This window comes from Magnolia sinica, chromosome 9 (assembly GCF_029962835.1).
Source record: "Magnolia sinica isolate HGM2019 chromosome 9, MsV1, whole genome shotgun sequence".
Lineage (NCBI taxonomy): Eukaryota > Viridiplantae > Streptophyta > Magnoliopsida > Magnoliales > Magnoliaceae > Magnolia > Magnolia sinica.
Window position 1 is genome coordinate 84,736,755 of NC_080581.1, and position 72,089 is coordinate 84,808,843.

Below are 72,089 nucleotides of genomic sequence, written 5' to 3' on the forward strand. Positions count from 1 at the left end.
TCATGGACGTCAGCGGCCTCTGTGACAATGTGAGGCCAACCCTGATATTCATGTGAAATCCACTCCGTTTATCAGGTTCACCAGATCATGTTAGCTCATGAGTCCCAAAGTGAAGGAGATCCAAATCTCAAGTGGGGCAGGCCTTAGGAAACAGTAGAGATTTAAAGCCTACCGTTGAAACCTTTGAGGGACCATATAAATTTTTTATCAGTCTAACATTTGTGCTGTGAGTTCATCCCGTGGAAATAAACTTATGAACGGTTTAGATGGAATATAAACATCAGAGTGGGCCCACAAAGGTTTTGACATTGGGTGTTTCCATCCCTAATTTTCCTGTTGTGTAGCCCGTTTGAGTTTTGAATCTGCCTCACCTTCCGGCTCAAGTACTTTTGTGATCTGTAAAAACCGATGGACGGAGTGGATGGCCCCACATAGCTTCCACGTACTAGAACTTCCGGCAGGCAGTGAGTTACGTTCCGTGATCAAAACGGTTCACAAGCGTGTTTTTTAAAGAAGTCTCCAGAAAGAGAGAGAATCAGAAAGGTAGCTCTGTATTGCAACATGAATGTACGGCTCTGGAGAACTGGCTGAAGTTTTATAACCAAATCATCTGTTTTGAATATTGGGACCCACATGCTGAGTGGACCAGATTTATTTTTGGAAAACATACAGAATGTTGGACCAATCTTATGAAGGGATTGGATGTTGCACGTGTGTGACATTCTGTCACTTGTGTTGCCTTTACATTAACTTTTATTGCAGGCGTGTACGTTTACATGCCATCCATACCGTTCATTAAGGTCATTTCTACTCGGATGAATTGAAAACACAAATATTAGCATGATTCAAAACTTACGTGCCACGCGAATATTTCAACTGTGGAACGTTCATTTCTCATGTTTTCGGCTCATTTGCGTATTGAATCGGCTCATTTTTCTAAAATGAACTCAGAAAACGGATGAACGGTATGGATTTCTTAAAAACATCAGAGTGGGCCCATTTGGTTCCCAGCGAAGAAACTTCGTGCGAAAGGTTTTTTTTGCATAAATTCCGCGTCCGCATGTTCCCAAGATCCAAACCGAACGCCGGTTGCCTTCCCAGTAATTCCCGCGAAGAGAAATAATGAGGATTGAACATCCACCATTGAAACATCCATGGGCGCACAGAAATTTTGGATCAGACTAACTTTTTTCTGTTTTCTGTTCATCCCACCAGGAATAACGTTATGAACGGTATGGATGGCATAAAACCATCACAGTTGAACTCAGGGTAGTTTCGACGGTGGACGTTGAATCTTCACTGTTCCTGTGGTGCGGCCCACTTGAGTTTTGGATCTGCCTCATTGTTCGGTTCATGTACTAAAATGACCTGAAAAAACGGATGGAGGGGGCAGATTTCTCACAAACATCATGCTGGGCCCCATCAAGAGCTTCAGTCGCAAGGAAGCTCCCAGGAGAGAAGCTATCGCAGACAATCCACGTCCAAGATATAAAACCCTTTTCTTAGCTTTTAAAAAAAAAAAAGAGGAGAAGAAAGAAGAAAGAAGAAAAGGCGTGAAAGATCAAATAGTTAGGAAAAGTCGAGCCAAGACCCTCGAGAGCGTATCCAATCCTCTCAAGAAATCCGGTAAGGTCTGTAATAAGAATGAGGTTAGTATGCAAGCTTTGGTTCTCTTTAATCGCCTGTCCTTTTTTCCTTCATTTTTTTTCTCTTCGATTGCAATCTCATCAAGTACTGGTTGTAAGAATTCTATAAGGTGGGCCTATTGATCAACGGTCTGAATTTTTCTAAGGGTTAGATAATGTGACCGACAATACTAGTGGACCCCACAAAATTGTGATTAATCTAGAATTATATAAGGAGTGGTGCACTACAAATATGTCACATTCACAATGTTCTCGTTGGACCCTCTAAACTAAGCCTACATATGAAGCTTCTATTCCCATCTCCCGAATTCTCTAAAGGGTGTAAGGTGCTGTATACTTGGCAATCACATACGGCTATGTAGGGGTGTACACGAACCGAGCTAACCGCTCGGTTAGCTCGCTCGACTCGACTTGAAAAAGCTCGATTCGTCTCGGTTTTGGTTTTACATCCTAAAATGATCTCAAAAAAATGGATGGACGGTGTGGATTTCTCACAAACATCACATTAGCCCCACCTACGTTTCCAGTGCAGGCAGGAAATCCTTGTCCATGCGGGTTTATTACCGGGCCAACTTGATGGGAAAAGGATTCGCTACTCCCTGCCACTAGACACGCTGTGAGAGGCTTTCACGGGAAGTTCCTGCGTTGGAAACCAGGTGGGTCTCACTGTGATGTTTGTGAGAAATACTTCCCATCCATCCGTTTTGTGAGTTCATTTTAGGACATGAGGCCAAAAATGAACCGTATCCAATGCTCGAGTGGGCTATACTAAAGGAAAAGATGGTCAGGAAAATTCCTATAGTTGAAACCTCCCTGGGTTCGTTGGTGATGTTTCCGTACCATCCATACCGTTAATAATGTCATTCCTTCTGGGATGAACTTAAAACACAAATGTTAACATGATTCAAAACTTATGTGGCCCCACGAATGTTTCACCTGTAGATGCTTAATTATAACATTTTCAGCCAACTTGAGCATTGGATAGGTTCATTTTTAGCCTCATGTCGTAAAATGAACTCTCAAAATGGATGGACAGGAAAGATTTCTCACAAATAGCATAGTAGGCCCCACCTGGGCTCCCAGTGCAGGAACTTCATGCGAAAGGCTATTATTGCAGGGAATCCCTGTCCCCTGCTGCTAGCCAATGGCTAGTGGTTGATGCTTTGTGGACCCCAACATGATGTATGTGTCTCATCCATGTTGTCCATCCATTTTTCTAGATAATTTTACAGTATGAACCCAAAAATGAGGTAGATCAAACTCTCAAGTGGGCCACACAGCGTTTATTGAATTCTCACCATTAAAAACTTCTTGGGGCTACAAAAGTTTTGAATCAATCTAATATTTTCTTTTTTCCTTCATCCAGGTTTGTATGACATAATCTACCGGTTGGATGTCAAATAAATATTACAGTGGGCCTATGAGGTTTTTAATAGTAGACGTTCAATCACTACTATTTTCCCATGGTGTGTTCCACCTAAGATTTTGATCTACCTCATTTATGGGATAGAGCATTAAAATGATGTGTAAAAATGGATGAATAGTGTGGATAAAACACATAGATGTGGGCCCACAGGGTACTGACCACTAGCCAGCCGGCTAGTGGCAGCATAGCTAGCCAAACCGAATCCACCTTGATGCATATATGCTATATCTATGCCCTAGAATGAAGTACATCCAAATCTCAAGTGACCCTACCATAGGAAAAATGGGTGATTGACCATTAATAACCTCATGATATTCCTTAAGAAATAATTACTCTAATCATGGGGAAAATAATTACTCTGATCATGGGGCTCTCCGTGTTTCGAACCTAACTACATGTATCTCATACCCACAAGGGATTTTTTTTTTTTTTTTTTTAAAATTTAAATAAGAAGAAATAACAGCTATTTGAATAAAGAACTCAAACCAAGGTGCAGTTTTAGACATAAGCTCCAACTCAAACACTCTAAAAAGGTAACTTATTACAAATAGTAAACTATGTTATTTATATAGAGGAATTCTATCCCTGTTAGATTGTGGTTTTTGGTAAAAACTAATAAATATCCAATTTGACCTAACTATGTTCTCCTAACTTTTTAAACCCATTTTCATATTGTACACAACTTCTATAACTCAAATTCAAAGGATGAAAAGTTATTCTAGAACTAAAACTTACTATTTATAATAAAAGCGAAACTAAATGGACTTTTGACTATTGATACAATGGAATCTTGCATATTTGGTGTAGGCAAAGTGGTGCGGCGGGCTTAGTTGTCTTAAAAAGTTCCTATCGGCCCAAAATACTATTTAATATGTTGAAAAACTCATTCCAATTTGCAAGGTACAACTGATTTAAGGTTCTGATGGTCTGGATTGTTTTTAACTCCAATTGGGCCTTCTTTGGTTCTATCTTCACTAGGAAAGTGTCTACGACCTGCTTTACATAACCTTACCAATAAGTTGGATAGCAAATAAACACCACCAAACATTATGATGGGCCGTAGGATGTTTTTAATGGTGCAATATTACATCACCACTTTTTCCTTTAGTATGGTCCACCAAGGGTTGGATATGCCTCATTTTTGGGCTCAAGCCCTAAAATAATATGGAAAAAGTAATGGCCAAGGTGGATATAGAATACATATATTAAGGTGGGCCCCACGGTAAGGCCACACCATCTTAGGTGGACAAAAATTTCCTTCCAAAGCCTTTCTGGAAGTTTTGCAGTTGAACCTGGGTGGGGCCCACCATGATGTTTGTGAGTAATCAATCCCTCCAATGGTGCATGTTCAATCCTCATTGTTCCTATTTTGCGGCCTACTTAAGTTTTGGACCTGTCTCATTGTCGGACTCACATACTAAAATGATTTGAAAAAACAGATGGACAGGACATATTTCTCACAAACATCATAGTGGGACCCATTGAGAGCTTTAGTTGCAAAAACCACCGCACAAAGTGAAAGTAATGCATTATAAAAGCAAAAAATTACAAGAGATAGAGATTATCAACAAGCCTCGAATCAACTCAAGTTATGCCCTTAAGACCCCATAATTAATGAATTAGAAAGCTTTGAAATACCATAAATCCCGATTACACACATATATATAGCATATGCAAGAATCACAATTGAAATCGGAAACAAATCACGCATTTAAGCAATTTTGCATGCACGCTTAATGGCAGATTTGATGGCATCGAACCCCTTCGATGGCATCGAGAAAACATCAAAATGTTTTAGCAAGAAAAGATGGATTTTTTGATTTTTTTTTCGATGGCATCAAGCACCTGTTTAATGGCATCGAACTCTGCTCGACAACATTGAGCAGTCTGTTGATGGTCAATTTACAGATTTAAGACATCAACAACAAAAGATAATACTATGGTTTCATGTTTCCTCCATTAGGATATAACAGACAGAGGAATGAGGGACCAATCAAAGACACATCATACAATTCGGTAAAATATAAACAATCTAAGAGAGAGCCCACCTCACGGCATGTACAAATCCTTGTTAAGTAGTCCTTTGAATTATGGGAATCTTCTCTTACCTTTTGTGGTTGACATTGTAATTCGCGTTTAATGAAGGAACTTTTGCATCTTGAATTAGTTAGTCCGATCTAAGATATGTTCTTTATCATCATGAGAATACTGGGCAGATTTCTATTGCTGGGTTTAAAAAAAGGAAGCATTTTTCTCCGGACAACTGTGGGTCCTTGTGATCACTTGTCTAGAATCTCTATTTCTCCAACCGTGGGCCCACTCATAAAACTGTGGGCCCAATTGTACCTACGATGTGGAGCTGGCTTGATTCCATATTCAATAATTAAAGTTGTAATATTTGAATAAGTAATGACTACTTACAACATGGCAAAACATAAAATATTATGGGGAGTGATGACATCTATTTTAACAAATGATAATTACCATACATTCAAAGTTATGAAGGGCCCACCTATGATGTTTAGGTGGAATCCAAACCATGCACCTGGGGTGCCTCATGTTCACCCTAGTTGCCAAGAGTCATTCAAATCCAATACCCATGTGGGACATCCCATGTTGAGCAATGTAGTACAATGAGGCCTCAAACATATTTATTTATTCAGGGAGGCCGCTATCTGAGCTTTGGAATGGCTCATTTTGTTAGACCCCTTTGTCTTGGTGGGGCACCCCTGATGATAACTGGTTCAGATGCTATATAAAGAATATTGTGTACCCCACATTCCATCTAGAAGTCTCTATAATCCGCCCATGTGCCTTGAACAGCCTGCAGGAGGTTGGCCCGTGTGTCCACTTGGGTTGGATACTTGTTAACTTGCATATAAATAAATTCACATAATCGGCTCATCTCCTAGAACCAAGAGTAGTGTGATGGTAAGAATCAATCCTCTAACTTCTCCCAAATCTAGGAGTGTCTTTATCTAATGGTTACGTGATTTGTTTTGCTTATTAACACAAAAATTAAAATTTTAACCATTTTAAATTTATGTTTTATGTGTCTACTTACTTACATTACCAAAATCAAGAACATTACAGTCATTGAATGCCCACTATTAAAAAATTCCTAGGGCCCTATAATGTTTATTTTTCCATCCATCTTGTTGATAAGGTTACGTAGGTCTGGACAGAGGGAAAATAAAAGTATCAGCTTGATCCAAAAATTTTAAGGCCCCCGATAAGTTTTTAATAGTCAAGAGATTTGGATCTGCTTCATTTTTGGTACCATGCCCTAAAATTAGCTGAAAGAATTGATGGATTGAGTTGATATATAACACATATATCAAGGTGGCCCCCCAGTCAGGGATTCACCCACTAAGCTATTACCTGGACGACCCTAATCCGTGCCCATTAAAATCTCATATGAACATACACCAATCGTAGCAATGTAAAATTGCACCTAAAAGAAAGTGCTGGCTAAGTTCGGGTTCAGTGATAGATGTATCGGGGTCTTAGAGAATTGTTGGGCTTTCAACTGGTTCTTAGTGTTAATTAATGGTGAATCAACAGGTTTTTTTAAGTCCTCCAGAGGTTTGCGTCAGGGGGACCCTCTATCCCCAACCCTTTTCATCCTAGCTGCGGATGCGTTCTCCAGGAACTTCAGGAACTTGATGCTGAGAGGGTGGTGCCAGCTCTTCCAGTTGAGAACAAGCTGCCCCCTTGCATCCCATCTCATATTCGCTGATGACACCCTGCTCTTCCTGAATGGGAGCAGGTCCTCTCTCCAAGCTATTAAGGCTTTCCAGGACTTCTTCCAGCAAGCCTTGGGCTAAAAGATTAACCTCAGGAAGAGCAATTTCATTTGTTCCAACAAACTGTCGGAGGGCAGGATCAGAAGCATTGAGTGGACCCTAGAAATTGGGAGGTCGAATGGGGGATTCACATACTTAGGCGTCCCCTTCAGTAGAGGCAGAGCTCGTGCAGCTGATTTCAACTTCCTGTTGGACAATGTCCAGGCTATAATCAGTGGCTGGAAAGCTAGGCAATTGTCCCAGGCCAGGAGAGCTACCCTTATTAGGCATGTGTTGAGCAGTCTCTCCCTCCACGTCATTGCAGCGTTAGTAGTCCTTGTTCAAACTCTTGCAAAGATGGAAAGAAGCTTCGCTAGGTTCTTCTAGGGGTGGTTGGAAGGTATACAGAAACTACAGTGGATCACTTGGAAGAAGATTTCTTTCCCAATCAAGGAGGGAGGCCAATGTAATAGAAAACTTAAGGAGGTAGTCAAAGCTATGAGGCTCAAAATGGCTTGGGAAGTGAAGTGTGGGGAAGAGATGGGACCGTGGGTGAGCCTAATGAAAGCTAAATACAGTGCAGACCTTCAGCTGGGGAGTGGGGCCTCCACGTCCGCTTTTGCTTCGCCGTTGTGGAAGAAAATTAGCAGGTTTTTCCCCCAGGTGGAGGAGAACAGTCTTTGGTTAGTTGGTGAAGGGGCTAGAAATCTCTAGGTGGAGAATTGGTCGGGTCTTGGCCCCCTGCTGCCGAGAACGGTCAGGCCAGTGCCTGATTCCCACCTCAACCTTAAGATACATGAGTTCCTTGGCCCCAATGGTCCTTTGCCTCCTTCGTCGGTATTTTCCTTCCTCTCGCAACCAGATATCGATATGATTTTCCAGAGGGGTTCGCTACTTTTGAGGGTCTAGACCGCTGTATCTGGCCCATGACCCAATCAGGGAAGTTAACTATTAAAGCTGTGTAGGAATTTAATAGGCAGAGATCGGTAGACAGAGCCTGGCTTTTCCAGACTGGGCAGCAGAATTGGCCCCCAAAAATTGCCAATTTCATTTGGAAGCTTCTGCAGGGGGCAGTTCCAGTTGACACTCACGTCCAGGAGAAGGGGATTCACCTTGCATCTAGGTGTCAGTGCAACGCAGAAAGTTCCCAGTCCAGCCCCTTTGTCGAGTCCATCATCCATCTATTCCTCCTTAGCGAGCTGGCGGCTGCAGTTTGTGCGCATTTCAGCTATATTTTTAACATTCCCCCTCTCCCCTGCCTTTCCCTTCTCGCCAGACTGACCCAATGGAGGGCTACCGCACCTGCCGGGAGAGGATCGGTTCAGCTTCGCGTTTTCTCTGCTTGTTGCATTCTGTGGAAAATTTGGCTGGCAAGAAACCGTGCCGGATTTGACCACAAGCTGGTGAGTGCAACCGCGATCATTTCCAGGGTGAAATGGTGGGGCGCATGGTTGTTTAAGAGGTCGTTTCCTGCAGGTCCGAGGATCCAGGGTGTTTCATCTCATGCTAGGTCTCAGGAGGGTCCTCCTATTCGTAGGGTGGCTATAGTCAAATGGATCAGAGCAAAGGTGAACTGGGTTAAACTTAATGTGGATGGGTCTGCTAGAGGCAACCCAGGGCCGTCAGGGGGCGGGGGCTCAGTAAGAAGTGCTAGCGGCGAGTTCCTTGTTGGTTTTTGGGCATCCTATGGGATGGGATCTAACAACAAGGCGGAATTGAGAGCCGTGCATGATGGCCTCGCATTGTCCCTCAGCTCAGGCTTCTCGAATATAGAGATTGAATCAGACTCTAAAATCACAGTGGTTATTATCTCTGGGAAAGCGGCACTTGGGTGGAAATATGCTTACTGGTTAACAGAATTAAGGCCCTCATGACTAGAGGAAACATCTCCATCCAGCTCATTTGTAGAGAAGGTAATGACCCAGCTGACGGTATGGCCCGGGTGGCAAGCGAGAGTCAATTGTCCCGTGTCTGCCGCCTCTTTCGTGACCTTCCTGCCCAGATTAGGGGCCTTGTTTGTTTGGATAAAGCAGGTCTAGGTCAGTTCGGCTAATGTAGGCGGACCCCTGAGGGCCGTTGTTTTATCCTTTTGCTTTTTGTTTTGTGGGGTTCTCCCTCTCCTGTACAGTTTATGATAAGTGGGCTGCCTTTTGTTGTAAGCGGCCCCACCTGAATGTATTCCTCTCTGCAGATTAATGGAGCGGGGAGGCCCTATGAGCAGGGTCGTGCCCCTTTTTATAAAAAAATAAAAAAATATAAAAAATTGCACCTATAACTAAGTTTGCTTGTGAAGAGAACATGTGGCCACAGAAGAACCTATACGTTTTACCCATTCCACCATTGTAGAGGGACTTCAGTCACTCCAATCCAACTCCCATGGAGCTTTTAAAAAAAAAAAACGGGAGGGGGATTTCCTCTGAATACAAGGAGTTCCTGCAACACGAAGCACTGTGGAGCCTACTGATGTCCGTTTGAAAATCCACTCTGTCCATCACAACAACAACACGAAGCACTGTGGTGCCCACTGATGTCTGTTTGAAAATCCACTTTGTCCATCACAACAAATCATGTTACCTCGAGAGCACAAAAATAAACTAGTTCCAAGACAAATCATGAGAAACAGTGGGGACTGAAAGCCACCATTGAAACTTTATTGGAGCCTATGGAATTTTTTGATAAGCCTGATATATGTGTTTTCCTTTCATTCTAGTCCGAATCATTTTTTGAATGGATTGGATGGCTTATAAACATCATGAATGTGTGGGTGTTTGCATTCTACTTTTTGGTGTGGTGTGACCCACTTGCGTCTTCTCCCTTCTACCTTCGCACTCGAGGGGCAATCTCCATCCAGCCTAAGGAAACCTTTGCACACCTCTGTTACCTTTTGAGATGCCTACATCCCATAGAAACTGTCTACCTGATATTGTCCCTTGGCCCATAAGTCCCCGCTTGGAAGGAGGCCTTCACCCTCCACCTAAGCTTTGCAGGAAAGGCCCAAAGCCAATCCTAGGGAACATTAAAGCATCATAGGGTCTTTTTGTCTATGTGTGGTTGGCCCGCATCTTCACAGACATGTCTATTTCACCGACCCTCTCTCCGAGATAGTGCCCAGATCATTATGCTTTTTGTGTGGGTCAGAACTTACCCGAGAACGAATTTTGATACCTTAGGACTGTTATAGTTACGTATAGCCACCGTTCACCGAGATTTCGGTCAGATGTCTCTCATCATAACATGAGTTTGTTAAACTAATGGATGAAGTAGATTTTACATGAAAATCGTTGTAAGCCCCGCATGGCTTGGTGTTGGAAGAAACTCACGTCAAGTAACTTATAAGGAGATGGAAAACAAACAAGGATTTCTGAATTAGAAAAAGAAGAAAAGGAAGAACTAAAGATCTCTCAATTACAAGTAGAAGAAAAATAATAGATGAAAAATTATATATGCATTACTCAAGTTATCCCTATCCACAAATTCCAGCTCCATCTCTAGGAAAAAAAAAAAAAAAATACTCTCATGATGCTTCAGGAGCCTACATGTATCAGACTACAATGAACTACGACCAATACGAGCAACAACATTTTTAAAACTCGAAATAAGGAATGTCATAGTGACAATGTCACTTATTGAGTTCTAAAATAGTAACTGGAGAGCTAGAATGAGAGTCAAAGAGATATGACGCTTTCGATCTTGGTGTCCATCACTAAACCACCGTCTTTGTTTGCAGGTCCTACAAAAAATACAATCATGTAAGAGAGAGTTTCAATGGAATGCATCCAATCCCTTGTTGGACGCAATCCTCTTTCAATGAATGTATGCTTGGAAGTAATCATGAACCAAAACATAAATGCATGAACTTAGAGGCACAACGTGTAGCCCACCAACGCTTTGGACTGCACTCATTTCTGGGCACATGAGAAGGTCCACCTGTTAAAGAAGTGGATCTTGTCCGAACGATATGGTGGGCTCTTATAGAATTTTCGTGTTTTACCTTGTGCGTGTAACAGGATTTGCGGAGGATCTCTAAAGGAAGCGGATTGTGTACTGGGTAAACTTTGTGGGGTCTACCATGATTTATATCTATTTTATCCACTCCGTCCATCCATTTTAACAGATAATTTTAGGTCTTAAGACTAAAAATCAAGTATATACAAAGCTCAAGTGGACTACACCACATGAAACAGTGTGAATTGAATGTCTACCGTTGAAAATTTCTTGGGGGCCACTGAAGTTTTGGATCAAGCTTGTATTTTTGTTTTCCCTTCATCCATGTCTGTGTAGTCTTATGAACAGGTTGGATGATAAATAAACATCACTGTGGGCCCTAGAAAGGTTTCAATGGTGGAAATAATTAATTATTCCAACTGTTTCCTATGGTATGGTCCACTTGATCTTTGGATATGCTTAAATTTTAGGCTCAACCCCTAAAATTAGCTAGAAAAGTGGATGGACGTACGGCGTGGATAAACCACATACACCCATGTTGTAAAGCATAAACTGAAGCAGATCCAAAGCTTAAGTGGACCACAACATAGGATAGTGGGGATTGAAAGCCAACCGTTGACACCTTCCTAGAGCCCACGTAATGTTTATTTACCATCTAATCGCGTTGATAAGGTCAATAGGACCTGAAGTAAGGAAAAAGACAAATATGAGATTGATCCTAAACTTTTTTGTGGCATGCAAGAAGTATTTAAGTATTTTAGTGGTGAGCATTCAATCACCACTGTTAGCATCCTACTTTTTGGTGTGGTGTGACACACTTGTGTCTTCTCCCTTTGCCATTGCACAATCTCCATCCGGCCCGAGGAAACCTTTGTAGGCCTCCATTACCTTTTAGAAGGCCTACGCCCCATAGAAGCTATCTACTTGAGATTGTTTTTTTTTCAAAAGGATGATTGTATTTCACAAAAGAGGAATTTACAGGGCCTTTGGGCGGCCATCACAAAAAGGATGATACCTCACCTATCATATAGGGAGCATGAGCTAAATCCCTCTCAATTATCCTAAGCCTACTCTATCCAAAAAGAGAATGCCTATAGCAATATCCGGAAGATCAGTTTTGGCTGAAAATCGTGGAGTTGGCTTGTGAGGCACTACTTCTCCTAGCCAGGTGGTCGGCTACCGCATTCGCCTCCCTAGGAGTACGCGAAAAGGAAATGTGTAAGAGGCCATATAAAGCTTTGACCCTCGCGCACCAATACCACACGGACCATGCAGGACTAGAGTTGGCTGACAGGATTTGAATAGTTGATTTGGAGTCGCTCTCCACCTCGATCCTAGAAAAACCCAGCTAAACACATCTCATCAGACCTTCCTAGATGGCCCATAGCTCGGCCCGAGAGCTTGAGCCATTACCATAACCCGACGATAAGGCAAAAATAAATTTGCCTTCCCAATCTCTACCCAGATCACCTCTGCCCGATGGCCCTAGGTTACCCAACGCTGACCCGTCGACATTGATCTTGATCCAGCCGCTTCTGGGCCTCAGCCATTTAATCACTCGAGGGGAGGGAAGCTTGGAAGAAGGAGTGATCATACGCAGTTGCGCGAGGAGCGAAGAAGATAATTGATTGAGGGACCTATGGAGGGGAAGCGATGGGCTGATCATCTACTTGAGATTGTCCCTTGGCCCGTAGGTCCTAACACAAGGTTAGAATTCTAACTCTTCCAGAGTGGTATCTTATTGATGGCTCGGGCTACTCGGAAGGAGGCCTTCTTCGCCCTCCACCTAAGCTGTGCAGGAAAGGCCCAAAGCCAATCCTAGGGAATAGTAAAGCTTCATAGGGTCTTTTTGTCTAGGTGTGGTTAGCCCGCATCTTCATAGACATGCCTATTTTATCGAGCCTCTCTCCAAGATAGTGCCCAGATCATTATGCCTTTCGTGCGGGTTAGAACTTACTCGATAAAGAATTTCGGTACCTTAGAACTGCTATAGTTATGTCCGCCGCTCACCGAGATTTCGGCCGGATGTCTCTCATCATAACATGAGCTTGTAAAACTATAATAGATGAAGTAGATTTTACATGAAAATCACTGTGAGCCCCACATGGCTTCATGTTGTTGCAGGAAACTCATGTCAAGTAACTTAATTACAAGGAGATGGAAAACAAACAAGGATTTCTAATTAGGAAAAGAAGAAAAAGAAGAACTAAAGATCTCCCCGTTACAAGGAGAAGAAAAATAATAGATGAAAAAGTATGCATTACTCAAGTTACCCCATCCACGATTTCCAACTCCATCTCTTAAAAAATGAAATAAAATAAAATAAAATAAATACTCCTATGGTGCTTTAGGAGCCTACAAGTCTCATGCCACAATGAACTACAACCAATACAAGCAACAACATTTTTAAAACTGGAAATAAGGAATGCCAAAGTGACAATGTCACTTATTGAGTTCTAAAATAGTAGCTAGAGAGCTAGAATGAGAGTCAAAGAAATATGACGCTTGCTCTTGATGTCCATCACCATCCACTTTCTTTGTTTGCGGGTCCTACAAAAAAAATAAAAATACAATCATATAAGAGAAAGTTTCAATGGAATGCATCCAATCCATTGTTGGACGCAATTCTCTTCCAATAAATGTATGCTTGAAAGTAATCATGAACCAAAACATAAATGTAGGGGTGTACATCGAGTAGAACCCTCAACTCGACTCGGCTCGGCCACTAGTTGACCTTAGCTCGAACTTGGCTATCTCAGTCCTCGAGCCTGACTGGCCAGCTCAGCTCGGTTCGGTCAGCAGCTCAGGCCAATTCGAGTCGAGTTTGATCCAAGGTCAAGCCGACTTTGCCTTTGCAGCATTTCCACAAACACCTGGACTGCACCTTCAAAATCCCATTGTTTGTAAAACAACAAAAATGGTTTTACAGGTATTTTATCAAACACCTTTTAGGCAACATAAAATCCAGGAAAAAATGGATATTTGTTTCATGTACAAACCTTCCTTGCCACCAGCCACACTTCGTTGAGTCATTTCATCAAACATTTGATGAGCAACATCAATATCGAAGTAACTGAATCACTGAACCGGTTCGATCCGATTTCAATTCGAGCTGGGTTCAATCCAAGTTGAGTCAAGCATGGGCCAGCTCGAACTTGGCTCAAACTCATTTTCACGCTAAAAAAATCAGCTCGACTTGGCTCGAACTCAGCTTCGAACTGAGTCGAATCAAGCCTTTTCAAGTCGAGTGAGCTAACCGGGCTAGCTTGGTTCGTGTGCACCTCTGCATAAATGCATGAACTTAGAGGCACAAGGTGTGGCCCACCAACGCTTTGGACTGCACTCATTTTTGGGCACACAAGAAGGTGCACCTGTTAAAGAAGTGGATCTTGTCCGAACAATATGGTCGGCTCTATAGAATTTTGACGTTTTACCTTCCGCAAGTAACAGGATCTGCAGAGGATCTCTGAAGGAAGCGGATTGCGTACCGAGTAAACTCCGTGGGGTCCATGATTAATGCATTTTATCCACTCTGTCCATCCAGTTTACTAGATAATTTTAGGTCTTAAGACTAAAAATGAAGGTATATGCAAAGCTCAAGTAGACTACACCACAGGAAACAGTGTGAATTGAACGTTTACCCTTGAAAATTTCTTGGAGGCCACAGTAGTTTTGGATCAAGCTTGTATTTGTGTTTTCCATTCTTCCATGTCTGTGTGATCTTATGAACAGGTTGGATGAGTTTTCCCATCATCTATATCTGTGTGATCTTATGAACAGGTTGGATGAGAAATAAACATCACTGTGGGCCCTAGAAAGGCTTCAACGGTGGAAATTATTATTTCAACTGTTTGGTATTGTATGGTCCAATTGATCTTTGGGTATTCTTAAATTTTGGACTCAATCCTTAAAATAAGCTGGAAATGTAGATGGACGGCATGGATAAGCCACATACATCCACTTTGTCGAGCATGACCCAAAAATGAAGCAGATCCCAAGCTTAAGTGACCACAACAGAGGAGAGGAAATAGTGGTGATTGAAAGCCAACCCTTGAGACCTTCTTAGGGTCCACGTAATGTTTATTTATTATCTAACGTGTTGATAAGGTCACATAAATCTGAACGAAGGGAGAAGACAAATATCAGATTGATCAAAACTTTTTTGTAGCTTGCAAGAAGTATTTTAATGGTGGGCATTCAATCACCACTGTTTACTGTGTGTGGTCCACTAAAACTCTTGATCTACTTAATTTTTGGGCTCATGCCTTAAAATGAGCTGGCAAAACGGATGAACGCAATGGATAGAATACATACATCAGGTGGACCCCACAGCGCCCAACACCACCCAATCCGCTTCCATGTTAAATGTGCATACCATCTGAACTGTGCATCAAGTAAAAGAAACCCATGGTGAAAGGATGCCCCAGGATCATGCCTATCTAATCACGTGGAGGGCCATGCCCTAAAATGAATGGTCAAAACGGATGAATAGCTTAGATATAAGGAACATACAAAGCTTACTCCATATAATTTTAGAGGAACCGGCCTCCCTGAAACAACAGTAAAAATTTCATTTAAAAAAGAAAAGATTAAGAAATGCAATTTAAAAAAAAAAAGAAGAGCAACAGACAGAACAAAAATATAAAGTGTAAATAGGAAGGAGGGAATCCACTAACTCTTCAGAATCATGACAAATCCCGATAAGTATTTGTCTGAGTGTCTATATATCGTATGAGTGGGATGTGGCGAATGGAATCCACCAACTCTTCAGCTCCATCCTTTCTGAGCCCCTTCAAGAAAGCTTCCGACATATCATACAGGTAGAGTTCTTTGAGGTTAGTGACGTGTTCGAGCCACAGCGGCGCCTCCACTAATTCTTCGCAACGTCTAATATATAGCTCTTCAAGGCTTGACATTGCTCCCTTCTCCACCCTCACATTCTTCAACCCGCTCAACTCAATGAGCCATAATTTCTTAAGTCTTGGATATCCTCTACCCTCGCAACATAACTCTTCTCCATCATAAGCTCCATCTAGTAAGAGTTCCACCAAATTGGGCAGTGATTGAAGGGCTTTGAGTGGATCATCCCCCAATCTGGACCACGTCAGATGAACTACTACCAGATTATGAAGCGAGGCAATCCATTCAGGCAACTTCTCCAAACGCCCTCCCAAATATAGACGTTGAAGATGCAGCGGAGGATGCGATAAAGAATGCAGGTCGAGAACCTCCTCCTCATCCATTGATCTCACTTCAAAGGAGTGAAGGTGAATCATCTTCTCAATGGAAGTGCATAAATCATTCCCATCTTCCACTCTTAGCTTGATAATGCCTAACCTCCTCAGTTGGGTGAGATTCCCCAGCTCTCTAATGATGCCGCTCTCTGCCTCTATATGTGCCAACTTCTGTAGGGATCTCATGCTCCCGACTCCAGCAGGCACCTTAATTCCATCTTTAGGATTAAATGGCTGATAATACCCTTCTCCAGTACTATAGCGGTAAACCAGAAGGTGGCATAGGCACTTGAGCTTGAGAATCTCCACCGGCAACTCACATACGAAAGTGCCCTTAAGATTCAATGTTTCTAAGTTCTTTAGCCTCCCCAACGAACTTGGAAGCTTCTTGATCTTTGAATTCTCCAAGCTTAAGTATCTCAAAAGCAACAAGCTTGTTAGATCATCAGGAAAGATTTCCATGGACGTATTTTCAAGATCAACCACCCTCAACAACCTTAAGCTGGAAAATGAAGTGATTGTAGGGGCATTAGATAGTCCTTCTGCACCAAAAATGAACAATGAGCGAAGGCAGGAGAAGGCATCAAATTTTGGAAAATTCTCATCTTTATAAATGGACAGACGCCGGATTCTGTTACAAGGCTTTTCAACAGAAGATGCAAATAAATGCTCCTCCCTGAATTTTGGAATAATCATCTCCCGCACAAGATCATGGATGCGACAAATGCTCACCTTCCCATCTAATTTCCTTTCTGCCACGTGAACCAGATTTCTAGCGATGAGCTCATTGAGGTAACCTTCAGCAACCTCTTCCTTTGACCTGCCTACTTTTCTTTCTACGAACCCCTCGGCTATCCATAGGCGAATTAGTTTCATACGCTTAATCGGATAGTCTTCGGGGAAAATACTCAAATACAAGAAGCATGATTTCAGGTAGTAAGGCAAGTCATTGAAACTGAGCAATAATATTTTCATCATTCTTCTAAGACTGTCATCGCTTTCAAACTCTGGTCCAAGGCTACGGTGAATCATCTCCCACTCGTCATACGTCTTGCCGGATAGAAGACTACCTAATGTGACAACTGCAAGCGGTAATCCTTCGCATTTATCTACAAAGCTTCTCGAAAACTCCTCCAATTCAGGAGGGCAATTATTCTTCTCATGCGAGTGGAATGCCTCCTTGCAAAAGAGGGACCATGCATTTTCTGGATGCAGAGGTTGGAGATCGTAGATGGGAGCAGAGGGTCGGAAGCAAGAAGAACGTGCGACGTCACCGTTGCGTGTAGTGATCATTACCCTGCTACCCTTTTTGTTTTGGGGGAATGCACCGCCTATGTCATTCCATACGTCTGCCTCCCATACATCATCAAGAACAAGTAAATACCTTTTGTCCTGCAAGTAGCTCCATAGCTCTTGTATGAGCTCGTCATGTGGCATTGCGTCTAAACCTGGGGGAGATGGATCTTCCTTCGGCTTGAAGAATTGCTTTATCATGCTTCGAAGCTGTTCCTCCGCTTTGAACGATTGCGAGACAGTGATCCAAGCATATGTTTCAAAACATTTCTTCACCCGTTGGTCATCGTAGACTTTCTTTACCAGAGTGGTCTTGCCAAGGCCACCCATCCCGACCACTGAAATCGTCAAAAGTCTTGAATCTTCATTGACCAACCGTTCAATCAATTCCTTTCTTGGCACATCGATACCCACAAGATCAGCTTCCTCAACGAAAAGAGCTTTCGGTCGGGGATCCTTTTTTTTGGAGTTTGAAGTTTGCCCCGTACTATCCAGAGAGTAAGCATCTTTTCTTTCTTTAATCTTACTGACTCGGGTTTTGATATCTCGTATCGATGATGCAGTCTTATGGCGCACCATAAACTGCTTGATGAGTATACAAAGAAAATCGATACATCCCTGCTGCTCTTGTGCTTGGCTGAGCATGAACTCGTCGAGAACATCTTCAACGTCATAAGCTACTTCTCTGATTTGTTTCACCCATGTCTTGAGGCCTTCATCGGTATCTTGTCTTGCGTCGGCATCCCTTAAGACGGATTTGATGCTATCAAACTCATTTATGAGTTCGCGGACTTCTCCATCGACCCCCTTCAACAACTGCACTTCATCTACCAGCAAAGGCCTCAAGTGTTGTATTAAGAAGTTCACAGCACTATCTGCCATTTCTTTTTCTTCTTCTCTCTGATACTTGACGTTTAGCTTTCAAAGTCCATCACACCTATTTGACAGGTAAAAGGAAACTATCTTCAATTATTTAACGTGATGACATCCTCCTCTCAATCTCTACTTTTTCTTTTATTAATATTTAATACTAGCTCATGAATAGTGTGGAAAACCTAATGGATGGTCAAGATCGATGAATATCTGATTAGACTATCATGTACGGAAACGGATTGGCTACTCCCCATGCCACCAGCCGATGGCTGATGGTCGGTGCTTTGTGGGCCCCACCATGATGTATGTGTTTCATCCATGCCGTCCATATATTTTTATAGATCATTTTATGGTACGAAACCAAAGATTAGGTATATCCCAATCTCAAGTGGACCGCATTACAGGAAACAGTGTTGAATGAACTTCGACCATTAAAAACTTATTGGGGACCATAAAAGTTTTGGATCGAGCTGATCTTTATTTTTTTCCTTTCATCTAGGTCTGTATGACCTAAACAACAGATTGGATGTCAAATAAACGGTACAGTGGGCCATAGGAGGATTTTAAGGTGAATATTCAATCATCATTGTTTTCCTGCGGTGTGGTTTAACTTAGATTTATATATCTCTCATTTTTGGTATACAGCCTAAAATGATCTGTAAAAATGGATTAACGGAATGGATGAAACACATACATCATGGTGGGCCCACAGAGCACCGACCATCAGCCGCGGGGCTGGCAGGGGAGTAGCCAATCCGTTCCCATCTTGTACGCTGCTGGCGCACATCAGTTTCCCTGCTTTTCACCGTATATTGCCATACGTTATGTACCCGGATCCTCTGCTTGCCAGCTTGCTACAGATAGAAAATCTGATTGAGCCACGTCATCACATACTGCATTTAATACAGCAGCGCTGATCATGTAAGAGATGATGTGGACCAATCATGTAAGTGATGATATGGCATGAGAAAAAGAATGAGATAGATCTAAAGTTCAAGTGGACCCACCACAGAAAACCGTGGGATCAGTTACACCCACCGTTGAAACATTTATAGGACCCACCATGATGTATTTTTTAGATCCAACCTATTCATAGGTTACCGTAGAGATAGATGAAGTGAAAACAAAAATATAAGCTTGATCGGAAACTTCTGTGGCACCTTAAAAGTTTTGAACGGTGGATGTCACTGTCCCACTGTTTTCTATGGTGGGGTAAACTTGAAATTTAAATCTATCTCATTATTTTTCTCATACTATAAAATGATCTCTTCAAATGGATGAACGGTATGGATACAACGCATGCATCATGGTAAGGCCCACAAAGCTTAGTGACGTCACTTCAGTATAATCAATGTGCTGAAGGCACAGGGAATTCCTAAGCAGCCACTTCTGATTGGTCCACGTAATTTCCTAGAAATTCGGTTGTTTGAGTAAAACCAATACTCAAGTGCGCCGAACTAGAGTAAGCAGTGAGAAATAGATGCCTACCGTGGAAAACTTCTTGAGCCACGTAAGCTTTGATCAAGCTGATATTTGTGTTTCCTGGTCTTTGAAACCTTATGAAAATTTTAAATGGAAAATAAATCTCATGGATTTGATATTCTGCCGCTACAATGGTGTAACAAAAAGGCATGAGCAATCCATTCCTCAGACTTTACAGTACGGCGGTGTACTAGAAATAATGAATCTCACTATTTTAGATGGAATCAGGTGTATGCTTTCGCGTGTCAAACTACCAAAATTATTTTGGAGAGACGCTTTGCATGGCTTGATTCTTAATTAATCTATCTCTTTCAGCTCCTCTAAATAGAGATGTTGCAAAAAGTATATAGACCAGAAAATATGTTTCCTATGAACACATAAGATTATTTGTGCATGTTCTAAAAGATGAGCAGTCCAAACTTGATGACAAGGCAAAATAATGTATCTTCTTGAGATATGCAAATGAAAATTTTGGCTAAAGGTTATGGGATCCAATTGACAAGAATGATCAGAAGCAGGTGACATGGTTGTAATGTTCTGTAAAATTTCACATAGAAACCCCAGTACATATGCGAGTGAAGCTGTCAGATGGTCGTACTAGTTCAACTTAGTTCCCTAATTATGCTATAAATGATGGATTTAAGGAAATTGGAGTCGAACGCCTGTTTCTACACATCACAAATAGGTGGGTGGGTGAATTTAGACAATTCCTCCACTTGTTGACACCAACAAGGAATATCGAGAGTTAACATACTCCATAAATACCCAAGTTAACTAAATTAGGGCTACACCACACGTTCTAGTTTATCGGTCTCAAAATTATAAATTAGCATCCGTTTTACCATGCTTAATGTCCATTGCGAATATTGAGCTAATGTGACACCTCGGATCGCTCAACATGAGTTATGCGATTACCTTAGTTAATAGCCTAGATTTAAGTGAAATGATCACCTGACCCATTTTATCGAAGTTGTGACCTTCGAACCATCAGATCATGGCCAAACTTGAAGCATCGACTTAAGATATTCCCCTACGCATATTTGTATAGCCGCTCCCTCGATCAATCAATGGTGATTGTTGAACTGAATTTGGGACGTTATCCATTGATCAGAATGTACGATCGTCGGATGACTATGTCCAAACATAGATCCCCTAATGGGACACCTGTCCCTTGACTTGGATCGACTTGGACACTTTCCTGTAGGTTCTCATGGTTTGAAACCACCCCCATAGGGTTAGTATAATGAAGACTTAGCATTTAGAGCCATTTGTGTACATTCTGGTACTATAAATACCCTTTTTATTCACACCCCCTCTCCTCATATGAATTTTCATACCCTAGCCTTTGGGGGGGGGGGGAGAGAGAGAGAGAGAGAGAGAGAGAGAGAGAGAGAAACGGAAATTGTGTATGAGAGGGAGATTGATTGTGAAGGTTGCCTCTTTCCCATCCGATTGGTGATCTAGCCATGACCAAATCCTTTGTTGGATCTCCGTCCGCAATCATTGAAGGTAAACTTCGAACCTAGATCCCTAAATCATGATGTTAGGGTTGAATTTTTCTAAACATTACAAGGCTTGTTCAAATCATTTAGGTTTCGGTGACTCTTTTCAAAATCTTAACTTTAGGAACAAATCCGAGTCAGGTGAGCTAACGCAAGGTGCAAATTATTTTCCTAGGTTTCTATTTATCAACCCTTGAAGGTGATAGACTATGATCCCTTTTGATTTTGTAGAAATCCTTAAGTCAAGTATGCCTTAAATGCTTTGCTATAAAAGTCATTGTTTGTGTTTGTAACACCTCGTACTTTTCAGTACTCGGGTGTTACCGTGTGAACTAACTTAGTATAAATACCAACCTAACTTACTTGGACACTTACATTCATTCCAATCTAAATCTGACCATTGAAAGTAATCCCCATCCATATATTAAGCCATCCATCCATTGATCATCAAGTCATCAGAAAAACCTAATTTAGGATTTCAACCACCCTGTAGGCAATTTAACCGCACCGTGTCTATCACATACATTAGATCATGCGGTCCACTATTTGTTCATCTTATATCATGGTCATTAACAATCTACTTAACTTCGTACAAATCCAACCATACAATTATAAGAACAATCACTAAGACCAATCACTAGTTTAGATTAGGAACTTGTTTAATCGCGAGCTCAACCATCAAATCATTCATCCTAGATTTAAGAGTTTGAACAACGAGATCTACAATGTTTTGTCAATCATTTCAACACTTGATTTCCATAATTCAAACACCGGGTTATAAAATCAACCTTTAGGTCGCAATTAGACAGCCCTAGAAACCATTGAAATTGTTCAATGTGGACTATGGAATGCCCTGGCCTTAAATCATCTTAAATTGAGATCCAAATCACTAGATCCACCGTTTATCAGGCCACGTCACTTGATGTTGAAATCCATTACATAAGTAGATAATCCAACCATTTGATTATAGTAACAACCATTAGATTTCTTCTAGGATCGACTAAGAACCATTATGAACAGTGAAGGTTGGATCTGAAGATGACTCAACCATTGGATTGACGGGAATCTGCAAATGGGGCCCAAATCAAGTCGTGGGGCTCACCTAAATTTTGGATATGCCTAGTTTTTTGTCAGAGGCCCTGATGGGGATCCCCAAATCAAATGGATGGAGTGAATTTCGTCCAACATTATTATGGACCCCACAATTGGCTGTGTACCATAGTGAGTGTGCACCTGCGGTACACGAGACCATAAATACGGTCAAACTGGGTTTGACCCATGGTTTCCCATAAAGAAAAAGAATTCCTCCCTCTTTCGTGTTTTTGCCAGCAAGCGAACGAATGTTGATCGATCGTTAGATGGGCCACTTTCAAGGATAAAGAGGATGATCCAGATCGTTTATCTCATTGGCCATTCAAATCCGACCAAACCCTCGCCCTTCCTACACATCGAAACCCATGTGCATGCACACAATTTTCAGCCCAAACCGAACTTGCGTGCAGTCGTATTTTCGAAACTGGAAATCTTGTTTCATTGTTGCCAGCTGTTGCGATTTACATGCCTCCACTCCTTTCCATCTCAACCTTCCATTCCAAACCATCCTAGCCCCCCATTCACTTCACACTATGGGGTTTCCATTGCAACAAGAGAGCCGCCGCTGAATGTTGAAACCAAGATCCATTAAGTGAAAATGCTAATAACTGCACATCTGGTGGGTCCCACAGTGATCATGGGATAAATCCACACCATCTATATGTTACTAATTATAAGATCAACCACTCGATGATGACCTGTCATTAACAGCTAGGTCATCTTCTTCGTTTGATTGGAAAACCCATTAGCGATTAGTGAGGCCCATTCACCAATCTAAGACGTTCGTTAGGGTGGCTATGGTCTCAGAAATTCCTCCCTGGTGACTAATAGGGGCCATGTAATCAGAAGCCACGATCATTGTCTCAAATTTGATCGTTCGAGAGCCGTTGGCTGATAGCTAATCTGACGATTAGGGGCATCTAGAAATGGATTAGTATAGCCTATATAGGCTACCCTTTTCTGTCTTTCCTTCTCAGAAATAGAAACCGAAGAGAGAGAGAGAGAGAGAGAGAGAGAGAGAGAGAGAGAGAGTCACTGCTGTGTCGCACCGGGCAAGACGAGTCGTGGTCCGAGTTGGGCTGAGCCTAGCTCCGTCTTGGTTCGTTGACAGGGTGAGAAAAGGGAAGGAGTAAGAAGGAAATAAAGGCGAGTGAGAGAGAGAGGGGGCAAGAAGAGGAAGATAGGGAAGGTAGTGAGATAGAGAGAGAGAGTTTGTGTGTGTGTGTGCGCGCGCGCGCGCACGTGTCACTACACCAACTTAACTTGAGCTGATTCATGAACTCACTCAAACTCAGTTGGGTCAAGTCCGGACCCTGTTGGTCATTATAGCAAAAGAAGAGGGAGGAAGGAGAAAGGAAGCAGAGGGAGAGGGAGAGAAACGAGAGAGTAAGGAGAGTGGATCGGGCTGCTGAATGGGGTGCAATTCACATCGAGTCAAGTCGAGTCAATAGTTGTATGGCTAACTTGCTCAACTCAGTTGAGTCGAGTTAGGATGTTGGATATGGGTTGGGCCCAGTCTAGCCCATCCACTCTACTGGGCATAGTAGGAAAAAAGAAAGAAAGAAAAGAAAACGAAATGAAGAAAATAGAAGAAAAGAGAAGGAGAGGAAGAAAAAGTAGAATCGAAGAAGAAGATGAGAGAAGATGTTGGCTTTCGGCTCCTAACCAAGTCGAACCAACTCCAATCCTTGTATAACTAAGTCAGTAAGTTACTGACTCAGTTCTGAGTGTGTTTTGCTTTGGGTCTTGATCATCAAACTCAATAGTTAGCAAGGTGTTTCTCCCTCAAACCCAATAGACCGATGTTGTGATTGCCGGGTTGATCTGAGTTGGGGGAGCATGAGGTGAGTTCACTCGATGGGCTAGCTGAGTTTAGTGACATTGGAGCATGGATATCGAATTGAGGTCGAGTCAAGTTACAGATTGGATTAACACGGTTGATTTGATTCCAAGGGCACGCACACTTCCTAGCGACATTGTAGGCGATTCAAAATATAAGGTGATGCTTTTTTCCCCTTAAGCTTTCATCTTTCATGTTAGCTTAAGTGATAGTTCAATTTTAATTTCAATTGATAACTGACATCTTTAATTCATAATTACTTGTGTTAGTTATTGAATCTCATTATCAAATTATATGCTCAACATTTATCTTGTATAAATATCTATATATTGTATTGTATATCTTCTTATACTTAAGGTTTGTTGTAAAACGTGAATTGCTACATCTATTAGTGGAAAATCACACTTATATATGTACATTCTGACTTAGGATGTAACTTGATTGAGTGCAATTATAATAGATTCTCGACCTAGTGTCTACTTTGACTGATGGATTAAATGGAAGATTGATGCGGGCTTACCATTCATGGATTAATGTATATTCTCCCTAAGTGGCTTGATGGATTATTTTGTATGACCATGTGATGGTAAGTCTCATTTGTTAAACTATGATTGGTCACAAGTTGACAAGGACACTATTAAACATCCTAATGTTGGAGTCTTATTAGATAGGGATTATGGTATGCGACACTATGCTCGAACTGTCAGCCTATGCTGGGTGATGGCCCCCCTCCCCCATACTGACTTTTGAGCGTTCTCAAATTGGCTGCTTGTAAATTGGAATAATAATGGCTTGGCTAATCATGCATTCATGACACTTGGGCGTTATTGGGTGCCTGATTGACTGTTTGAAAGATCAGTGAACCATTCAAACGACCATTTTTGTATTTTGAATGGACTAACTATTTGAAAGGTCCATTCTCTTACTTGAGCATGTTAACTATTTAAAAGACTCGTTCATTGGTAATTGAATGAATCAGCTGTTTGAAAGACCAATTCTATTGGTTGAATGAGCCAACTGTTTGAAAGGCCCATTATATTATTTAAATGGACCGACTGTTTGAAAGGTTCATTCTCTTACATGAGTGAATCGACTGTTTGAAAGACCCGTTCCTTTGCAAGTTGAATGAGTCCACTGTTTAAAAGACCCATTATCTTGCTTAAATGAACCGGCAGTTTGAAAGGTTTAATCTCTTACTTGAGCGGGTCAATTGTATATGTGAATTTCCTTTAATTTTGATCTATTTCTCTTCCATTAAACTGCTAACTCTACAAAAGAAAGAAAAGAAAATTACCTGAAATTTGGCTATCTTTAAAGTTTAATACTCGAGTTTTCAAAAAATGATTTGTATAGTCAAGTTTCGAAAATAGGGCATTAGAGTATTATTATTGGTAGATCACATGTATGACAAAATACATGCTCATTTTAGTGCTTACTTTGTTGGTGGTTGATTAGGGTTTGTAAATGGCAATGGTAGATTTTAAAGGTTTTTTATTCCTTTACAACTTTGGGCATGTTCTTTGTATATTTTGTTAGCTATTGAATGTGTACACATGTAAATTTTGACCTACACTTGCATATACATTTATTATTTGAGATAAGTTTGAAACCCTATTGATGTCAAATAAATATTATATTACTGATTTCGTCATATTAAGCTATGATAAGAAGAGGTCGAGCCCTGCTTAACCTTGAAAACAAGGGATGGTCGACGAATCTAGTGTAACACCCCTTACTTTTCGGTACTCGGGTGTTACCTTGAAGATCTAAATTAGTTTACACGTGCATGGGAATACATTTGACTCACCTTAAGCATCATCCTCCAGTGGTCCTCAATCTATCCATCTCAACCGTCTAGTACGACCTTGATCAGGTCATCTGACTGTTGAAGTCTCAAAGACAAACAATAATCTCATCATGAAATTGACTTTTATCTTCATAACCCACTGCATTGCTAGGATCCCAAGGGCAATGAAAGTCTAAACACTGCCCTATTAGATAGATTGAACCACACATTATCAATTTTGGGCCTTATATCATCAAGATCCACCATCAAACCAAATTCACGTTGTAACAGAATACAAACCAACCTTACAGATCCAACCCTACTATTGTAAAAATTCAATTACGCAAGGCATACTAGGAAGTTCCAAGTAGTCCTAAAGCCTCCAATCACCAATTACACACAATCCAACCAGGGGATCGCAATACCAACCATGGGACCACGGGACATGACAGGCATTTGTTAAGCACAAATAAATATAAATTAGTTACTAATAAGTTGATCAGTCAGTGCAAGGTAAAATAAATATGTAAATAAAATAATTATCATAATAAGAATGTTAACAATAACATTGTTAAACGATATCTTAATAGTAAGAAAAATATAGTAAATGCCACCTGGACATTCCTAGTCATTGCTATGATTGTTAATGGACTCCTATTATTTAAGTAGGACTCCTTTAGATCGTTGATTTTTGATAGTATGGCAATCTGACCGTTAGAGCAATAGAAATCGACGCTAATAGACTATATATAGTTCATTGGTATGGCCCACCTGAGCTTTACATTCACCTCATCTTTGGTCAGGGGCTCTGATTGGGCCCTCCAAGTGGAATGGAGGGAGTGTATTTACAAATCACATTATGGTGGACCCCATATACATGGCGCATGTGCATAGGACGTGTTCACCCGCTGAACACTGGGTCAGGAAACCCAGTCAATCGGGTTTGACCCGAAACTTTTCGAAAAAGAGAGGCTTCCCTCTCTTTCTCTTGCTGTTCCCGCCTGCGAGCATTTTTAAACGGATGGTGTCCGTTTGCTGCGAACGTGGCCCACCATTGGCCACCGTTCTATTGATCCGAACCATCCATTTGATAGAGGGCCCGCACCGGACAAACCCCACCTAGCTTCGCACCTTGGAGCACTTGTGCATGCAGATGATTTCTGGCACAATGAACGCGTGGGTGCGGCATCTCCCAAAAAATGAAAGTTTCCATTTTTTTTGTCTGCCACGCTGGAGATCCGCGTGCTCCCTCCCATTTCCATCCCAGTCGTTCCCCCCGATGATATCTCAGTGCTCCTTTCGACGCCAAATAAGGGCAGGCAATCGTCTGCTAGGCAAGCCGGGGTGGGAGACATTCTCACTTCTGGAAAGTCCCGCTGGGGCGATCCCAACCTATCCCTAAGCTCCGTAGGATCATCATGATTGTTCAAGCTAAGGTAGCTATAGAGATAGCTGAGAAATTCCCCTCCACTCGAGAAGGAAGACGCAGCGGATTATCTCTTGAGATGTTGCACTTGAAAGAAATATAAATTGAAAAGTGGACCCCACACTGATCACGGGCCCCATCTGGCTCATCCAATCGGTGCAGATCACCGTGATAGGCCCAAGAAAGAAAAACACCATTGCAGGCGGCACCATCTTCCGCATCAAACTGAAAAACACTGTGATGGTGTGGGCCCCATTACAGGTAAAAAGGAGAGAGAGGGAACGAGTGCAGGGTAGGTGTGAACTCGGTGCCTCATTGAGTTGACCCGGCCTGTTCGGATTAAGGCGAACCAGTGCAGAATAGTAGCACCTTTGTTAGGAGAAGAAAAAAGAGGGAGAGTGGGAATCAAAAGAGGGAGATAAAATAGGAGAAGAAATAGAGAAGAGAAAATGAGAGTGAGAGAGAGAGGTGGCTGTCGGGCTGTGTGGGATCGACTTGTAGGGCTGAAATCAGCCCGAGTTGGAGACGGGTCTAGTCCATTCCAGACCTCGTGAAAGTCCATAGAGAGAAAGAAAGGAAGACGAAGAAAAAGAAGAGAGTGAGGGAGACTGTGCCACATTGAGTCGGGGCTGCTGTCCGACCTTATGCCACATTGCATCGAGTCAGTCAGTCTACCCGAAATGAGTTGAGTCTTGTGGGGTAGATACTCAAAAAGAGAGGGAGGAGAAGCAAGAAGGAGAAAAGAAGAGAGTGTTTGAGAAGGGTTGAGAATAGGGTGTTTGCACCCTTCGAGTCAACCCGACTCGCTGTCGAGTCTGGCGTACGAGTTGGGCTTGGTTCAGTCTAGCAACCCTGCTGGTGTATGGGTTTGAGTGAAGAAGAAAGTGAGAAAAAGAAGAGAAGGAAGAAGAGAAAGAAGGAAAGGGAGAAGGAAGAGAGAATAAATGTGGGAGCTGAGTCAACTCGGTTTGGGACCGAGTCAGACTGCTAGTCCATTGGTTGGGTTGAGTCCAGAGGCTGCTGGACCTCTCTAAAAAAGATGAAGAGAGAGAGAGAGAGAGAGAGAGAGAGAGAGAGAGAGAGAGAGAGAGAGAGAGAGAGAGAGTGGGAGAAGAAATAGAGAAAGAGAAGGAGAAAGTGATAAAGAAGAGAGAGGGCATTGGGTCGTCGGTTACTGCCGAGTCAACTCAGTAAATGGCAAAATCTAGCTCATTGCTGGATTTTCCAATCCATCTCCAGGATCTCCCATTATTGTTATTGTAACCAGATAGGTAATTACATCTTACTCCGCTTTTGTTTTTACCTAAGTAATGTGCCCATAAGACATGGAATGAAACTGATCCAACTTAGCAACATTCACTGAGTTTGGTTATGAATTGAGTTAGTTCAAGGGCTGATTCGGTACAGCCTTGCAGTGACAAGGTCCTGCGGTTCAAATCCTCGTCAGGATTATGCCGATTAGATCGCCATCAGGGCCAAATCTGACCATTCGAATTGATTGACTTCTTTCACCGAGTTGAGTTCTATTGTCAATGATATTATTATAGGTTCCTTTTACTATTGTTATTACTATTATGAGTCACTATTAGTATTATTATTCATTGTGGGTTATTATTAGATAAGATAATATAATATTAGCCATTGTTAATATTCCTAAAATTTAAAACTAATTTACTTTATTAATTTTATTCATTTATTATTCCCATTAATAATATCATTAATAGCTACACAAAATAGAGTTCAAATTATATAATCAAAACCTAGAATCTAAGTACATGACTAAACTCTAGGGTGAAACCCTAAACCTAAGTGATCCAAACCTTAGGCTAGAACTTTAACAAAAAACAATATAAAACTTAGATCTAACCATACAAAATTTATAATTCATGATAGGATTTGGTTCTAAGGGCACAATCACTTAGCGACATTAGAAGGTGATTCAGTTCATCAGGTGATGATTTCTTCCCCTTGAGCTTTCCGTTTTCCCATTAGCTTAATGTAACGCCCCGAATTTCAGAAGGGGGGGGGGGGGGGGTAGGTACTTGACTTCCAAATTTCTAGGTTCTACTTATGCCCTACTGGGTTTCAGAATTGGTGTAATTTGTTCATTTCATAAGCAATGGGGAAATTTAAGTAGATCATGCAGCATAAATCAAGACTAAAATAGTAAACACATGTGCAATTATCATGGAGTAAGAAGATCCGACAAAGAGATAATATAAGTGAACATGAGGGACCGTGTCTCACAAAAATACACATAATCCAGAAATATAAATCCTTCCTTGAACCTCATCACTAGTCCTAAGACGGCCTATGGTGATTCACCTAAAAGCTGAAAGTAAGAGAGCTCCTTCTCCTCGTCTATACTCACCCCATCTAGCGCTTCTTGCTCCATAACACTTGCATCTAAGCTAGGGTTTGGTTGGTGTTTTAAAACATCGTCATAGAGTGAGAGTGAGTGATCAACTCAGTGGATACCATTATCAATAAGTTACACATATTATCAAATACATGGACAAAGTTAGAAAAATGCAATCATTTATATAATACTAACCACTCTTATTAATGCATATGCATGGTTTCATGATATGATGCATGCCCTTACTTCCAACACTCCCTTAAGCGACAACGTTTAACGATTGCAATGCATAATATTCCCTCAATGCGACCTCGATTGCTAAATCACCAATCTTAACTAATACAATGTGATGGTGAGATGTTAGCCGAGTATTTAATTAAATTCATTCATCCAATAAGATTAGGGAAGCTGAAACACCTCTATTTAATCAATGACCTTATCTAAATCACTTGGCCCAAGGCATACGGAGCAGATCTGAGCCTGCGATCCATGATGCAAATTTAGGTATCATCCATCTGTCTCACAAATCAATAATTTTAAAGGTAAGGCACGATACCTAAAGGTATGAGTCGTTACCCAAACACCGAGTATGATCACTCATTTCTGAGGTGCAGGCTTGTTACATAACAAAATCACCACAAGGAATGGCTCATCATTTAATTCCATTCATTCCTGGGTCGTTCGAACGATAATCTGACACGGAATCGTCGGCCAGGTAATTTAACGGGGGTCGTTCGAAAAAGGACCTATCACCTCCTATGCTCGCTAGTCACTAAGGGGAGGCTCGTCACCCCAGCATAGGCCGACAGCAAGGACACAGTGTCTCATACCATCATGCCCGGCTCCCGAGTCTTAGTTACTCACTGGTCACTATGGGGGAGGGGGGGGGGGGGGGGGGGGCTCGTCGTATCATTAATGGTTAATAGTGGCCTCTCAAAGGTATGAGGTATTTCAAATTCAGGCAAGCGTGTACATACATGGTTAACGAACATGGATGACCAGCTGGTGAGCCAATTTGTCCCCTCTAGACGAACTACGTACAAATCATATGACATTGGGAGCAACATCCTACGTAGTCCGACTACAGCCGACTATCCATAATTCGAGGTCAAATTTGCCCATGGACAGCCTTACTAGAGGGGGCTGCCCATGTGGGTTCTGAAACTTACTGGCTGATCTGGAAAGGGGGCAGGGTATAAGTGAATGATGTTAAAGTAGATATCGGTCTACTTCTAGTTATGAGGGATTTAGGCATACATAGAAGTAAATTATAGACATGAAAATCATGATTCATCAAGGATTCTTAAATACATGAAAAATTTAAACAAACATGTATACAAGCTCAATTTCAAAGAAACAATCATGCATAGAATGAAAAACAGTAATTAATCATGTGCATAGGGAACATGCAGCGAAATTTTCTTTTTTTTAAAGAATTTGGAGAATGTGTCCTAATTTTATACTCATGAATATCAGGAATTAAGGCAATGCAAGGATCCTGGGTGATTGAGAGACCGAATTCTCCCTAAATCAAAAAATATTTGAAATAACACTCCAATTCCACAATTAACATACATGCAACTGACATACAAGCAAATTCCACACCCATAATCACTAATTTCGGCCTAAATTTGAAAAATGGCCACTTATAGCTAATGGTCCGCACCTAGGAGTTACCGAAGGCTCACAGAGTAGCTTTTGGGGTGTCAGACTCGTGGGTTGACGCGTCGGAGCCTATGTCACATAGATTCGTAGGTTAGGACGCATGCACGTGGCTCCTCATGCTAGAATTAGGGAGATGATAGGGTGGTTACCTTTTTGGATCGTAGCAAATCCCCTCTTGTGGTGGCAGAAATGTAGTTTTTGGCGTGAAGTCGTGGTAGGAGAGGGAATCCTCTCAATTCCCACTCTCTGAGCTCACTCTCTCCTCTTTCTCCTCTCTCTCTCTCTCTCTCTCTCTCTCTCTCTCTCTCTCTCTTCCTCCATTGCTGGAAAATTCGTATGAGAGGGTGGGAGATGATTTTTAGAGCTTATATAGCCTGAAAATTAGCTCATTTGGCCCTGAGAAGGCTGTACCTAATGCATATACCCTTGGTGGGTGTATTTTTTACCCTTGGGCTTGTCCCAGTGCCCTCCCTGGCCCATCTATATTATGGAATATGTGGCCCATATTCAGATGAAGGTTTGTCCCAAGTTTGGTGGCAAACGGATGAGTCAATTGATTGAAGGGGCCCGATTTGTGATCAACGGTCAATGATGATTGATCGGGCCCATAATTATACGGATATAAGTAGGAAAATATCCTTGACTCATGGCCTGAGTTTGATTGCAATTCCAACGGTTGGAAAGTCTCAACTTCACCGTTTTAGTGGTGGGGCCAACTCACTTAAGTTTCAGGTTTCAAGTCCTGGAGAGTCACGCCTTTCAAGCTCTATTTTCACGGTCCAAGTTGTATGGTTCGGGGCATCGTTTGGGCCCACAATCCGCGATGGATGTTAAGCCTAGTGAGATGGACATTATTCTATAATTTTGAAACTGGTGGCCCACTAACAAGCGGTCAGGAGCTCATCCAGGTAATCAGGGCATTTTTTTGAATGAATTCGGTAGGGAGATTTCTTGGGTGCAGTTGTTAGGGTCTGGATTAATTAAGTTCACAGTATGACCTATTCAAAATTAGTGAAAATGGTGATTTAATCATAATTACCCTAAATCGTTGGTTCTCAGGCTAAATGAGTAAGTAGGTTGATTTGATTTATAAATTAAGATCCGACCTGTAGTTGACTCGGCTTTAGGTATGTTTTTATTTGGTTATGGTAATCTTGATAAGTTAGTGATGAGTCGGTTAGATTTGGGCCTTAGATGAACAATTCACAAGGCTGGTCTTGAGGTTTAAGTGATCAGACAGATTGGTTGGCTTCATACGGTTCGTTAGTCGAATTTTTATGGTTCTTTATTGGTATCACCTACATATAGGCTCACCTTGAGCATTAAGGGCCAGTAAGTGATGACGTGGGATAGTTATAAATTTATTTTTTAAAAAGTATTTTTAACAATCCAAAATAGTAAAAATTCAGGATATTACACTTAAGTGATAATTTTTTTTATTTTTATTTTTTTAAAATTTTAGTTGATAATTGATGTCTTTATCTTATACTTACATGTGCTAGTTGTTGGAATTGAATGCTAGATTACATGCTCAATATTTATCCTGCATATTTTCTTATGCTTGTGGATTACTTGTGGATTGATTATGAAACTTAAACTGGTACATCAATCAGTGGGAAACCCCACTTATAAATGTACACCCACACTTGGGATGTAACCTGATTGATTGTGTTTATAATGGGCTGTCGATTTAGTGGTTACTTGAATGATACGAATATTGAAGTGGGCCTACCATCCATGGGTTATTGTGTCCGTGTGACTTTTGAGGATGGTCTTTTTATCGCATCTACTTGATATTTGCCCTATGCAGCTTAGATTGGATATTTTCTCTATATGATTTTGATTTTCTATTTGCCCTATGTTGCTTAGACTTAGTATTTTTCCTATATGGCTTCGATGATTTATTTTTACATAACCACGCGATGGTAAGTTCCATATGTTGAACTATGACTGACCACTAGTTGATGAACTTCCATTAAACATCCTAAGGTGATTGTCTCATGAGCCGGGGATGGTGGTCATGGGACATTATGTCCGAGTTGTTGGCCTACGCTAGGTGATAAACCCCCCCAGTGACTTTTGAGCTTTATTAAACTGGCTAGTTATAAATGGAATAATAACAGATGGGTTAATCATGCATTCATAGTATATGGGCGATGACGGGTGACTAATTCTGGATACTGTAGCATGTGTTCTTAGTCGTGGTATCATTTCACTAGCTCTCAGACCATCGACTATTGACCCACCTTTGGTGAGTTTGGCACTACGCATATACTATGTAATTTCGCTGGTGATCGGCCACTTGCATGGGTTTTGCCCAAAAGCCAACTGGATGAGCATTCCCAGTAGATGTGCACTCATGCATCCATGCATCTAATAAGACCGCATCACGTATTTTTTTGAATATCTTTTATTTATAACTACGCTTACCTAATCAGCAGTATGTAATTTTGAGGGGAATTCACACTGAGCTGGCCACTCATTCATCAAATATATAACCGTACAGGTAGCACAGGTGGCCTAAATGATATTCATGATCAGATTAATGAGGTACAGGGTACGATCCTCAGGGCTACATGGCTGTATCTACCAAGAGAAGCTGCGCGATCTTACGGCTCAAGTTTATATGCATTTTATTATTTCTCATGTATTAAATTGTGTAATTCTTGTAATTGTTAAGCGTTGAGACATTGGTTTTTATAAGTCATTTGGGTAACCGCTCGTATAATTTGAATGTATATGCAATTTCCTTTATATTTGGTTTATTCCTATTCCGCTAAACTGCTCACTCTGAAAAAGAAAATAAAAGAGTAAAAATATATGTGGAATTCGGCTATCCTTAAAGATTAACACTTAGGTTTTTGGAAAACGAGTCATATGCTCAAGTTCTGAAAACTCGGGGCATTACATCTAGCCACCCCTACTCATGTAGCTGACCTTAGCAAAACTTAGGCGATCGACAGTAGTTGGAGCTACATAGCTTGCTTGCACCCAATGTCGGTCTATCCAGGGTTCTCCTTGGACAATCAGATTAGTCCCTTGCATGGCCCGATCGCATGTATGATAAATGTTTGAGACACATTATGGAATTTGGGATACCATGCTGACTGTCACCAAAGAATGAGGTCATTTATGACCATTAGTGTGATACGATCCGTTGAGACTCGGGGGCCAAACATAGCGGTATGAGACACTGTACCTGGGCTGTCGGCCTACACTAGGGTGACGAGCCTCCCCACAGTGACCGGCTAACACGTAAGAAATACTAGACCCTGTCATGATATTGATGATACGAGTGGTGTGCCTTCTCCATATTGAGGTCGGGTGATGGCCGTCTCCAGACGATTAACCCTACTATAAATCTGATTTAAGTATAGGGACTTGATATAATGGAAAGCCAAAATGGATTAAGTGATACTGGTGAGGAGCTACCTAGTGCCACAATGACCCATGTAATTTGGATAGAAACCCGAGATTCGATGGCGGTATCCCAGCTTCATCAACTTGTTGTTTGAACTAATAAATATTAATCAGCACTCGGCTAATTATGCACTCCATAACATTTGTTGGGTTGTGCTTCAAGCCAACCATTACGCATATGTTAATGTCCTCAATAGTGATGGTGTTGATGTGGTTCTATATTGGTATAATTAAACATCAGGTCATGCATACACATTTCATATCATTCGCGTATTTAAATAACCAAATATATGACTTTCATGTCATTCCTGTACCTGTTTGATAACATATGAAACTTAAGTAAATAGTATCACTGAATTGATCACTCACCCCAACTCGAGACAATATTTTAGAACACGAACCAAATGATTTTGTCGATGCAGGTGCCCTAAAAGTGGATACGCTTGTTGAGTAGTATGTGGACCATACTGAGGAGTTCTTATACTTCCAGTGTATAGACAACTAAATGTAAAGTGACGTTTTAGGGCCACCAATTTGGTTTCCTTTTGAGGACGTGGTTGCATATTGCATTTTATGTTTGGACATGTATATTGAGTACCTAGCTGGGTGGACTCTATAACTTAGGATGTATGCATGCATGTATGAGACTTTTTGTTTTCCTTGTACACCTGTGATAACCATGATATGCACTGTTTAGTTTTCTTCTCACGCATGATCATGATACAATTGGTAGATGCTTAACCAAATGACATTTCCAAAAGGCTTAAGTGATACTCGAATGTCAGGGATCGAGTATGTATTCAACCCCTGAAATTCAGAACATCACAAGTTGGTATCAGATCATGAGTTTGAGATTAAATTGAATCGTAAGCTAAGGACTTACCATAATAAATATGTTGACATAGATATGATTTTGAAAATTAGTTATATTGAACCCTAGAAACCAACCCCCAGATTATTAACTAGCGTGAACTCATGTGTAGAAAATTTAAACTTGGGATTTCCCTAAATCGATGTAATCTGGCTTATAGGAGCATTGGTTGCTAGAGACCAATCATGGACCAGTATTTGATTGAGTGTACCAAGACGAATGAGGGTGGATCGATCTGGTTGACCCCAAGTTACGGGGTGACCCAGTTGACCTCAAGTTATTGACCAATGGGGGAACAGGGTTACCAGGTCAACCCTATCACCACCCTGTCAAACTCGGGTTGTTGAGGGTGATCTGGTAGACCTTGTCACCATCACGTCGACCTGCATGGTTGGCCAAGAAAGTGGGACAAGGCAACCCAGTCGACCTTAGCTCGACCCTGCCGGCTTGGTCCATGTGAAAAAAAAAAATTTCTTTAAAAAAAAAATGAAAGAAAGATGGGAAGGGAGGTCTTACACGTGGGGCCTGGTGTACCGCACACCAGCTATATAGCTGGTGTATTGACATCAGCAAGTTATGTGGGTCCATCATGAGGTATGTGTTATATCCAAACTGTCTATCTATTTTGTAAGCTCTTCTTAAGGCTTAAAGGCTAAAAATAAGATAGATCTAACTATCAAGTAGACCACAGTGCAAAAAAGCAGCGGGGGATTGAACGTCTACCATTGAAACCCTTTCGGGGGGTTCCCTGATGTTTTGGATCAGTATGAAATTTATTTTTCCTCTTATCTTTGTGACCTTATGAACACATTGGATGGAAAATCAAAGTTACGGTGTGCCATACGAAAATTTTAATGGTGAAAATCACTATCTCCGCTGTTATTTGTGGTGGGTCCATTTGACCTTTAGATATGATTCAATTTTTTGTATATTACTATAAAATGATCTCAACAAATGGATGAACGGTATGGATATAATAAAGACAGCACTGTAGGGCCATGTAACTTTGATTTCCTTTTACCCGTTCGTACGACTTGGAACTCGAGGACCGTCACCGCTCGTCTTCGCACGACACGTACCTACACCAGATATATATAGCTGGTGCAAAGGAAACGGATTGGCTACTCCCCCTGCCACCAGCCAATGGCAGGTGGTCGGTGCTCTGTGGGCCCCACCATGAAGTGTGTGTTTCATCCATGCCGTCCACCTATTTTTATAGATCATTTTATATGATGAGAGAAAAAATGAGGTATATTGAAATTGACAGTGAACCACATTACAGGAAACAGTGTTGAATGAACGTTGACCATTAAAAACGTTTTGGGGGCCATAAAATATTTGGATCAAGCTGATATTAATTTTTTCCCTTCATCCTGGTCTTTATGAATCAATCAACAGATTGGATGTCAAATAAAGAGTACAGTGGGCCTTAGGAGGATTTTAATGGTGGATATCCAATCATTATTGTTTTCCTGTGGTGTGGTCCACTGAGATTTATATCCCTATTATTTTTTGTAATAGTCTCTCAAATGATCCGTAAAAATGGATAAACGGAATGGATGAAACAGTTACATCATGGTGGGCCCACAGAGCATCGACCACGGGCCACGGGGCTGGTGTCAGGGGGAGTAGCCAATCCGTCTCCGTTGCAAAAGGGGTTTGAGACCCCTTCCTTGCCAATTTCCTTCACCATTCACACCCTTCCTCTTCCCAAATCAAAACCCACCTTCCCCAAAAGCTCTCCAAATCCCTTGGAGGATTGCAAATCCTCTTCCACCGGCTATACCATTCAAATCGGTGGATAACATATCATCTACCCGACCATGTTCACAGGAAGTAAACCGTTTTATGAGAAAGTTCACATCCAGTGTTTTATATGAACGTTTAGATATTAGGAATCTATGGTATGAACATGGATAATTGTGGTAATTACTTTTTTCTAGAATGTTCACCTATGAATGTTATTCAGTTCTGGATTCCAATACGAAGATATTGTGTGTTGAATCATGAAGAAGAAAAATAAAAAATAAAATAACGTACCTTAACTGTCTGCCATTAAAGTCATCTTCAAGCTTTGTTGGATGAAGAAGATGAATGCCTCTGCTTAATTCATTCGTTTATAATAAGGTATTGATACTTCCTCTCTCTGCTTCATTCCACGAAAGAAACACTGCTACTTTATGGACGCGTAAAACAAAGGAAACTCAGCTTCAATTATTGAACGGAAAGCCATGGGCACAAGAAAGTCATACATGAATGAGTCTGGTCAAATATTCATCGTTCCTCGCCATCCCTGCTTTTCGTGGGCTTTTGTTAAAAATAAAATGTAAAAACGAATATTGAGTGGAGGATGCTGATGTTTCCTTATATTATTAATTAGCTATGACAAAAGGATGAAAAAAGTGGGGGGAAACCATTAATAAATGAAGGGCACATTCTCACCGACAACCTATATGCTATGAGAGGCAAGCAACGCAATCCCCTCGTACTAGCAATCTAATTCCCTCACACCATCAACCTAATTTCCTCTCAGTGACAGCCTATAGCTCCTCTTACTTTAATTTTTCTTCTATAAATTCACACCCTCATTGATCAAACAAAGACAGTAAGGATAAGGAACCGAGAAGTGATTAGAGAGTGAAAGCTAAAGATTTTCTTAAGTTAATTGGTGAATCCATTGACAATTTTCACAATGGTCAATCATCGAAGCAGCTCAAATGAAGACTAGGAGTACGATCAGAGGTGTCTGGCCATCTCTTTTCAAATAAGAGTGTTTTATTTTCCCCGTCTTTCCACCTATTCAAGACAGTTCGATTCTAACTCTATACTTTCCAAGCAGTTCTCTTTATTTATTATTAGTTTTGCTCATTTCCTTTCTTTAAATTTATCAATCTGACAAAGTATTATAGAATCCCTAAAGAAATTAATAAAATCATGCCAAGTAAAGACCATACAGGTGTATGCAGTGGAAAATGGTGTCTAATCCATTTTTTTCCATAACCATGACCCTCACTCAACATTTATGGTGTAGATTAGTATATGAGTCATTCTAATAGAGGGTTCCTTGGACCTCTCGTCCATTCAGCAATTCTACAGATTTCGGCCGACCGTAGATTTTGAAGCATCAATTTGGCTATTACCTACTCCAAAACATTCTAACACGTAAGAAGTGCCTTTTTAACTCCCTTGGAAAGGTATTGCACAGCCAAGGTGGTAAAGCCAAATCAAACTAATCACCCATACCATGAGCATCATCCCAAAAGTGACACGACACGTGAACTTTCATTCCTTCTGTACTCATTACGGGATGGGGTGATTGAGAAATTTGCGGGGCGGCACACACAGAATGCGACTCTACTGGGGACGTGCTACCCCCACTAGTTTAGGCCCGACTTGAAACATGGGATTTTTCTAATTTCTTTGGGGATTCATAACATAGTTCATTCCATATAATACTAGTCCTTACTAACTTCCTAACCTACTAACTGACTGAAGATTCTAGTTCACACTGGTCCCATTTCCTTTTTTGTTATTCTAGTATCTACTGGTCCAAATACTTAGTTACCTTCTACATTCTAGTATACATTGGTCCTATTTCATTTGTAACAATTCTTGTACTCACTAGCCTTTGCATCTTATTATATTTTGTAATGTAGTATACACTGATCTCTTCATCTACTTACCTCTTAATTTCTGTGTTTGACTCTAAAAAAAAAAAACTAAAAAAATCAGAAAAACAAAGAGTAAAAAAAGGAGAAAAAAAACACACGCAAAAGAGAGAGAGAGAGAGAGAGAGAGAGAGAGAGAGAGCAAAAAAGATAACCAATTATGAGAAAGCAGTGGGTTATTCTGCAACCATTGTGCTCAGAAATCAACTGCGAGTTCGTTGCTCTACCCAATCATTACATACTTACCAAAGAATCATTCGAACCAGCACACAAGTAGTAATGTTACCCTAGGGTGGCGATCATTCAACCCACCAAACTCACCAAGACTACAAGACTCTCAATCAGCCGCATCCACTCCCTCAATAACCGACATGGCCCTCAACTTAAATAGATTAGAGAACATGGTAAACCACCTTTACGCGGGAATTGCACCACTCATCCATAACATGTGACAACCTATATAGCATTGACATACGTCTTTCATTTCTAACCGTCTACCAATTCTAACCCATCCCCCTTAACGGGAACCAAGTTCACTTTCAAACCCCACCAGTCATAGTCATTCAAACTCTAGCACACCCTCCCCCTAACGGGAACCAACCAGCACAATCCATTCAATCCCAGTCCGATCAATTCCAGTAGCGTCCCCTAACAAAAATCTATTCCAATCTCAACCTAGTCAACCACAACGATTACATGTTGTTTCTAGATATCAGTCCAACCAAACTCGCCCTCCCAGCGGGACCACATTCCTATTCCCTCATCCTAACATGCATTAAAACCCTCAAGCCAAGGAGCACAGGAACATCGAAGAAATCGACCAGTACGAAGAAGAGCCTAACTGAATGTCGCAAGGGGTACAACCTCCTTTGGCCCAACAGAATGAACTTGATCGACTTCGGGAATACTTCGAGGACCAACTAAGGTCCATGCGAAGCGAGTTTCAAAAGAAACATGGGGTGGAGCTTCCATTCACAAAAATTAGGGATCTTTATCTATAATGCCTCGGATTTCGGGGGCCGAGTGTGAACTCGGCTCCCAAATTCCCGGGTGTTACATGTGCCCTATTGGGCTCTTGAATTTGATACATTTAGTATATTTCCTAAGCAGTGGGGAGTTTAGTAGACCATGAAGCATAAATCAACCATAGAATAATACCAAGTGCAACTATATATATATATATATATATATATATATATATATATGTATGTATGTATGTATGTATGTATCCATGTTCAAAATGCAAGGTAAAGTAAAGGCAGAAGGGACTAGTCCCACCCACACATCATCCCTAAAATGACTAAGACCCTGGCCCGTCCCTCGCGGTCATCCCTACAACAGACTACGAGGATCTACCGAAGATCCAGAAGTATGACAACTCCTCTTCGTCCACGCTTGCTCCATCAAGCACGTCTAACTTTGTAATCCCTTCATCTAAGACGGTTTCTGGTTGGTGTTTTAAAATACCGTTCCAAAGTGGGAGTGAGTAGCTAACTCGGTGGTACCATTAACAATAAGTTACACATGTTATCATATGTGGGAATAAATTTAGTGAAAGGCAGACATTCAGAGAAACCTAATTACTCTTGTTAATATAAATGCATATTTCAATGACATGATGCATATCCTTTCCTCTAACAATTCCTCGAGCGACAATATCTAACGATCACAATACCTAACACTCCTTTAATGCGACCTCGACTGCCGAATCGCCAATACTAACTAATGCAATGTGATGGTGAGATGCTAGCCGATTATTTAATTAAGTCCGTTCATCCAGCAAGATTAGGGAAGCTGAAACACCTCCATTTAATCAATGACCTTATTCAGATCACTTGACCCAAGGTGGCCGTAGCGGATCTAAGCCTACGATACATGATCCAAATTTAGGTATCATCCATCTGTCTCATAAATCAATAATTTTAAAATAGAATATATATATATATATATATATATATATATATATAAAATTCTTAAGAGACACCGAATACTGAAACCCTAATATAGAAAGATAAGTCTAGTCCATCGGCAACTCGTAGTTATAAAAATTTCAGTTTCAACACGTCTATCATTAACAATGTATATGTCACTTTTAGTTACAAATTTATTTATTTATTTATTTATTTATTATTAAGTTTATTTTTATTTCACAAAATTTCATTTCATTTTAAGTTCTATAAAAATCATAAAAATTCCACAAGTACCAGTTGTCCAAAATCGATGATTTTCTATATGATTCCATAATGTCTTTATTCCTTATAACATTTGCTATATTTTTAGTTAGTGAAATATTTTAAAAAACTTTTTTGATAGTTTATCATTAAGTTTAAAGTCATCCCATAAATTTTCAATTCATTTAGATTTGTAGAAAAATTATTAAAATTATAGAAGTAATAGCTGTCCAATACTAATGATTTTTGGATAGTTGTCAAAACATCCTAAAATCATTTATATTTTAATTTTTAATTTATTTTTATATGAAACTAGACTATTAAGCTTTAATCTAACTTTTAAATCACCTAAATCAGAGTTATATTGAGGGAGATATGACTTTTTTAAGTTAGTCCAAAATGATAGAAAATCGCAGAAATTAAATTCCAGCGGTGGTCATCTGGGGGTGGCGGAACCTTGTGGTGTCTACAGGTGGCGCGCCGTTTTGGCGGTGGTTCTGCCACTCTTTGTTGGAAAATGACGTATCTTGCAAATTAGAATGAGTTATTTGGTGTGTCATATATGATTTTGGGATAGGAGGAGCCACTTTATCCAAAAAAAAAAAAACTAGGTTCTTTGGTGAGATTACATCAAGTTAATGGTCAAAAATCTATTTTATTTACATTTTTACTATTTATAGTAAATTTTAGTTTAATTATAGCTCTTCATCCCTTGAGCTTTAGGAGTTGTGTCTAATATAAAAAGTACTTAGAAAAATTAGAAGTATAAAGTGGTGGAAGGTGAGATTTTTGAAGAAGATGGGTTGGAAGGGGAGATCCTAAAGGTTAATGATTCTGGGAGGGAATGAGATTTGAAAATTTACCTTGGAGAGGGGGCTTCTTATGGAAAAAAATGGATTTGAAAGAGAGGGTGTCATGCCCTAAACTCGGAAACTGGGCTTACAAAATTCCCGATCGCCGAATCCTGCGCCGACAACCTCCGTAGTACCCCATTCTCGGATCCCTGCACCCATTCGCCGGGTTTTGATCCTGGGATGCTACGAGGAGGATTTTCAACATCAGTTTAGTTCATAATAAGCATAACCAAAGGCATAACCTACAAACAATAACGAAGAACTCCATCACATTTCCACTATGATAAAAAACTTTATAAGTACAATGAGTATAAAGGAAAATATAATGATAATGGACAAAAAGCTCCAAAATGATCTGTCATGCGCTTTAACCTCAGCGCTGCTGCAATCCAACTTCACCTGCACGCAAAGGTTGTGCATAAGCTTATGGAAAGCTTAGAGGGTGGTGAAAGTGTGTGCGCAAGGTAGTAATACAATTATGCAGTATCAGAGTAATGCAGAACATGCTGATGAATCCATGAATACTATTAACCGTAACAAGGCTATACGATGTAAGGCATGAATGATGTCAGCCGTACCAAAGCCATGCGATGCGAGGCATGAATGATATCGGCCGTACCAAGGCCATGCGATGCGAGATGCAACTTAAGCATATGAATCCTCATCTAAGTCCATATACCAATACAGCTCAACTCTGGAATATCACCGGGGTCTAGTACACTCCAAACCAGATTGCCGCCCTATCGCGCGCAATAAGGCGAGTGAAAGAGACCTCACTATCCGTCTGCCAATATTGAGGTCGGCTCGTTAGCGAGCCCATTCCTCGAGCTAGTCAAACTCAGCCTAGCTTTGCCCCCTCCTCTCGGGGGGGTAAGGCTGCACCCCCTTCCAACTGACCACGATACAGTGAAAAGTGCGATCTTCTGGTAATCGGCACTCGGTGCTCATGCACCCACTCGGTCTAGACGTTGGAGCAACCTCCTGGTACCATAAGGGTTTAGGGACTTTCACCTAGGGATATCTATAACACCCCATGTAGAATAAGATTTTTGGTATCCAATCCTGCCAACCATGATACGCTTGTCGATGCTATGGCCCTGATGTCACTAGGGCGTACATTAACCATGTCACACAATGCAAGATGCATGAATCACGCAATCCAGTCATACAGCAAACACGTGCGTATCGCGCACTCGTGCGGGTAACTTCCCTTACCAGAAAGTCCATAACAATCTGCCCAATGGCATGTGCTATGATTAATCACCCATCTCATTGTAAGCATGCAGATGATACGTATGGACATGTATCATGATGTTATGTTGTTATATACTCATAATTGGAATCGATAATCGCATACGGTGAGTGCGCCCTCCTTACTTGGGTTAACTCACGAAGAGAATGGGCCTAACAAGGCCTAGGAAATGTCACAATGAGGACATCTAACCATCATTGCCCATCAATGTGGACATTTAACCAACATTACTCCCAATGAGTGGCCTACATAAAGAATTCATACACAATATAACGGCCATATATACATCACATTGGGCCTCGCTCATGGGCCTCACATACATCGCACCGGGCCGATTGAATGGGCCGATTCGAATGAGCTGATTCAAATGGGCTGACTAAGTGGGCCGAATCAAATGGGCTGATTCAAATGGGCCGATCAAATGGGCCACACCAATGGGCCAAATGTATGTCAAATCGGGCCCACCCTTATGTATTTTGAGATTCGATCTATTCATAAGTTATCATAGAGATAGATGAAATGAAAACAAGTATCAATTTAATTGGAAACTATTATGGTTCATAGGAGTTTGAATGGTGAATGTCACGGTCCACTATTTAAATGGTGGGGCCCACTTGAACTTTAGATCAGACTCACCTATTTTCCCATGCTGTAAAATGACCTCACAAATGGTTGGATGGCATGGATACAACACATGCATCATGGTGGGCCCCACCGTCCAAACAGTGGACGGTGTAGATAAAACACATACATCATCGGGGCCCACACCACAGGGATGGAGCACATACATATGGAGTGGGTCCCACCGTCAGATGGACGACGTGGGATACAAAATATACATCAAAGGTGGGCCTGCGGGCTGCTGACGTTAAGAGAGCAACTGTATAGCTGCAGCATGTGCAGCGTTCTGCCTAAAAAAAGAGAGATGGGTCCCACGGACCCCACCATTAAGTAATATATAAAATATGTATATAATATATATTAAAAGCCAGCTGCTGCACATGCAGCTTTTCTGCATTTAATAGAGAGAGGTGGGTCCCACGTAGGGCCCACCATAGCAGGTATATATATAGTATAATATAATATAATATATATAATATAATATAATATACATATATAATGTATATACAATGTCCAGGCCCTGGACGGCCAGGACGGTTGCACATGAAACTGTAACCCCACACATGGGGTGGGTCCCACCGTTCAAACATGGTGGACGGCTTGGATGAACACACATAGGATGGTGTGGCCCATCTGGATGGGTGGAGGACGGGGATGGGTCCCATGGACCCCACCGTCACTCACACTGCACTATTAGCCACCCTCCCTAGGCAATCAATGCCAAGACCTCAGCGTTGCAACGAGGTATCTTTCATTCAGCCTAGTAGGAGCTGTGGATGGGTCCCACCATTGAAAACGAGGTACCTATCACTCAGCCTACCACTGGAGCTGTGGATGGGTCCCACCATTGAAAACGAGGTACCTATCACTCAGCCTACCACTGGAGCTGTGGATGGGTGTGGATAAACACATCAAGGAGGGCCCCACACGGATATGGGTCCCACTGTCTAGGGGCAGTGGACGGTTTGGATAAAGCACATACACTATGGTGTGGCCCACCAAAGGGGATGGACGACATGGTGGGTCCCATGGACCTCGCCGTCAATTAACACTTCACTGTTTTTAGCACACCCACAGTCAGTCCACACTTCACTGTTAGCCCCACCCCGCGACAGTACACACCTCACTGCGAGTCCATGCCCAGCGTCCCTCGACACTGGACAGTGTGGATATGAACAGGCATCATGGTGGGTCCCACATGGACGTGGGCCACCTGATTGGATCAATCTAGTATTTTTGTTTCCCTTTCATCCGGGCCTGTGTGACCACCCGGTCATGCAGGCCCCAAAAAGGGATCAAGGTGGCCCGCTATTTGGGTGGCCTGTGTAAAATACACACATCATAGGTGGGCCTTGATCATAAAAGAGAGAGAGAGAGAGAGGGAGAGGCCCGCTATTTGGATGGCCTGTGTAAAATACACACATCATAGGTGGGCCTTGATCATAGGAGAGAGAGAGAGAGAGAGAGAGAGAGAGAGAGAGATCGGAGATAACGGAGGGGCCCCTCTTGGATACAAGCATACATCAAAGTGAGTCCCACCATATGTGGGCCCTTAGATCACAAAAAGACAATACAAAAAAAGAATAAAATATGAGTCCAAGATCACCCACCGTCCACTTCTTCTTGCTCCCTTAGCTTCCTTTGTTCCTTAACTTCGATCTTAACGGAAGAGATGGAGTTTGGATGGTTGAGATGGAAGATGAGAGGGTAAGAAGTGGGCCACACACAAAGCTCTCTTGGAGGTGAAAGAGCTTGGACGTGGGATTTCTCTCTTGCTTGGGAAAGTGGGTTGAGAAATGAGAGAGAGAGAGAGAGAGAGGGGGTTGTAAAGAGAGAGAGAGAGATGGGTGATGGAGTGATGGATGTGATGAGTGATAGGTGTGTAAGAAAATTTTGACTTTAAGGGGTAGATGGTGTAAGAAAAGTATGGGGTGTGTAAGAGCTTTTTGACTTTAGGAGTTGCTTGGGGATGAGTGTGAGGTGATGGTGTACTTGACCTTGATGGGATTGATTGATAGATTGAGGTGACATGTTGTAGAGATTCTCTTAGGTTTTGCAACGCGCGGCGTTTTCCTCAAACTGAACGTGGGCCCACATCTCCTGGCCTGGGTATCACCTCGGCGCACGAGATGGGGCATCGGAACCGCGGCGACGACGCGGTCGCTAGAGTGTAAGTCTCGGGTTGAGTCGACTCGGGTTGACAGGACTCGGCTTAGGATCGCACGTAAACGTCAGATAAAGGTCGAAGGTTGTCGGAATGCGACCGGAAGACCGCGGAAGCCTACGGAACAGTACAGTCTAGGATACGGGTCTTACAGAGGGTTTGTGGATTTTCAGAAAGAGGGGCTTAGGAAAATTCGTTTCTAAGGGTTTAGAGTTAGAATGAGGTGAGTGTAGAGAGGGAATAGAGTTAGAATAAGCTTAGAAAGGGTTCCTAGGGCTTTTAATGGTTAGGAGGGCAAAAGAGGGGGTCCCCACATGTGGGAGGGCCCACCGGAGTTCGGAGTCGATGGCGACCCGCCGGCCTAGCGGAGGCCCCGCCACCCACTAAAGGGATCGGCGGCAGCCGGCCGATCTGGCAATGGCCCCATCACCCTCTGGGGAAATAATAATAATAATAATAATAAGGGAAATGAAATGACAAACTGCTACCATAATTTTCTAATCCGAAACAAGCAAAGATAGCAACTAATTTGCATCATTTTTTAGCACTGAAAATTAAATCAAGAAAAAAAAAAACAGCAAGACAGTGAAGAAACCAACTAAAATCACATCCAAGCATTAAATCAAGCAAAAAAACTAGTGAAACAGAGCAGAAATGCAGAACGATTTAAGGAAATATGAGAAAGAAAGCTGATCTGTTACCATAAAAACATATCAAAGGCAATCAGAGAGATAAGTCTGAAGAAAATCCAATGCACTAGGGCTTTATTTGAGGATATTTGACGTAGATAAAAAGGGATGGGTGATAGGGACTGTTGAAAGAGTTTTGAAAGCTTTCTAGGGCCAAGTGATTGTTTGACTGTGCATATGCATGCCAGTGAATATCACCCAGAAGACTGACTGTGGAACAAATGAATATAAATAGAAATTATGTTAGAGAGACTCACTTGAGGGAGACAAGATGCAAGCTCTCCAAGTACCGAGTTTGTAGTTGCAACCAAGTAAGGTAGATAGGGAGATGACAAATATAATGGTAGCAATCGAGTCCAAAGGTACCGTTTCTACTCTCCAAACGAGAAGATCCTATTTGGGTGCCCACTTAAAAATGAGTACTCATTTGAGTGTGCATTTGAAATTCTTGATATTTGGTGTAACCAAACACACCCTCAATCATAATTATGCATTAGAAATCATGATTGTTTGTTATCAAAATTACTTTTAATCTGTACATATAAGATTAACTCCAATGAGATTGGCTCATTTTTAAGTGGCATCCAAACAGGCTCTATGTTTTCTATTTTGTGTTTTTATATTTTTGTAATAGTGTAGTGGATCATACTCATGCAAAACCCAACATGGATCATGCATGCATGCTTGTCAATCTAGACTGTCTAAATCATGGGTCCCACTAGGTGAGGTTAGCACAAAAAAGTATAATTAAGTTAGATTCATCCAATTTGTGTGATTTCTAGAACATGCCCCCATCTAGAGTTGGCCTGATTTTGAATGGTCTGGATATACATATTCCAACAATTTTATGATTTCAACTTCAAATTTCTTTTTGTGCATGATATAATAATTGGAAAAGAATCCCTGTAAATACATGCCACTTATTTGTTTGAAAAAAAACAAAAAAAAAAAAAAAGACTTGGCATATTTTGAGCTTTCCAGACATGTGACAAATGGCCATCCATCACTTATGTAGAGGTGGAAGCTACGAGGGGCCCACCAAGATGTCCGTAAGGAATCTACCTCTCCCATCACTTTTGCCAGCCAGCTCATGCTCTAGTACATGATTTGAAAAATGAGGTAGATCCAAAACTCAAGTGGGACACACTACACAAAACATTGAGAATGAATGGAAACACCCACCATTGAAAACTTCCTGGGTGCTTACCATGATGTTTGTATGCCATCCAAACAGGGGCTGTTTTGCTACCCATCCCCTTCCTATTTCTTCCCCCCAGCAACTCTTTGATATGCACCAGTTTGATTGGTCGCACCAAAATTTCATGGTATTTGTTGCAACCAAAAACAACCTAAAACAAATATGAAATTATGAGAAGAGAAATGTCTCTGTGGGTAGAGAGAGCTGAATCAGAAACCAGTAAGATTAGAGCTGAATCAAGCTTAAGCACTTCTGCTCAGTCCTTTCGTGCACACCAGTACATCAAAACTCAAACCAGCAGTTGACTGACAGAAAGAAAGGCTAGGATTGACTAAACTGCCGTTTGGATTCAAATTTTCAGTACTGTGATTGAGCATAAGAAAGCACATTGGACATAGCTGGCACTCAACCTACCAAAATCCCAATTTTTCAAGATCCCTTTTAACCAAATAGACACTTGTATGCATCCGCTCACAACATTTGTTAGATTGAAATAGATAGTCTATTCCTCACATTTAAAATGAATATGCATTACAATTACTATGGCACTATTATCCTTTCATAATCATATACATGAAATCTTTCTTATATACTAAAAAAAAGATTTGAAGTACTGCATCAGACAGGCCTAAAACACAAAGAGGACGAACAACATTGATAGATTTCAAGAAATTGGCACAAAACCCAAAATACACCACTTACAAGCAGAGCTAAACTCAGACAATGCAAATCCCTAACTAGGGATTTGACAATACACATCCCTAATTAGGGATTTGTTATACAAATCTCCAATTAGGGATTCGACAATGCATATCCCTAATCAGATATTCTAAATTACAGAAAGCAACAGTGAAAAGGGGAAAACCTTACCTTAATCCTGAGAATTCGAGATTTACGAGCAGCAGAAGGCCGAACTGTAGCAGAGGGCCGATGAGATAGGGAGATAGAGGACTAGGGTTTAGAGAGAGAGAGAGAGAGAGAGAGAGAGAGAGAGAGAGAGAGAGAGAGAGAGAGAGAGAGAGCGAGTGAACGCGCGCGATAGAGGGTTAGGGCTTTGAGAGGGGGAGAGGGAGAGAGGGAGGGATAGGCAGAGAGAGAGTGCGAAGAGGGAGAGAGATAGGCAGAGAGAGAGAGAGAGTGCGGAGAGGGAGAGAGATAGGCAAAGAGAGAGTGCGGAGAGAGAGAGAGAGAGAGAGAGAGAGAGAGAGAGAGAGAGAGAGAGAGATGTGGGCGCTGGATGTGGGCACGAGAATGAAATTTGGTGTTTTTTTGCGGGCGGACGCCCACTTGAGACGAACGGTGGTGATGTGTTAGGGGCTACGTGTGGCCCACCATAATGTATGTCATTTATTTGTGTCGTCCAATAAATTCAACTAATTTTTTAGAGCTTTATCCCAAAAATTCTGACAAATAGAAGGCTCACATGGACCACACTAGAAATCAACAAAAGGCACTTAATCTCCATTGTTTCCTATGGTGTGGTCCACTTGAGCTTTAAATTTATCTAATTTTAGGGGCTAATGCATTAAAATTAATGTCAAAAAGGATGGACGGCTTATTAAATACAAAAATTATGGTGGGCCCCATAGAAGTTCTAACAGATGTGCCTTTGCCGTGGCGGGGCACGGCTATTTAGCTACAGATTAAATCCGTAGTAATATAGCTACGGTTTATATCCGTAATTAAAACCTCCCATAGTCCATAGTCTTTGCTCATTTTTTCAGTAGTGCCAGGTTAATGGTCAAAAATCTATTTTATTTATATTTTTACTATTTATAGTAAATTTTAGTTTAATTATAGCTCTTCATCCCTTGAGCTTTAGGAGTTGTGTCTAATATGAAAAGTACTTAGAAAAATTAGAAGTATAAAGTGGTGGAAGGTGAAATTTTTGAAGGAGATGGGTTGGAAGGGGAGATCCTAAAGGTTAATGGTTCTGGGAGGGAATGAGATTTGAAAAATTAGCTTGGAAAGGGGGCTTCTTATGGAAAAAAATGGATTTGAAAGAGAGGGTTTGTGGGTTTTGAGAAAGAGGGGCTTAGGAAAATTCGTTTGTAAGGGTTTGAAGTTGGAATGAGGTGAGTGTAGAGAGGGAATAGAGTTAGAATAAGCTTAGAAGGGGTTCCTAGGGCTTTTAATGGTTAGGAGGGCAAAAGAGGGGGTCCCCACATGTGGAAGGGCCCACCGGAGTTCGGAGTCGATGGCGGCTCGCTGGCCTGGCGGTGGCCCCGCCACCCACTAGAGGGATCGGTGGCGGCCAGCCGATCTGGCAGTGGCCTCATCACCATCTGGAGGGGTCGGCGGAGGCCCGCCGACTTGGTAGCAGCCCCGCCACTCCCTGTAATGTGGTTGACGGTGGCTCACCGATTTGGCGGCGGCCCCGCCATCATTTGTGATGTTTGGCATTGACCTACCCCAAACAGCAGTGGCCCGCCATTTCCCTGAGCATTTCTTGGGCTATGGGGTAGGGGGTGACCCCTTTGTTGCGATGAATAAGGGGTGGTGGTGGCACCGTTGATTCAACAGTGAAACCGCTAGCTACTGTCCATTTTTTTTTATTTTTTTTTATTTTTTTTTTGTGGTGGCACCTCTTGGGATTGTCCAAAAATCTATTTTTAGTAGTGGCACCACGGGGCCAAAAATTTGAACTTTCACTCTTTCTAGCGATTTTGGTGGATCCCACATCACTCATTTTCTTCTTAAACATATATAAATGCATGCACGGATATGCACACCAATTGATAAATCAAATGTAATGCCAAGGATGCCCAACTCCCAAGTTGGCAAAAATTTGAGATGTTACATTAAATAGACTATCAACTATTGTGTTGGTAATGTGCTGGTAATGTGCTGGTTTTTTTTTTTAATGTCTTGATGAATGTTAAATAGGCAAAACATGTACTGGTGAAAAACTTGATTTAGCCTCAATTGTTGAAAACGAAGGTTAAAAACTGAATTTAGTTTCGGTTGATGACAATAGAAGCTAAATTCATCTTTAGCCTTGGTTTTTCCTTCATTACCTAAACTGAGGCTTCAACTCTGGTGGCTAAAGAATTTAGCCTTAGTTGTTGAGAACCTAGGTTAAAAATATATTTATTTTTGATTAGAGGTAATCAAAGTTAAAACTTGATTGAAAATAACATAAGCTAAAAACTTGATTTAGCCTCATTTCTAAACAACCGAAGTTAAAAAGCCTTTTTAGCCTCGGTTGCTAAAATTAAGGCATTAAGGCTAAAGCTTTTAGCCACAAGCCTCGGTTTAGATAATTGAGGTAAAACTGAGGTTAAAGGCTTTATCCTCAGTTTTTTTCCTTTTTTGCCACAATTTTAAACTAAGGCTAAATGCTTTATTATTATTATTATTATTATTATTATTATTATTATTATTATTGTAGTAGTAGTGGTAGTGGCACGTAATTATCATATGGGGCACTTGGTACGGAAGTGGTTATTTCCTCAAAAATTTCCTCATTTCTTGAAAATGATGTCTCTTAAGTGTGAGCAAGGGCAAAACAGTGTTTCCAAACAATTAACGGAAACCTACTTCATGGAAATGACATTTCTTGATTAAGGTTTTACCCAGTCCAAACTTACCCTTCCAGAAACAAAATAAATAAATAAAAAGTCATCAATCATGGCTGAACCTATCTATTTAGTAGGCTCTCAGCCATTAATATGACATTGACCTTGCAAAACGGTGTTTCCAAACAATTAACGGAAACCTACTTTCATGGAAATGACATTTCTTGAGTTAATGTTTTACCCAGTCCAAACATACCCTTAGAAAAACAAAATAAATAAATAAAAAGTCATCAATCATGACCGAACCTATCTATTTAGTAGGCTCTCAGCCATTAATATGACATTGACCTTGCTTGGGTTCATCCTCCCCTCCCGATCACATATTATTGTTCTTCTTTGAAGGTATCAAGAAAGCCTGGATGCAGCACATTAGAGAAAGATAAGTTCTAATATTTATATATAAACTTTCATAACAATATTGCTTTCTTTGCTGTGCAAAATATCAACCACAAGAAAGATCACCTGGGCAGAAAATCAATCCACTCATCAGACTATCTATGCCACTGACATCAGTGATCAACAGATGGTCTACCTAATCACAAGTTCAGCCCATCAAAAGTATCAATTAATCCGATTTCTACAAGGGTCGTATGCTCATCATGAGTGACATGTTCTTGGTAAATAAAGCGTTTACATGGATAATTGTGGTGATTTTTTTTTTTTCTAGCATAGGATACGGAGTGAATATCCCATTTCTCACTAGACTAAGAGTAAGTGTTACTATATGGTCCTGACTGTTCGATTTGAATTTTAAAATAATAAATAAAAAATCAACGCCCATTTTTAAGTCATGTGGTGATTGGGAGGTTTGGATATAGTTTGGTGGCACCTACTAATGAATGGTTCAGATCCTTTTCCCTTCATCTGGGTCATCAGATTGGATGTCAAATAAACAGTACAGTGGGCCTTAGGAGGATTTTAATGGTGAATATCCAATTATTATTGTTTTCCTGTGGTATGGTCCACTGAAGATTTACATGCCTATCATTTTTTTTAATCAATCCTAAAATTATCTATAAAAATGTATGAACGGAATGGATGAAACACATACATCATGGTGGGGCCCACAGAGCACTGATCATCAGCCACGGGGCTGGTGTCAGGGGGAGTAGCCAATCCGTCCCCGGTAAGATGATCCGGCGGCACTGCTTGCAATCGTTTTCCTAGGGACACAGATTTCCTGCCAAAGCCTCTGCGCAAGGATGCTGGGTGGGGCCCACTGCAATGTACGGGATAAATTCATTCCGTTCATCAGTTTTGGGAGCTAATATTCAAACGTGAAACAAAAAAGGAGGTGGATACAAAACTCAAGTGGGTCACACGAGAGGGAAATTTTGAGAAAGAAATTCCCACCGTTGAAACCTTCCTGAGCTCCAAGTTGATGTTTATATGCTATCCAAACCGTTTATAAGGTCATTCCAAATGGGATGAAGTGAAAACACCAAAAAAATATAGCCTGATACAGAGCTTTTATGGCTTTAAGAATGCTTCAACAGTGCTCCCTGAATTCCATCTATTTCCTCTCTTGTTGCCGTATAGGATACACCCTTTTTTTTTTTATGTTTCACGTCCTAAAATGATCTCTCAAAACGTATGGACGGGTTGATTTCAAACAAACATCTCAATGGGCCCCACCCAGCATCCTTGCGCAGGAACTTCTGGGAAAGGCTTTAGCAGGAAATCGGCTTCCTTTATCATGAGTTACATGCAAAGCTCATGCTACTCAGATGTTGATCTTCTCTTTTTTTTGTCCGTCCATTTTTCAAATCATGGATGGAATTGTTAGGATTGTTAGATAAACATTAAGGTGAAGTTAATTTTTGTATAAAAGTCCATGAAATGTGTACCTGACATAATGAGCTGTATGGATGATTTGAGCCGGAATTTCAAGTGTCCCGAGTAACAGGGAACGTTATAAACCGTTGTACCATTCGAGCGTTCCATCAATTTTCAACTTGCTATTTATTTAAAAGCATTGGTTGTTCCATACACTTCTTGACTTTTTCAATGTAGCTTAACTGCTAGCGAAACTCGCTACTGAAGCGACGTCACCAAACCAAGTTGTGTGGGCCCTACTATGATATATGTGTTGTATCCACACCGTATATCCATTTGGAGAGATAATTTAGGGCATGAGCTAAAGAACGTAATATCCAAAGCTCAGAGTGAACCCCCAACAGAAAATAGAGAGATTGAATGGCTACCATTAAAAACTTCTAAGGACCACGGATGTTTTGGATCAAGTTGATATTTGTGTTTTTCCTTTATTCATGTTTGTATTAACTTATGAACAGGTTAGAACTCAACTAAACATCATGGTGGATATAAGAAAGTTTCCTATACTCATTCTTTGGCTCATGCCCTAAAACGATTTGTCCAAATTGATAGACAGTGTGATACAATACATACACTACCAAAAAAACGGGTAAAGGCTACGGATTAAATCCGTAGCCATAGACCTAAGGCTACGGATTAAGTCCGTAGCTAGTCCGTAACACGACCGTCGTCGTAGGTGCCATAACGATAAGTCTGGAACCTATAGCTACGGATTTAATCCGTAGCCTTAGGTCTATGGCTACGGATTTAATCCGTAGCCTTTTCCTCTGTAGCAAAAAAAATAAACAGCTATAGATATTATTTGTAGCTGAAAGTCCGTAGCAATAGGGTAAAATTTAAAAGGCTATACCTATCTGATTATTGGCTACGGATTTAATCCGTAGCTATATTGTAAATAGCTACAGACATAATCCATAGCAATTATATCCGTAGCAAAAACTTCAAACAGCTACGGATATTATTTGTAGCTGAAAGTCCATAGCTGAGTGCCAAAATTAAAAAGGCTACACCTGTTTGATTAGTGGCTACGGTCAATATCCGTAGCTATTTTGTACATTGAAAAATTAAATCACCTGTTCATTCAATTACCACCTGTTCATTCAAATACCACCTGTACAATCATTCATTCATTCATCACCTGTTCATTCAAATATCACCTGTACAATCATTCATTCATTCAATTACAATCATTCATTCATTCAATTACAATTACAATCCTTCATTCATTCAATTACAATTACAATCCTTCATTCAATTAATTACAAATACAATCAATTACAGTTACAAATACAATAATGCTGAAAATACAAATCTTTGGCTTCATTAGAGAAATGTGCTCGACTTCACCGAATTTTAGCAGCTTCGTATATTCCATCATCCTACAAACAGTCATGTCATTCATAAATTAGAATGCCCATTAGAGAAAAGAAAGACAGTAAAAGAAGTACATCACGTATAACCACTTTTTTTTTTTTCTTAATGAATTAAAAAAAAAAAAACTCAAAGAGGAATGAAATTGACACAAAAGAAATGGTCTCACCATATGATTATAGGTTTAGGTTTGGTTTAGGTTTAGGTTTGGTTTAGGTTTAGGTTATAGGTTTAGGTTAAGGTTAGGCTATAGGTTATAATTAAGTTTAGATTATAGGTTAAGGTTTAGGTTATAGATTTTGGTTTAGGTTTAGGTTAAGGTTTAGGTTATAGGTTATAGCTTTTGGGAACTTGATTACAGGTTAAGGTTTAGGTTTAGGAAATCGGGTTAGGGTTCGGGATCGGATTTAGGTTTGGGTTTTCAAGTTTAGGTTTAGGTTAGGGAGTTGATATTAGGATTAGGTGTAGGTTTGGGTTTAAGAATTTGAGAATACATTTAGGTTTTAAGTTTAGGTTTAAGTTAAAGGTTTTAGGAAAGGTTATAAGTTTATGTTAGGTTTATGTTTAGGTTTAGGTTTAGGTTATAGGTTATAGCTTTAGGGAATTGAGAATGGGTTATGGTTTAGGGAAAGGTTAGGTTTAGGTAATAGGTTTTGGGATTTGGGAATAGTTTTAGGTTATAAGTATAGGTTTAGGTTAGGTTATAGGTTAAGGTTTAGGGATTTGAGTTTAGGCTATAGGTTTAGGTTTAGGTTTAGGTTTAGGTCTAGGTTGAGGTTTACGGAATTGAGTTTAGGTTATAGGTTTAGGTAATAGGTTTTGGAATTTGGGAATAGTTTTAGGTTATAAGTATAGGTTTATGTTAGGTTATAGGTTAAGGTTTAGGGATTTCAGTTTAGGTTATAGGATTAGGTTTAGGTTTAGGTTTAGGTCTAGGTTTAGGGATTTGAGTTTAGGTTATAGGTTTAGGTTTAGGTTTTATGTTTAGGTTTAGGTTTATGTTTGGGTTTTGGGATTTGAGAATGGGTTCGGGTTTAGGTTATAGGTTTTGGAATTTGAGAATGGGTTCGGGTTTAGGTTATAAGTTTTGGTTTTGGTTTAGGTTTATGTTATAGGTTTTTGGATTTGAGAATGGGTTATGGTTTAGGTTTAGGAAATCGAGTTCAGGTTCGGGATTGGATTTAAGTTTGGGTTTTCAAGTTTAGGCTTAGGTTTAGGCTAGGGAGTTGAGATTAGGATTAGGTGTATGTTTAGGTTTAGGGAATTGAGTTTAGGTTATAGGTTTAGGGAGAGGTTAGGTTTAGGTAATAGGTTTTGGGATTTGGGAATAGTTTTACGTTATAAGTATAGGTTTAGGTTAAGGTTTAGGGATTTGAGTTTAGGTTATAGGATTAGGTTACGGTTTCGGTTTAGGTTATAGGTTTTGGGATTTGAGAATGGGTTCGGGTTTAGGTTATAGGTTTTGGTTTTGGTTTTGATTTTGATTTTGGTTATACGTTTGGGTTTAGGTTATAGGTTTTTGAATTTGAGAATGGGTTCGAGTTTAGATTATAGGTTTAGGTTTAGGTTTAGGTCTAGGTTGAGGTTAGGTTATAGGTTTAGGTTTAGGTTTAGGTTTAGGTGTCGGTTTAAGTTTAGGTCTAGGTTGAGGTTAGGTTATAGGTTTAGGTTTAGGTTTAGGTTTAGGTGTCGGTTTGGGTTTTGGTTATAGGTTTAGGATTAGGTCTAGGTTGAGGTTTAGGGAATTGAGTTTAGGCTATAGGTTTAGGTTTAGGTCTAGGTTAGCGGTTAAGGTTTAGGGATTTGAGTTTAGGCTATAGGTTTAAGTTTAGGTGTAGGTTGAGGTTAGGTTATAGGTTTAGGTTTAGGTGTTCACTCCCCAAGTGCAGGGTTGTGATGTAGTAATAAACTCGGTAAGACCGAGGTCGAATCCACAGGGACTGATACCTGTACGTTATCTGAAACCAACTAGAACTAGAACTAGTCGAAGATGCGATCTAAAACAAATAGAATTTAGGAAATAGTTGCGGAATGATTATCTAAAACTTAAGTAACTCAGAGAAATGAAACTAGGGATTCAGAGGATCCACTTGTAGGGATCAGGGAGATCTTTTGCCTGCATCAGGAATTATGGAAATCAGACTGAACTTACTTGATTTGGTTTTCAAAAGGTGAAAGGTGTACGAATTAGAATGGATTCCATCATCTAACCATGCCTAGGAGACAAAGCAAACAACAGAATTAATCTAATTACCAATCAATCAACATGCCATGAAAGTTAGGCATAGTACCGTCATCCGACCATGCCCATGAGACGATGGTGAACAATAGGGCTTTCTGACTTCATAAACATGAAAAGGAGAAAAGGAACGTGCTCAAAGCTATCACAGACCCATTGTAATTTCAGTCACAATAGACCATTAAAAACTACAAACATTCCCTTAACAATTAAACCATAATCAAGTTCAATTCACGATTAAATAGTTAACCCAGCAATCAGAGTCTCCCATCTCACTACAAGCTTCACCTCTTAGCCCTAGCTAAGAGGTTTAGCCCGTCATGATGCGGGCTAAATTCTAATTAAAAGAAGAAGAAGAAGAAGAAGAAGAAGAAGAAGAAAGAAAACAAGGAAGTAGAGTAAAGGAAGAAAAAAAACTTCTCTCTCTAGCTCTCAGACCGTGCACAGCAGCAGCAGCAGCCCCGTTTTCTTCCAAGCCGTGCCCAGCAGCAACTCCCCACGTCCCTGTCTTTCTCCCAAGCCGTGCACACCTCCAGCTAACCAACTCCCTCTCTCGTTCCAAACTAAACCGGCTCCCCTTTCTCTGCTCGTTCCCTCCTGCCCACCGTGGATACCCCTCTCTCTCTCGATCACACGCTCCTTATAGAGCTGTCCTCCGGGAATCCTACCAGAAATAGGACGCGGAGCTACTCCTTACGCAGCCAGGACTGGTGGAGATCCGGAGTCCGCAAACAAGCCGGCTGGGAAGCTTGCTCTACGCAGCGTGCGAAGCAGGGATGGTTCCGGTTCGACGCTGGTGATGATGGGCCCCCATTATAGTATTTCTTTTGAACATCAGAGCCGTTTAATGTATTTGTAGGACCGATTTAGGCCATGAGCCAAAATCTGGAATGAATTCAAATCTTAGGTGGGCCACAATATCGATCAACGTGGAGTCCTTTCCTCCCATCTTCCAATCTTGCTGTTGTGCATGGTTGCAAAAGAACACCATGGTTCTTGTTGAAATCGTTCCTTGGACCCACTGGACAGCTCGGATCATCCATCTAAATGATCTTTGTGGGCCACAAGAATCCAACCCGAGCCCCTGTTTCTGATTTTCGTTTCTGCTTCGGATTCCACGGAAGTGCAATAATTAGTGGGGCCATTATGGAAATCTTCTAGAAAATCAGCTCCGTCCATTAGCTTCCTCATGAAAAACCGGTCAGTCCTGATCAGTTTTGGATCAAAACCCGTGGTAGCCCACCTGTCAGATCTTTCGACCGTCTAATCTGCGTTTACACGGTTGAGACGCCATTGTCGCTGGCATTTTGAAACTCTTCCACCTAGGCCTTGGTAATATGGACCTATCTGGTCTCATGGACGGTGCTGATTAGTCCTTAGAATCGTGCTGGCGGCCCACAATAGAGAACCGCAATCCCTGTTTCCCCCGCAGGAGAAAAATTCGAATTAGAGAGGGAGACTCGGTCAACTTGTTGCCGTGCACGGTGAGTGTACCTATGCTGTACATGTGCACTGCACATGTGTGTCCCACGCTGATGTTTGTGAGAAATCCGTTCCGTCCATCAGTTCTGTCAGCTCATTTAAACTGTTGAGACCAAGACTGGAGAATATCCAGATATCAGGTGGGCCCCACTTAAGGATTTAAGGGGCTGATCTGTCCGTTGGGCCACTTTCATAGTGATCCAGGGGCTGAAATTTTATGTGTACGGTTTATTTATGGTCCTCAAGCCACGTGTGAAGTTTCGAACTGATCAGATGGTGGGAACCCTATGATCTTGCATTTTGGGCACTTCTCAGGCCACTTGAGCTTCGATTCCTCGATTTCCGCGGACCCCTGGTGTATAATTTCGTCGCTCTTGGTCTTCTGGAGTCCGTCCCCTGCTTTAGTGTCATCAGATCGGTAAATCCATGCTTTTTAGTGTCCTTTCCCAGTCCAAGCTCATGAAGACGCCCTGCATCACAAATTCAATTAAATTAGGCTATTAAATGGTGTCCTGCGTGTAAATCTATGCAACAATTGGGTCTGATATGCAATATTTGACCCTCAACATTAGGTTTAGGTTTAGGTGTCGGTTTGGGTTTTGGTTATAGGTTTAGGTTAGGTTATAGGTTAAGGTTTAGGGATTTGAGTTTAGGTTTAGGTTTAGGATTAGGTCTAGGTTGAGGTTTAGGGAATTGAGTTTAGGCTATAGGTTTAGGTTTAAGTCTAGGTCTAGGTTAAGGTTTAGGGAATTGAGTTTAGACTATAGGTTTAGGTTTAGGTTTAGGTTGAGGTTTAAGGAATTGAGTTTAGGCTATAGGTTTAGGTTTAGGTCTAGGTCTAAGTTAAGGTTTAGGGAATTAAGTTTAGGTTTAGGTTTAGGATTAGGTCTAGGTTAAGGTTTAGGGAATTGAGTTTAGGTTATAGGTTTAGGTTTAGGTTTAGGTTGAGGTTTACGGAATTGAGTTTAGGCCATAGGTTTAGGTTTAGGTCTAGGTCTAGGTTAAGGTTTAGCGAATTGAGTTTAGGCTATAGGTTTAAGTTTAGGTCTAGGTTGAGGTTAGGTTATAGGTTTAGGTTTAGGTTTAGGTTTAGGTGTCGGTTTGGGTTTTGGTTATAGGTTTAGGATTAGGTCTAGGTTGAGGTTTAGGGAATTGAGTTTAGGCTATAGGTTTAGGTTTAGGTCTAAGTTAGCGGTTAAGGTTTAGGGATTTATGTTTAGGCTATAGGTTTAAGTTTAGGTGTAGGTTATAGGTTTAGGTTTAGGTGTCGGTTTGGATTTTGGTTATAGATATAGGTTAGGTTATAGGTTAAGGTTTAGGGATTTGAGTTTAGGTGCAGGTTAAGGTTTAGGGAATTGAGTTTAGGCTATAGGTTTAGGTTTAAGTCTAGGTCTATGTTAAGGTTTAGGGATTTGAGGTTAGGTTTAGGTTTAGGATTAGGTCTAGGTTGAGGTTTAGGGAATTGAGCTTAGGCTATAGGTTTAGGTTGAGGTTTAGGGAATTGAGTTTAGGATATAGGTTTAGGTTTAGGTCTAGGTCTAGGTTAAGGTTTAGGGATTTGAGTTTAGGTTTAGGTTTAGGATTAGGTCTAGGTTGAGGTTTAGGGAATTGAGTTTAGGTTATAGGTTTAGGTTTAGGATTAGGTCTAGGTTGAGGTTTAGGGAATTGAGTTTAGGCTATAGGTTTAGGTTGAGGTTTAGGGAATTGAGTTTAGGCTATAGGTTTAGGTTTAGGTCTAGGTCTAGGTTAAGGTTTATGGAATTGAGTTTAGGTTATAGGTTTAGGTTTAGGATTAGGTCTAGGTTGAGGTTTAGGGAATTGAGTTTAGGCTATAGGTTTAGGTTGAGGTTTAGGGAATTGAGTTTAGGCTATAGGTTTAGGTTTAGGTCTAGGTGTAGGTTAAGGTTTAGGGATTTGAGTTTAGGCTATAGGTTTAGGTTTAGGTTTAGGTCTAGGTGTAGGTTAAGGTTTAGGGAATTGAGTTTAGGCTATAGGTTTAGGTTTAAGTCTAGGTCTAGGTTAAGGTTTCGGGATTTGAGTTTAGGTTTAGGATTTGGATCAGGTCTAGGTTGAGGTTTAGGGAATTGAGTTTAGGCTATAGGTTTAGGTTTAGGTCTAGGTCTAGGTTAAGGTTTATGGAATTGAGTTTAGGTTATAGGTTTAGGTTTAGGATTAGGTCTAGGTTGAGGTTTAGGGAAATGAGTTTAGGCTATAGGTTTAGGTTTAGGTCTAGGTCTAGGTTAAGGTTTAGGGATTTGAGTTTAGGCTATAGGTTTAGGTTTAAGTTTAGGTTAAGGTTTAGGGAATTGAGTTTAGGCTATAGGTTTAGGTTTAAGTCTAGGTCTAGGTTAAGGTTTAGGGATTTGAGTTTAGGCTATAGGTTTAGGTTTAGGTTTAGGTCTAGGTTAAGGTTTAGGGATTTGAGTTTAGGCTATAGGTTTAGGTTTAGGTTTAGGTTGAGGTTTCGGGAAATGAGTTTAGGCTATAGGTTTAGGTTTAGGTCTAGGTCTAGGTTAAGGTTTAGGGATTTGAGTTTAGGCTATAGGTTTAGGTTTAAGTTTAGGTTGAGGTTTAGGGAATTGAGTTTAGGCTATAGGTTTAGGTTTAAGTCTAGGTCTAGGTTAAGGTTTCGGGATTTGAGTTTAGGTTTAGGATTTGGATCAGGTCTAGGTTGAGGTTTAGGGAATTGAGTTTAGGCTATAGGTTTAGGTTTAGGTCTAGGTCTAGGTTAAGGTTTATGGAATTGAGTTTAGGTTATAGGTTTAGGTTTAGGATTAGGTCTAGGTTGAGGTTTAGGGAATTGAGTTTAGGCTATTGGTTTAGGTTGAGGTTTAGGGAATTGAGTTTAGGCTATAGGTTTAGGTTTAAGTCTAGGTCTAGGTTAAGGTTTCGGGATTTGAGTTTAGGTTTAGGATTTGGATCAGGTCTAGGTTTAGGTTTAGGGATTTGAGTTTAGGCTATAGGTTTAGGTTTAGGTCTAGGTATAGGTTAAGGTTTAGGGAATTGAGTTTAAGTTATAGGTTTAGGTTTAGGTTTAGGTTGAGGTTTAGGGAATTGAGTTTAGGTTATAGGTTTAGGTTTAGGTTTAGGTTGAGGTTTAGGGAATTGAGTTTAAGCTATAGGTTTAGGTTTAGGTCTAGGTCTAGGTTAAGGTTTTGGGATTTGAGTTTAGGCTATAGGTTTAGGTTTAGGTCTAGGTCTAGGTTAAGGTTTAGGGATTTGAGTTTAGGCTATAGGTTTAGGTTTAAGTCTAGGTCTAAGTTAAGGTTTAGGGAATTGAGTTTAGGCTATAGGTTTAGGTTTAGGTTTAGGTTGAGGTTTAGGGAATTGAGTTTAGGCTATAGGTTTAGGTTTAAGTCTAGGTCTAGGTTAAGGTTTAGGGATTTGAGTTTAGACTATAGGTTTAAGCTTAGGTCTAGGTTGAGGTTAGGTTATAGGTTTAGGTTTAGGGAATTGGTTTAGGTGTCGGTTTGGGTTTTGGTTATAGGTTTAGGATTAGGTCTAGGTTGAGGTTTAGGGAATTGAGTTTCGGTTATAGGTTTAGGTTTAGGTTTAGGTTGAGGTTTAGGGAATTGAGTTTAGGCTATAAGTTTAGGTTTAGGTTTAGGTTTAGGTTATAAGACATAGGTTTAGGGAATTGAGAATAGGTTAAGGTTTAGGTTTAGGATATCGGGTTTAGGTTCGGGGTCGGGTTTATGTTTGGGTTTTCAAGTTTAAAGATAGGTTTAGGTTAGGGAGTTACGATTAGGATTAGGTGTAGGTTTAAGTTTAGGGAATTGAGAAAAGTTAAGGGTATGGTCCCTGCAAAGCAAATACAGATATAAACAAGGCCATCCAACGCAAATGCCAGGCCCCTTCCAATGCTGTCCATAAAAAATGGACAGCTTCATCATGGTCATTCCAATGGTTCCCACCTTCCACGGACCCTCGCTCATCCGGATAGCTCTGACGCACATCCGAGTTTGCTCCATCAATTTCAAGCAAATACAAATATAAACACGGTCTGTCCAAATGGTCAGCCCACTCCAATATTGTCCATTAGAAATAGACAGCTTTATCATGGTCATAACAGCGGTTCCCACCTTCCAGGGACCCCCGCTCATCCGGATAGCTCCGACGCACATCTGGGTCTGCTCCATTAATTTCGAGCAAATTTAATGGAGCAAATACGTAACCACTTGGTCCCAAATACTTACTTTATAAAAGAAAATCTCCCATGTCTTCTCAAATTTTCTATTTCGATCTTTTTTAGCTCAAATCCATGTCAATGCATGAGAATCATACATAAACATAGATTTTAAGCAAAATACATGAGGGAAATTACAACATAGATATCATGCACATGATATCACATAATGTACTGTTTAATAAACTACACATGTGCATTCTTGACAAGAGACGTACCAGATGCTTGAATCTGAAATATGCAGCTCCAACCCTCCCACATGCAACATCCACCTGAAAGAATGCGCATAACCGTCATGCTTGAGTAATCATTATAGGAATGTACAAGTAAAACTATAAAACCAGAGATACTCACTGCATTTTCAAGATCTCCTCCATAGTTGACGATTCATTCTAAAGCCCTTCTCCCTCCTCCTTTACCCGGGCTTGGGACCGGCAATGCAAGGAGTTGCATTGGCGGAGTTAAAAAAGAGCTTAGGCTCCATTTGGTTTTAAAAAAAAAATATTTTTATAAATACTAATGTGATGACCAAATGGAGCCTAAGACTATAAATACGTTCAAATATAGAGTACAAAATTCATTCAATATTAAAAGAAATAAAAAAACAAGTGCCAAATTAGTTCAAAATGCACACAACAAGTTCAAAATTAGTTCAAAATGCACACAACACATGTTCAATTATACAGTACCAAATTTGTTCAAATTATTGAATTCTCAAAGCCTCTTTCCCCCATTGCACATACAGGACAACCATACTTACCCTTTGTCCTACAACCAGAAACGTTACCATATGCTGGAAAGTCATGAATTGTCCAAAGCAGAACAGCACGCATGTTGAATTTATTTTCATGGTATGCATCGAACGTCGTGACCCTTTCTCGCCATAACTTTTGCAGTTCATCAATCAATGGTTGTAAATAAACATCAATATCCTTTCCTGGTTGTCGCGGTCCCTCAATGAGCAAAGTCAACATAGTAAACTGAGGTTTCATGCAAAGCTTTGGTGGAAGGTTGTACGTCACACACATAACAGGCCATGAACTATGCGACATACTGAAAGTGCCGAACGGGTTAAACCCATCTGTAGCCAAACCCAATCGAACATTGCGAGGCTCAGCTGAAAAATCTGTATACTTGTCATCAAGATTCTTCCATGCAATAGAATCAGCTGGATGCTCCATCTTTTCATGTTGAAATTTTCTGGTTGAGTGCCAAGACATTTCTTTCGCCAACCATGGCACACTGAACATTCTTTGTAGCCTTGGTGTTAATGGAAAATACCTTAACACCTTCCTAGGTATTGTAGATCCTTTTTTCTCAGAACCCATTTCAGTCTTGTACCTAGAAGTTTTACAATTTGGACAAATGGTTTTCATCTCGTTCTCTCTCCAGTATAAGATGCAGTCATTTGGACAAGCATGGATTTTCACATAATCAAGACTCAACTTTGTGATGATCTTCTTCGCTTGGTAGGTATTAGTTGGGGCCTTGTTACCGGAAGGTAACACCTTCTTTAGTAGTTGAAGGAGCTCTGTAAAGCTTTTTTCACTCCATCCATGATTCACCTTTAATTTGAAAAGCTGTACAATGAAAGTCAGCACGGTGAAATCTTCGGCCCCAGGGTATAGCTCAGTCATTGCGTCTCGTAGATTTGCTTCAAACTCATTAGTTTCATTTTCTCCGAAGACGCCTTCAACTATAGGGGTCACGTTGGGCTCATCCTGTACAACTTCATCTAGATTATTACCACCAAGTTCTTGAACGATCGCGTTGTAAACCTCATTTAAGTTCGAGACACTATGATATTGTTGGGAACTTGATTCACGTACAGTACACTTAGGTGATACATGTTCCCCATGCATGTTCCAAACCCTATAGCTTGGGTCGAATCCATTTTTCATTAGATGTATTTCCATATCATCATAAGAAACCGGAAAACGTGCACATCTGCAAGTGGTGCATGGACAAGGAACAAATTCTCTACCAGGAAGGTTTTCTTGTGCAAACTTTGAAAAACTTCTGATTCCAGAAAGAAAACGTGGGTCAGGGAAACTTAGTGTCATCCACTCCCTATTCATTACAGCCAAATCTCGATTAACCAATGGGTCCATTTTCAACCTGCACCTTACCAAAAATTAAAGTTGGAAATTAACCTAATGCACCATCCTCCTTAAAAGTTAAAAATGAAGAAAGTGCTATCAGATGATTGGACCCATACAGATATTATCTACCAAATACAATGTATTAAGGAGTTTGCCATCATTGTATTTTTACAAAAAATTAATAATGCAATTAATAAGTATAATATTAAACCACTTGCATAGATGAAAAGTCTCGCATGCAATTCTAATATATCAAGCTAAATGATGGATCGTACTAGTCAAAGACTTCACCACACAAGGGCAATGGAATGCTTACAGGATTAACATGTTTTATGACACGTGGTGGATGAGTCACCAACATTTAAAAAAATGGTGTAAATGCACATGCTAGTCCAACACTTCAATCATATTTCTCAATATATATATATGAATGCCTATGCCAGTAACATAAAAGACATTGTAAATAAAAAAATTTAAAAAAAATAAAAAACATAGAAATTCAAATTGATGTCACAATCTGACAAACTCATAAAAAAATAATTCTGGAATTCCTTTCAGGATCTTAAGACAATCCACTGACATCACCATCATTACCTTTAAATCCCATCCAATCCACCCTAATCCCTTTAAAATTGCTTGGGACGTGTTTGGTTCAAGGGATTAAAAGGGATTGGAAAGTTTAATCTCGGGATTGGCCAGGCGTCCCAAACAGACCAGAAATAGCAATCCCGGGATATAGCAATCCCATAGATCTTGCACCAATCTATTGACGCAACTATCATTACCTTGAAATTCGTACAATCTACTCTAATACCATCCAAATCCATCCAATCTGCCCAGCCAAACAGGCCCTAATGGTGGGCATTCAATCACCACAGTTTCCTATGGAACATGATGCAAGTTTCAAGTAAATGATGCCACGTTACAGGAGATTTAGGGTGAGAATTTTATTGGTTGTTTCTTTCCGGGCAAGTGCCTCCAACCTAGGCACACTCAATTCGCTTATACGAATGGGAAAATTCATCACTAGGAGCCTGTTTGGACTGGGAAAAGATGAGAAAAGTACAGTGATTATCCAATCATAGACTCTATGAGCATTATTTAAACATGGATTCCCATGGATTCTATTTTTTGAGGATCTTGTTTCGATAGAAAGTGGAAATCTCACATTCCTCTCACAATTTTCACGTTCTATATTGTGCATGAAAATTTGACTATGGAAAGGCTAGCAATCGCTTCCAATCTCACCATTTCCTTTGCTATCCAAACAACAAAAAAGGTCCAAATAATGGAAAACCCTCGAGTTTTCTTTTCTTTTCCCACAACCCAAACAGGCCCTAGATTTCAAAGCATGGAAGAATGATCTAGCTGAGAATTGTGAACTTTCAGATCCTCTTCTCATCTATACTCGTAAAGAAAAACACATCAATCAACACCATCAACAATACTTCACATATCTTTGTTTGTTATGCCTTGAACTACCAAACAATTAATTCCACACCGACACACCCCTAAGAACTCAAAGCACTCACTAAGAAAGCACTCCTTTAGCGCATCCCCCAAAGGGACGAAGCTCCAACAAAGAAGATATGATCTTATATGAGTGTGTCAAGCTTTCCGATGGCTAGTCGGGAGAAGTAAGGTGTTCAAGCAAGATCACCTAAAGAGAAGAAAGACAAAGATTTGAATCCTTTGCCTTCATAATCTCCACTAGGTAGATCATGTATTGATGCACTACGACTTTGTGAGGGCCCTATAGTGGAGATTCTCCGATTTTTCAAGCAAATTTTGGTGATGCCTTAGATGATTGGCCCCTTCTTTCAAGTATGGCACGGAGGTTGCCAAGGCCTAGAAAGAATGGTCTGTTGAAGGCTAACTTAGCTAGCAGGGTTTTAGTCGATATGGCCTAAACGCAAGTAGAGAACTTTCGAAATCTTGTGGGTTCACCAAAAGAGGTGCATCTCAAGGAGGCCTTTCTAATGGAAATTAGGGGAGCTAATTCCATGTTGCGTTGGAAGTTTGGAACAAATAATCAATGTTGTCAAAATCATTATTGTATTGCAAATCATAATAGGGGTTGAATCATATCGAATCGAAAATCATATTGTAAATTGTAAGATTTTTATGATTTTCTACAAAAAGGAAAAATATAAATAAGCAAAAAAAATTAAAAACTTATCAATCATCCTTTTGCCATCAATATGCGCCAAGTAATACCATGTTATGATAGCGATAAAGGATTCTTATCTTCCCTTTTTATTATTATTTATCTTTCAAGAAATTTCATTTAAAAAACATACAAGGATCCTTTGATAATTTATGTTCTTGTGACATTTCATGAATTAGAATCACGTTGGAAAAGTGGCATTTGATTATGTAGACCAACAGAAAAAGATATTTTGATTTCTAACCACTATTCCACAATACAGATAAGTCCACATGATCGTAAGCACCCATGAAAACATTCCAGATAAGTCATACATTAATTTGGTGTTTCAACTAGTTAAGAAGTAAGAGATCTTAAAAAGAGTGAGAGAGAGAGAGAGACACACACACACACACAGAGAGAGAGAGAGAGAGAGAGAGAGAGAGAGAGAGAGAGAGAGAGAGAGAGAGACAGCTCCATGATTTAATGTTGAAGAAAATATATATCATTTAATCTCTCATAAAGAGCACAATAAAATAATTTACCTTTTCTAAATGATTCTTAAAGCCCCCACCAATTTAAAAACATAATATGAAAGCCGAGGGAAGCTTAAATAGTATAGGCACGAGTTTCACCGAATGCACCCAGAATTTCACTTAAGCCACAGCATTCATATGCACATTCTTCACCATGCATACGGACACAAGCGCAATGGGCGAGATTGTGAGATTGTGTGGAATGTATGACAAGCAAACATCATGGCACATGAGCCTGACTTAATGTGTATTACTTTGCATCGTAACAAACCTACACAACTTTTGGATTTTGTTAAACCATATATGGAATGTAGACTGAATATGTTTATCTGTCATTGGTAAGTGGCCTACACAAGTTTTGGATTTGTCGAGCCATATTTGGATAGCTAAAATCACAAGGTCCAAAATATTGGTTTCAATGTATGTGGTCGAAACCTTAAACCGCATTGGTACGTCACTGATTTGACGCTGGACATTCGATGAATTGAGCCATTCAGTGCATTTCTTTTCTTCTTCTTCTTTTTTACTTTTTATTTAAGAACTTAAAAGATTAAAGGGGATTTATTTGAAACTCTGGCAGAATTTGATGGTTGATGAACAGGCAAACCATAAACATTGCTAATGGTTTGGATTATAGTTTCTGATGGAGCTCAAGCATCAATGGATGAACACCCACCAATAATAGTAGCTTCATCTATAAATAAAACAATACTCACTACCTTCTCATTGCCTATACTTTGCAAGAGTTTAACGATCCAAAAATCATTTCCAGCATAGAGAAGTACTAGACCAAGCATAATTTGAATTGTAAATCAGGATTTAAATCATAAATCATAGGATTCAAATCAGAGAATCGTAGGATTTATATAAAATGGGATACAAGGTGAGATTCAAATCGTCTTACTTAAAATTCAATTCAAATCATAAATCGTAGATATTAGGATTTTGACAACACTGCTAATAATTGTTCATCCATCCGTTCCTCTAAGGTTGTTTGAAAGGTCCAGACCATTCATCAGACAGAGCCCAACATGAACATCCCCTGGGCAAAAAACCAAACTGGTCTACTCATCAGGCGGACCATACGTGTACATTAACTATGGACCATTCATTGCCCTTTCTTTCCACCATCCATTTTACTCAGAAACTAGCATGCAACCTAATGAGTGGACCACAACCACAGGTTTATAATCCAAGGCATGTTCATCCCACCTGATTACTGGCTAGGATCTTACACCCTTGTGTAACAACAGCATGTTCCCCCCAATTCACCGTCCAAGCGAATCTCCTTCGCATTTCTCCTCACAAATTCCAACTTCCAATCACCGAACATATAAATTAAAACCGTAAATAACAATCTGCAGAATCTAACCAGCAAAACCTAAACAAAGAATTATAATTCACAAGGCAATACCTGACACCGGCACACAATTCTCCCGACTGCACAATCCCCGTTGCTGCCGACTCAGCAGCCGGCGATGCCTCCTGAGCAATTATTACAATTATCTGTAAAAATAGATGGACGGCATGGATGAAACACATACATCATGGTGGGGCCCACAGAGCACCGACCACCAGCCATTGGCTGGTGTCAGGGGGAGTAGCCAGTCCGTTCCCCCGTTTGGCTGGGTGGATTGAAAGGGATTGAAAGGTATTATGGTGGATGGCCTGGATTTCTAGGTATTGATGGTGTTGACAGTGGATTGTCTTCAGATACATGGGATTGCTATATCCCTGGATTGATATATCCAGTCTGTTTGGCACACCCGGCTAATACTGGAATTAAACCTTACCATCCCTTCCAATCCCTCGAGCCAAACGCGTCTCAGTTGGCTGTTGATCACCGACTCTGTTTGGCACGCCCGACCAATCCCAGAATTTAACTTCCAATCCCTTCTAATAACATCCAATCCCTTCCAATCAGAAATGCCAAACGGCCCTTAGATTTCAAAAACAGAAGGGGCAAATCCTTCCAATCCCTTCCAATAACATCCAATCCCTTCCAATCCGACCGGCCAAACGGCCCTTACATTTCAGAAACAGAGAGAGGGGAATGCAAATTGAACCTCTGAAAGATTTGAGAAAGAGATAAATAGGGAAAAAGAAATATACTCACCGTACGATGCTTCTTCTTCTTCTACTTCATGCAGCGAAATGGGTTTCGGAGGACTATGGAATGCGGCCTTGAGACAGTGAGAGAGGGTGAGGGAGATCGGGAGATGAAGAGAGGGCAAGGGAACGAGAGAGACTGAGTGCGAGAGAGAGAGAGAGAGATGGAGACGGAGATGGAGAGTGGGTTTCTGGTTTGGAGGGCGGGAGATAATGCCGCTGGGTTGGGTTTTTGGAGGGAGATGGCGTTTTCGACGGGCGTGTGACGGACGGCCCTGAGCGGTTTTAGAATTTTAGTTACGTGGGGCCCACTGTGATGTATTTCATACATCCACTCCATCCAATAAATTTAAAATATTATTTTAATTATGATGAACAATTCATTTAGATCAAATCTTTAAGCTGACCACACAACAAATTAACAGTACACATTTAATTTATATTATTTCTTATGGTGTGGTCCACCTAAATATTCAATCCACATAATTTTTCGGCTTATGCAACAACATTATATATCCGAATTTTCGGACGGCTAAGATCAAATACATATATTCCAGTGGACCTCATGGATCCCCCTCAGCACCATATAGGTTATAGGTTGAAATATATGTTTTAGCTACAGAGAACCTAGGCTATAGCTACGGATTAAATCCGTAGCTATTTTGCTACGGATTTAATCCGTAGCTAAAAGCTTTCAACTTCCATAGCCTTCACTCGATTTTTTGGTAGTGATATACCATGGTGGGGCCAAGAAACTTGGTAACGTCACTTAGTAGCAAATTTCTGAAAGTAGCTAATCCGCGTCGCCTGCTAAAATGACTTTTTTTCTGCATTAATTACTTACCGCAACAACTACATTGGAACTCCAAAAACGACTAGGACTCTGTGGGCCCTCCCATGATGTATATGTATTATCTACCGTTAATTTAGTTTGCTGGATCATTTTAGGGCATGAACTAAAAAATAATGTAAATCCAAAACAAGTGACTGCACCGTAAGAAGCAGTGGGAATAATCATTCCCACTATTGAAACCTATGTAGGGCCCACCACGACTTTTATTTGAGATCCAACATGTTCGTAAGGTCAAACGCAGACGAAGGGAGAACACAAATATCAGCTTTCTTCAAAACTTCTATAGCCCCTAATAAGTTTTCAATGGTAGGATTTCATTCCTCAGTCTCTCCGCCATTTCTCCCTCTCTTTTTTTTTCCTTTTTTTTTTTTTTTCCCGTCTTTCAAGCTTGCATTTTCTTCTTTCTTCCCTTCTTCATTTCTCATCACCGATGGGACAAATTTTGCAGATTCTAAAAATCTCTAAGTCAATGACAGCCAGAGCAGATTTAGACTTATCCAGCTAGCACGGTAGTGGGTTTTATTCTTATTGTGAGGCCTACCTTGATGTATTTCTTGTATATCCAACGCTGTCTGTTCATTTTTCCTGGCAAAACCAAACCTCAGGTGCACCACACCATATGAAAATAGTGGTCATTGACTATTAAAATATCTTATGGGAGAATACACAATATTAAGTGAAGCTTAAGTTTAGTGGAATTGTAATCAATGGACCACATTTCATAACTGAAATCCGTCACCTATGCACATACAACTTAGATTTCACGTGTAAATGGCACATATGGATAGACATCATGGATTGAACATATGCATCAACATGAGGCCCACAGATGTAATGGATTTCAGAAATCCTGCAGCATGGACACTGGGGCCTGAATGATGCAATATCAGGATTAATCCAATCCTTCCCCCATTTCCAAACGGAAGATGAAATTTGCAATGACCAAATGCAATTCCATACCACCTACCTAATACCATGCACCAAACTGGCAGGCAATCAACACATCCTAGCTTTCCAGCTCAGCACAAAGTGGGCCATTTTGGAATAACAATCAACCGTAATCATGATGGAGTCACAATGTGATACGTGCAAATGAACCACTTATTTTTCATCATACAATTTCAAGACTTGATTGGCAGACAACCATCTTTTTCTTTTTTGTCTTTTATTTTTTTGTACGTCCACATCATGACGATGACATTCCCTACCTAATGAGTTAGCACGATCTCTAACACGTATACTGTACACACGCACAGATGTCTCACCCGTGTAAGGTGAACCATACCAGGAGAGCTCCGAAGGGCAATTCAAAATACAACTGCCAACCTGAAACGTGCAAGAAATAAGTTTGAGCATGCCTTGGCCCACCTGATGAACCATGCCAGGAGA

At 40.6% G+C, this 72,089-nt stretch overlaps 1 protein-coding gene across 1 annotated transcript; it reads right to left on the reverse strand.

Annotated features, from left to right (window-relative positions):
- Nucleotides 1–14,960: 14,960 nt before the first annotated feature.
- Nucleotides 14,961–37,926, reverse strand: LOC131255916 (disease resistance protein RPM1-like). The gene is made up of 3 exons (XM_058256859.1): nt 37,686–37,926; nt 15,479–18,266; nt 14,961–15,352 (listed from the first exon to the last, which is right to left on the reverse strand). The coding sequence occupies exon 2, from the start codon at nt 18,209–18,211 to the stop codon at nt 15,488–15,490; it is 2,724 nt and encodes a 907-aa protein (XP_058112842.1). The 5' UTR covers nt 18,212–18,266; nt 37,686–37,926; the 3' UTR covers nt 14,961–15,352; nt 15,479–15,487.
- Nucleotides 37,927–72,089: the final 34,163 nt, after the last annotated feature.

Excerpts from the sequence above, each read along its gene's own strand:
- LOC131255916 (XM_058256859.1), bottom strand. The coding sequence starts at position 18,211 with ATGGCAGATAGTGCTGTGAACTTCTTAATACAACACTTGAGGCCTTTG.